General features: G+C 44.2%; 1 non-coding gene and 1 pseudogene across 1 annotated transcript; both read left to right on the top strand.

Annotated features, from left to right (window-relative positions):
- The first annotated feature begins 38,238 nt into the window (after positions 1 to 38,238).
- LOC121002940 lies at positions 38,239 to 38,423 on the top strand. The gene has a single exon (XR_005779356.1). It is a non-coding gene; the product is annotated as a U2 spliceosomal RNA (small nuclear RNA).
- A 121-nt stretch (positions 38,424 to 38,544) lies between these two features.
- Positions 38,545 to 38,713, top strand: LOC121002949 (annotated as a pseudogene).
- The last annotated feature ends 33,376 nt before the right edge of the window (positions 38,714 to 72,089 follow it).

Below are 72,089 nucleotides of genomic sequence, written 5' to 3'. Positions count from 1 at the left end.
GCCCAGTAAACTCAATTTTTAGGTGTATGAGTGGATTTTGCGTTACCGAGTATTTGATAGAAGTGTGGCTAGTGCTACTGTGAGCCTGCTTGTGAGTGGGGTGCTGTGTGATTTTATATGAGCCCCTCCTTAATTGGTAAATTAATTTAAATGTCATAGGATGATGGTGTCAGCATGTTGGGGTGCATGAAAGGCTGTGTTGTGGTGTGATCTATGTTCAATCTAAGGCCTGTGTGTAGGAATGTGAGAGATTAAGTGTGTTAAATAGAGTGACCCTTGGCAGTCACATCCAGGCCATGTGACAGGGCGGTTCCCTACGTGACAGGGATGATTTAAACTTTTAGATATTTTTTAAACTTTTTTTTTGTCACCCTAAGTTAATATAACAAGCAATCATATGATTGCCAATTATATTCTGTGATTAACATAACACAGTATTCACTATATTCCAATTCAGTGCTGCCACCTGCAGGCCTCTATTGGAATATAACACTAATAGGCATCGGAGTCTCAAGCAGGCTCCAGGTGTCACGGCGCGGTGTGGGTTGTAAACTCCACACCAAACACAGGAGGGAAGGGAAAAGGTACTAGGCCTGGAAACTAGGGAAAGGGGAAAGTTAACCACCTAGAGAATCCCCAAACTGAGCCCTGACTACTATCAGTATGAACAGACCTTGTGAGAAGGGTTAATTCCTTCTCTGTGTGAACACTGGGTGTGTCTGAGTATGGGTGTGGCTACTTTGGGCTATAAAGCCTCAGTTGAGACCTGATGTCTGAGGGGTACTCCAGCCTTGTTTGTAAGCTGGAGGCACCCTCCTGGTTCCTTATACCATCTGCCAGTGAGGGCCACCCTTGTGGTCATACTGTCACGGCTGAGCATGGGGGAAACCCTCAGCCGTGCGATGTCTCTCTGAGATATAGCTGTTAGGCCGGGACAGGAATCAGGGAGCAGGTCACCTCCTATCTCATCCCTAATTCTGACCCTGTCTCCTAGCCGTATGAGCCGACCCTGATGGTGGGAGGGATCATACACCGGAACCTGTAATTCCTACTAGCCCTCAGGGTGGCCCTGGACTAGGAGCAGGGTAAGACGACCCGTTCCTCCTAGACACGGAGCAACAGGAGTCTCAATGGCCAAGCTATAAGGGAGAAGGGAAACATATACAGACATATGGCAGTGGCAGGTAGTTGAAACTAGTATCACACCTACCTGCCACAGACACACAGCCTGGAACCTGTGCACAAGTGCTGCAGTCAACAGCAACATAGACGGACACAGCACACACCAAACATCACACAGGAACCCAGGAACCATACGCTGCAATAAACATAAAGAGACACCACTAGACATATAATATAAAAGAACAATAATGTCTAACATAAGTTTATGACCACAAGGGTGGCCCTCACTGGCAGATGGTAAATACAAGGAGGTTGCCTCCAGCTTACAAACAAGGCTGGAGTACCCCTCAGACATCAGGTCTCAACTGAGGCTTTATAGCCCAAAGTAGCCACACCCATACTCAGACACACCGAGTGTTCACACAGAGAAGGAATTAACCCTTCTCACACCAGGGAAGGGAAGACAGCCACTTAAAGGGAAACGCACACCAACACACTCACCTGTTACCGCCGGCAACGGCATGCGTGGCAACCATGTCCTGTGGAACAGCCAGCAGGCCGAGACACTGCCACCACATGCACATAACACCAGACGTTGCCGCGGACAACCACAAGTGAAGGGAGGTGTCACCGTGCATACAAACATAATCTTGTGCACAACAAACAGACATGCACTGCGTGCAGAATTATTAGGCAAATGAGTATTTTGACCACATCATCCTCTTTATGCATGTTGTCATACTCCAAGCTGTATAGGCTCGAAAGCCTACTACCAATTAAGCATATTAGGTGATGTGCATCTCTGTAATGAGAAGGGGTGTGGTCTAATGACATCAACACCCTATATCAGGTGTGCATAATTATTAGGCAACTTCCTTTCCTTTGGCAAAATGGGTCAAAAGAAGGACTTGACAGGCTCAGAAAAGTCAGAAATAGTGAGATATCTTGCAGAGGGATGCAGCACTCTTAAAATTGCAAAGTTCTGAAGCGTGATCATCGAACAATCAAGCGTTTCATTCAAAATAGTCAACAGGGTCGCAAGAAGCATGTGGAAAAACCAAGGCGCAAAATAACTGCCCATGAACTGAGAAAAGTAAGCGTGCAGCTGCCAAGATGCCACTTGCCACCAGTTTGGCCATATTTCAGAGCTGCAACATCACTGGAGTGCCCAAAAGCACAAGGTGTGCAATACTCAGAGACATGGCCAAGGTAAGAAAGGCTGAAAGACGACCACCACTGAACAAGACACACAAGCTGAAACGTCAAGACTGGGCCAAGAAATATCTCAAGACTGATTTTTCTAAGGTTTTATGGACTGATGAAATGAGAGTGAGTCTTGATGGGCCAGATGGATGGGCCCGTGGCTGGATTGGTAAAGGGCAGAGAGCTCCAGTCCGACTCAGACGCCAGCAAGGTGGAGGTGGAGTACTGGTTTGGGCTGGTATCATCAAAGATGAGTTTGTGGGGCCTTTTCGGGTTGAGGATGGAGTCAAGCTCAACTCCCAGTCCTACTGCCAATTTCTGGAAGACACCTTCTTCAAGCAGTGGTACAGGAAGAAGTCTGCATCCTTCAAGAAAAACATGATTTTCATGCAGGACAATGCTCCATCACACGCGTCCAAGTACTCCACAGCGTGGCTGGCAAGAAAGGGTATAAAAGAAGAAAATCTAATGACATGGCCTCCTTGTTCACCTGATCTGAACCCCATTGAGAACCTGTGGTCCATCATCGAATGTGAGATTTACAAGGAGGGAAAACAGTACACCTCTCTGAACAGTGTCTGGGAGGCTGTGGTTGCTGCTGCACGCAATGTTGATGGTGAACAGATCAAAACACTGACAGAATCCATGGATGGCAGGCTTTTGAGTGTCCTTGCAAAGAAAGGTGGCTATATTGGTCACTGATTTGTTTTTGTTTTGTTTTTGAATGGCAGAAATGTATATTTGTGAATGTTGAGATGTTATATTGGTTTCACTGGTAAAAATAAATAATTGAAATGGGTATATATTTGTTTTTTGTTAAGTTGCCTAATAATTATGCACAGTAATAGTCACCTGCACACACAGATATCCCCCTAAAATAGCTAAAACTAAAAACAAACTAAAAACTACTTTCAAAAATATTCAGCTTTGATATTATTGAGTTTTTTGGGTTCATTGAGAACATGGTTGTTGTTCAATAATAAAATTAATCCTCAAAAATACAACTTGCCTAATAATTCTGCACTCCCTGTATAAAGTGCACACATACACACACACCCAACCAGGTGTAACCGCATGCACCTGACAGCAGGCTGCCTAGCAACAGCTCAGACTGCTATACTGCCAAGCACCAATCATGTTGCCAGCGGCAACCACACGTGAGGCAACATATAAACACAAATTGCCATAGGCAACTGCATGCATAGACAGTGAGCAGCCCAGCAACAAGCTCAGGCTGCTACACTGCCAAGAACACCATGTTGCCAGCGGCAACCGCTCGTGAGGCAAAACACTCACAGCTGCGGTGAACAACCAAATGACCGCTGACAACTGCAAGCGGACTCAAAGAGTCACGACCATGACCATGGGTCGTGACACGTGGTCACTTTTGACTTGTTCCGGGTCTATGGCACCCAATATGCTTGCTTTAAAGATCGGACATTCACCATACATGTAGTGTAGATGTAGCAAAGGGGTTAAAGAACCACTGTGTATCTATTTAGATGCTAGATTGCTATTCTTTACTATTAGATCACTTTTATTTCTGTGAAACACTGTTCCGAATTCATAACCATATATCAAATTCAGTAACAGTTACATAATCTGTTTACTCTCCATTTTATAGTATTGTTTAAGTGTATTAAAATAAATCAATGACCTTGCAGACCATAGCCATTTTGTTTGTTTGATTAGAAAATAAAATATGTCTTTAGTAACCTTCCTTTTGCTTCAGCATGCAATGGAGAAATAGGCTATACTCTGCCAAAACATAAGCCTTTGCACTTCAGCCAAATCCTTGTAAAATGATATCTGTAATAAGTAGGCTCCATTAAGTCAGTGTTTTTGGCTGAACCTCAGTCGTCCTAAGAACACTTCTGTAATCTCCTTTTTCAGACAGCTCACTAGCATTTTTTTTTTTTTAAAGATGGTTATTATTCTAATTTTCTCTATGCTGCTTGCAGGATTTTCATAACTGGAATATTTAAAAGGATTTCTATTTACAACTGTAAAGAAAAAAATATATTATTGTTCACACAAAAAGATTAATGTCTGTCCAATTAGGAACTGTTTCTATTTGCAATAATTGATCATTTCTCATTAGTATTTAATAAATCCAGTACATTTTATTATGTGGATTCTGCATAGACTCATCAGAATATGTCCAAACAGTAAAGAGCCTTGCCTGAGTTTTAGCCTCAAAGGATATATTTTCAGAATATTCTAAAAGCATAGGGGGAATTTTATCCATCCATTTCAGACCCTGGTGTTAGTCCAAAATAAACAAGATTTAATAAATGTATTAGGTCCAGGTCTCTTAAAAAAATGGTTTTATCTTTGTCTGTCCATTTGCTAGAAAATCTGATTTACAATAGCTATGAGATTATGTAGATTTGCATTATATTTTATGCTAGTTTCTGAAGTCAACTATAGAAGATCCTTTGGGTTGTGGGAGACTACCTAGTTCCCACTAAGAACCACTAATTTTTTTTCAGTGGCATTAGGAGCCTGAATCCCAAAAAGTACAGTAGCAAAATTATGCATGCTTACACAAAAAAATGACTTTTTGATGCTAGTTTTCTAGCACAAGTTCATGAAAAATTTTCCACATAAAATCTAAATAAAATAAAATTCTCATAACCACAGCTAGTTTTAACCTCTTCCAGACAAGATTTTATTTTTATTGTTATTGATTCTTTGATTTTATCATCTGCTTTTGTTTCCAAAAAATTTATGTTCCCCATGTCAAACTTTGGTTTAAAACTGTCATTTTTATATTGAAAGTGGGGTCGCAGACGCATCATGTATTGCCCTTTTTATGGGGGCGATGAAGATGTGTTTTTATACCCCAGAGTTTAATATATAGCCTTGTGAGGATGGATGCTATCGATAGAGTGACCCAGGAGAGGTATGGAGATGCAAGGTCACGTAACAGTGACACTGTCATCTGGGTACATTGTCCCCAGCCAGGTGACCCCTGAGAGGTGACTTTGTGCCCCCTGGATTAGAATGTGGCCATGAGTAGTGATGGACGAACATCTGATGGGACGGTTCGTGAACACGATTGCTCGAACTCGCTCAAATGTTCGTGAACCGCAGGTTCGCAGCGGGTCCAATTCATTTTAACGGCATGCGAACATGAGAAACATTTAGGTCATATTTGCAGCCACAAAATACTTAGTAGATGCACACACATAGTCCCACAACATGGACACTGACATACCAGAAGTATTAAGAGAATTTGCGATCGACAAGCATTCTTTTTTTATCGGCGTAATTTCGGCAAAGTGTTAATCGCAAGAGTACATGCATTCTGAAGGCATGGCGTACAGCAACTGGTTTGCACCGACTAGCAATTAGATGGATGCGATGGTTGGAGCAAAGTTCAACGAGGAAGAGGAAGAACTCCTGGTGACTGTAAGTAATCTTACATTAAAGTAGTGTATTTGATTACATTTCACCTGCATGTCTGAACAATCGCTTTATATGTATAAAGAGTGTTATAACAAAATCGCCAGTGCGATCTTCTGCGATTCAAATTTGTCTTAACTGCACAAAACTTCACATTTTATAAGGTTCCACTAGATATTATTGATTTTTGCACTAAGTATTCCTGTGACATCACACCCACTATGTTAGTAGCATATTTGTATGTTCAGCAGAGAAATAGATTTAACATGTAAAGTGCACATCCATTGTCATGCCGCACACTATATTCCGCACACACTATATACCGCACACACACACACTATATTCCGCACACACACACTATATACCGCACACACACAGACACACACTATATACCGCGCACACACAGAGTCTATAGATTATAGTTTGTATCCTGTTGGTCAGGACTCAGGAGAAGCTTTCTTTGTCAGACCGCCAGTATTTGCTATTTCATTTAGAGTCACCCAGGGTGCACCACGGGGAGGCGAACCAGCTGTACACCCCATACCGTACCGTCACTTTACTAGACAGGTACATCTCTGCTTAGCTGGACAGTATCTGATAGCTTAGACCCCACCTACATACAGTCGTAATACAATCCCATCTTCAAAAAGTAACAGTAAGGCCGCATGCACACGGGCGTGTTTTTTAAGAACTACGGACTGTACAAACCCGGCCTGCCGTCCTGCAGGCAGAGTGGACGAGCGCATGGCGTCATTGGTTGCTAACTCGATATGATGCCGTGCGCTTCTTGCCGCCACCACTGTACAGTAATACACTTGTATAGATCATACAAGTGTATCACAGTACAGCGGTGGTGGACAGAAGTGCACGTCGTCATAGCAACTAATGACACCGTGCGCTTGTCCACTCTGCAGGACGACAGGATGGGTTTGTACGGTCCGTAGTTTTGAAAAAACACGCCCGTGTGCAGACGGCGTAAATCTAATATTTCCACCTCAAAGCATTAAATACTTTTTGCAGTTTACTTGAGTAAATTATTTTCAATACAATTATTGTTAAAAATTGGGATTATATGCTTGCATTTTTCTCTTGCAGCGGATGTTGGGGCGGGGTTATGACAGCACCCGGTCCCACGCCAAGAAACAGAGGATTGTGCGGGAGTTGGCCTATGAAATGTGGCGCCAAATGGGTCGCAAACACCGCCGTCTGGCCATTCTAAAAAAATGGTCAGACATGAAGAGAAGACAGACATGAAAAGAATCCGGGACGAAAAATGCCCAGGTACATGCGTAAATAACTTTTGTATGTTTTGCCAACACTTTGTAATGTATACAGTGCTAAGCAAAAGTATTCACAGCCCTTCACTTCGTTCTTTTTTTTTGTTACCTAACCCCCTGGAATTAACATGGATTGTTTGAGGATTTGCCTCATTTAATTTGTAGAACATGCCCACAACTTAGACATTCTTTTAAATTGGTTAATTGTAAAGCATACAACTAATAGAACAAAATAACAGAAAAGGTCAATGTGCATAACTATTCACCGCCCTAAAGTCAATACTTAGTAGAGCCACCTTTTGTGGCAATCACAGCTCCAAGTCGCTTTCGATAAGTCTCTATGAGCAGTTGCCACATCTTACCACAGGAGTTTTTGCCCATTCCTCCTCCTTGCAATACTGATTCTGCTCTTTCCAATTTGATGGTTTGCGCTTGTGAACAGCAATCTTTAAGTCTGACCACAGATTTTCTATTGGATTGAGATCTGGGCTTTGACATTCCAACACATTTATATGTTTACCCTTAAACCACTCAAGTGTTGCTGTAGGAGTGTGTTTGGGGTCATTGTCCTGCTGGAAGGTGAACCTCCTTCTTACCCTCAAATCACGCCCAGAGTGGTACAGATTTTGCTCAAGAATATCCCTGTCCATGTTTCCCTCACCTCTGACCAGTTTCCCAGTCCCGGCTGCTTAAAAACATCCCCACAGCATGATGCTGCCACCACCATATTTCATTGTGGGGATGGTGTTCTTTGGGTGATGTGATGTGTTGGGTTTGTGCCAGACAAGTGACAGACTGAACCATCACTATAGAACAAAAAATCCCAGCAGCTGTGTCTTTTGCAAGTATTATTTTTTTTATTTCATTCCAGAAAATGTCCTATAACCAGGACGCGTTTCGGCATACAAGCCTTTCTCAACAGGTACATCCAACAGAAAATCACAAACTATATATAGGTCTAGTACCGCCCACAGGGACGTCCTCACCCATGTGGGTGGTGATTATCAATATATCAATCAAACAAACAAAAAGCATTAACATCCACTATCCCTTAAACAAGCTATTCCTAGATCTCAATACCAACGAGTAAAACGGATAGTCTCTGACCCAGTTCTACGAGACACAAGAATGACAGAAATGACAGAGAGATTCCAGGAGAGGGGTTACCCGCAGTCTGTCCTCATGAGGGCTAGAGATAGCATAGAGGGTGATATAGGCCCACCAGAGAAAAACAAGATGTCCAGGATTGCTCTTATTCATAAATTTCATCCGTTTAATGTGGGCATTGACAACACGGTTAGGAAACATTGGCACCTGTTGGGTAAGGCATACCCTCAGGTGGATGAGTTTAAGAGTCTACCCCTTATATGCAATAAAAAGAACCCTAATTATCGAGACAAAATAGTCCATGCAGATTTGGGTAGTACTAAATTGACACTGAAACAACAGCCGATATCCACACTACGGATCGGTACGTCCCCCTGCCTGCATTGTCTACAATGTTCCCACATAATTAAAAGCCCCTCATTCCATCATCCACATACGGGAATTTTTTTTGGAGTAAAAGGCTTTTTTACTTGCGATTCAACAAATGTAGTATATCTCATCAAATGCCCTTGTGGCCTACTATATGTCGGTGAGACAATGCAGGCAGTGAGGGACCTTATTAGTAAGCATAAGTCCAATATTAGAACAAAAAAACTGATGTTGCCAGTTCCCAACCATTTTGACAAATTAAAACATACTGTTGCACAACTACGGTTTCAAGTATTGGAGCAGGTGAAGAGACCAAGGAGAGAGGGTGACATCAAGAGGCTTCTCCTCAAACGAGAGGCCTTTTGGATACACACCCTTGATATACTGCACCCAAGGGGCCTGAATAGAGATTATGAAGTCATGCATTTATGATGTCTATACATATACATATATCTAATATTCTCTTATGTATCCTTTTAGACCTCTGCCTCATGATGAAAAGATGTTTAGATTCTGCAACAAGGCAGAAACAATCTCTACCAAATGTCATTTAATTGTTACTGCTTTTTGTTTGTTTGAGTGACATATTGATAATCACCAACCACATGGGTGAGGACGTCCCTGTGGGCGGTACTAGACCTATATATAGTTTGTGATTTTCTGTTGGATGTACCTGTTGAGAAAGGCTTGTATGCCGAAACGCGTCCTGGTTATAGGACATTTTCTGGAATGAAATAAAAAAAAGCTACTTGCAAAACACAGCTGCTGGGATTTGTTGTTCTACTGTTGCTGGAGGTTGCTCCTCTCCCGTGCAGCGTGCAATTTTGAGCGAGTGCTGGCCTGTCTCCTCTCTTGATTGAACCATCACTGTGTCTGCAGTAGAAGCCTGAGGGCTAGCCTTCTTCCTACGGGCTATGGACCCAGGACTATGGAGACCCCCACTCTGACCTATTTGGTTCATAAACCATGAATTTTTGGTTAAGTTTATAGGCCACATCTTTCGTATTCCCCATTAAAGTTGCATGGTGTGAATCCATAAATGCAATAAGGGTTAACTCTGCTCTGAGACTACCAATGAATGTTTTAGTTTATTTGTCCCTTTGTTCTATTGTGTTAGTGTTGGGATTAAGAAGTAGCCGACTCTGGTGTAGAGAAGTAGATCATCCTATGATACACTGAGGAGATAATCCCATCCCATGGGTCTCCTCTCGCCCTATTGTTCCATCAAGACACTGTGGAGGGGATGTCTTTTTTCATAGTGTAAATTTTTGATTGAGTTATGCGTCATAAAGCTGGCAGCCACTGCAATTATATATAGATCCATCCATATTCGAATTTCTTTATATCAAATGTTCTTAAGATTTTGGAGTTGTTTATCTAAAATCAGAACATTCTGTTATCACAGAAGTTCCTATTCCCTCCTTTCGGAGAAGGCGAAGGAGGCCGTGGATGTTGTGGAGGTAGAGGAGGAGAAGGCCAGCCTATTGAGCCACCCCCACCAGATGTGGGAGAAGTGAAGGAGGTGGAAAGTGCTATACCCTCCAGCACCACTCCATCTCAGGACTCTGAGGAAGAGGAGTCGATCTTCAGCCCCCGCCAGGAGGGCAAATATGTGCACATAGCAATATGATTATGTATCCATAACATGTACATAAAGATTAAAAGGGCCAACAATGAGGCGACAACATACACTATAGTAATACAAAAAAATAACACTGGACAATAACTCTTTAATCTACAGTACATTAAAACCATTAACTTAACATATACAGTGGGATGCGAAAGTTTGGTCAACCTTGTTAATCGTCATGAATTTCCTGTATAAATCGTTGGTTGTTAAGATAAAAAATGTCAGTTAAATATATCATATAGGAGACACACACAGTGATATTTGAGAAGTGAAATGAAGTTTATTGGATTTACAGAAAGTATGCTATAATTGTTTAAAGAAAATTAGGCAGGTGCATAAATTTGGGCACCACAAAAAAGAAATGAAATCAATATTTAGTAGATCCTCCTTTTGCAGAAATTACAGCCTCTAAACGCTTTCTGTAGGTTCCAATGAGAGTCTGGATTCTGGTTGAAGGTATTTTGGACCATTCCTCTTTACAAAACATCTTTAGTTCATTCAGGTTTGATGGCTTCCGAGCATGGACAGCTCTCTTTAAGTCACACCACAGATTTTCAATTATATTCAGGTCTGGGGACTGAGATGGCCATTCCAGAACGTTGTACTTGTTCCTCTGCATAAATGCCTCAGTGGATTTTGAGCAGTGTTTAGGGTCGTTGTCTTGTTGAAAGATCCAGCCCCGGCGCAGCTTCAGCTTTATCACTGATTCCTGGACATTGGTCTCCAGAATCTGCTAATACTGAGTGGAATCCATGCGTCCCTCAACTTTGACAAGATTCCCAGTCCCTGCACTGGCCACACAGACCCACAGCATGATGGAACCACCACCATATTTTACTGTAGGTAGCAGGTGTTTTTCTTGGAATGCTGTGTTCTTTTTCCTCCATGCATAACGCCCCTTGTTATGGCCAAATAACTCAATTTTAGTTTCATCAGTCCACAGCACCTTATTCCAAAATGAAACTGGCTTGTCCAAATGTGCTTTAGCCCACCTCAAGCTGCACTTTTTGTGCTGTGGGCAGAGAAAAGGCTTCCTCTGCATCACTCTCGCATACAGCATCTCCTTGTGTAAAGTGCGCCGAATGGTTGAACGATGCACAGTGACTCTATCTGCAGCAAGATGATGTTGTAGGTCTTTGGTGCTGGTCTGTGGGTTGACTCTGACTGTTCTCACCATTCGTCACTTCTGTCTATCCGAGATTTTTCTTGGTCTGCCACTTCGAGCCTTAACTTGAACTGAGCCTGGGGTCTTCCATTTCCTCAATATGTTCCTAACTGTGGAAACAGACAGCTGAAATCTCTGAGACAGCTTTCTGTATCCTTCCCCTAAACCATGATGGCGAACAATCTTTGTCTTCAGGTCATTTGAGAGTTGTTTTGAGACCCCCATGTTGCTACTCTTCAGAGAAAATTAAAAGAGGAGGGAAACTTACAATTAAATACTCTTTCTCATAATTGGATTCACCTGTGTATGTAGGTCAGGGGTCACTGAGCTTACCAAGCCAATTTGAGTTCCAATAATTAGTTCTAAAGGTTTTGGAATCAATAAAATGACAACAGTGCCCAAATTTATGCACCTGCCTAATTTTGTTTAAACAATTATAGCACACTTTCTGTAAATCCAATAAACTTAATTTCACTTCTCAAATATCACTGTGTGTGTCTCCTATATGATATATTTAGCTGACATTTTTTATCGTAACAACAACGATTTATACAGGAAATTCATGACGATTAACAAGGTTGCCCAAACTTTCGCATCCCACTGTAAATAATATTAAACTCAATACAACTATCACTAACTAACAAATAAAATTAAATTATACTGTACTGAAATATCACTAACTAATAAACTATATAAAGATCATAAATATCACTAACGTATTGAGATTTAAATCGTTAATGTGTAAAGACGTTAAATAAATAAAAAAAGGTAAACAATAGACAAACAGACATATTTGTACCGCTGTGTACATATCGACCGTCTCTATAAAAATATCCGGGGAGCTAACCCCTCCGTTGAACACTTTAAACATAAAAAAAAGAAACAATTTAAAGAAAATATAAATTAATTCAACCTAACATCACTAAAAGTGCAACACCAAGAAATCAAAAAAGGTATATGCCTCCCAAAATAGTAATAATCGGTCAGCTCATTCTGCAAAAAATGAGACCCTACCATTAGACAATCGCCAAATAAAAATAATAATATGGCTCTCAAAATACGGAGACAGTAAAACATGAATTGTTTTTAGTTTAACAATGCTTTTATTGTCTAAAATAGAAATAACTAAAAAATAAGGAAAAATATTTGGTCTGGCCACATCTGTAACAACCAGCTGTCTAAAAATATCATACCAAATAACCCCTCAGGTGGACACCTTTTTAAACTAAAATTTAAAACTCTCAAAAAAGTATATTTTTTGGACAACTTTTATCACAAAAAGGTGTAATAGCAAGCGACCATAAAGTCAGATGCACCACAAAATAAAGGTTTAAAGGTTTAATAAGAGTTGCAAATAATGTTCATATTTTTTTTTTAAAACAAGAATGAAAACATTGAAGGCCAAATTGGCCAAAATACAAAAGGAGCAGCGCAATAATATGTGGGATATAGCTTGAAGGCCATGGAGGAGAGGCAACGGCAGGCCATGAAGGGGGTGCAGGAGATGATCATCCTTTTGGAAAAGTTGACATAATTTTATTTTATTTTTTCTAATAAGTCATATAAATTGTTTATACAGTTATAATGTGTATTTTGTTTTTTGTAATATTGCTCGGTTTTAGTGTAATAGATCAGCGTAAATCAGCCAGAACTGACAGCAGACGGTAAATACATGTCAAATACATTTAGGGTCCATTCACACGTCTGTAAAATGTGTCCGCATCCGTTCCACAATTGAGAGGAACGTTTACAGACCCATTGATTTTCAATTCCAGTCTGAAAAATTAGGCATTTACAGGATACAGAAGTAAGTGTCGACCATTACAGGCCCCAAAAATTAGCCGACAGGCGTTCACCTGACAGCAAATACATTTGTATTCTGTGGCTGGTGGTACATTAGGCATTCACAGTATACTGAAGTAAGTGTCTGCCTTTACAGGCCCCAAAAATTAGCCGACAGGCGTTCACCTGACAGTAAATACATTTGTATTCTCTGGCTGGTGGTACATTAGGCATTTACAGGATACTGAAGTAAGTGCAGCCTTTACAGGCCCCAAAAATTAGCCGACAGGCGTTCACCTGACAGAAAATACATTTGTATTCTGTGGCTGGTGGTACATTAGGCATTCACAGGATACTGAAGTAAGTGTCGGCCTTTACAGGCCCCAAAATTTAGCCGACAGGCGTTCACCTGACAGCAAATACATTTGTATTCTGTGGCTGGTAGTACATTAGGCATTCACAGGTTACTGAAGTAAGTGTCGGCCTTTGCAGGCCCCAAAAATTAGCCGACAGGCGTTCATCTGACAGCAAATACAATTGTATTCTGTGGCTGGTGGTACATTAGGCATTCACAGGATACTGTGATATGGGCTGTCATGAGGAATTTGAATCAAACATGGTCTACTGGTCACATGTGTTGAATTCCTCCGAGATCCATGTCTCATTCATTTTTAAAAAAGTGAGGTAGTCAACACTGAGTGAGCTAGGCGAGTGCGCTTATCAGTCACGATCCCCCCTGCTGCGCTGAACATCCTTTCGGACAGGACACTTGACGAGGGGCAAGGCAACAGTTCTATTGCAAATTGTGCAAGCTCTGGCCAGAGGTCAAGCCTGCCCACCCAGTAGTCCAGGGGTTTATCACTTCTCAGAGCTTCCAAATCGGCTGTTAACCCGATGTAGTCGGACACCTGCTGGTCTAGACGTTCCCTGAGGCTGGATCTGGAGGACAGCTGTCGATAGGTTGGCTGAAAGAATGTTCTCATATCAGAAGTGACCAACACATCATCAAACCGCCCTCTTCTTGCAGGCGCTGTTGGATTGGTACCCGCTACTGTTTCTCTGTGAGTGGAAATTCTTCTGCCAGCGCCCAAAAAAGCAGAATGCAGCATTTTTCAAAGCAAGACCTGGAAGTGCTGCATTCTGACAGCCCTCTGTGATGGTGGTAACATTTCCCCCATTTTTTGTTTGTACCGGGGGTGTAAGTACATTGCCACCCAGTACTGGTCCTTGCCCTTGATGCTTTTTATATGGGGGTCCCTCTTAAAACACTGGAGCATGAAGGCCCCCATTTGCACTAAACTGGAAGCGGTGGAGTGGCCTGGCTCCTGATCATCATCCAGGATAATGTCGCCCTCGTTCTCCTCCCCCCATCCACGGACAACACCAGGGATCCCAGAAAGGTATAAAGCATGCTCTTCTTGCTCCTCCTCCTCCCCGACACCATCCTCCTCTGAATCCTCTTCAGACTCCTGTTGTTGACTTGTCTCAGATGGAGTAGCCCCCCCTGGGAATTCATGCAGCATTTCGACTTCCTCATCTTCCTGCTCCTGCTCCTCGACGACTTGATCAATGACATGATGCAATGCACGTTCCAGAAAGAAGGCGTAAGGTACAATGTCACTGATGGCGCCCTAGCTGCGACTGACCAGTTTGGTGATCTCATCAAATGGCCGCAGAAGTCTGCATGCGTGGCGCATGAGCAGCCACTGGCGCGGTGAGAAAAAAACAAGCTCCCCAGAACCTGTCCTGCTGCAGAGTTTGTACAGGTAGTCATTAACTGCACGTTTCTGCTGGTTAAGCCTATCGAGCATATACAAGGTTGAGTTCCATCACGTCGGGCAGTCACAAATAAGACGTCTGATGGGCAGGTTGTGTCGCCGCTGAATGTCAGCAAGGCGAGCCACGGCCGTGTAAGATCTTCTGAAATTGCCCGAGATTTTCCGGCCTGCCGCAAGAGGTCCTGGACCCCAGGGTATTTGACAACGAATCGCTGAACGATTAAGTTCAGGACGTGTGCCATGCACGGCACGTGTGTTATTTTGCCCTGTTTCAGCGCCCTCAGCAGCTTGGAACCGTTGCCAAGTGTCAAATTGAGCGGTGTTAGCCACTGATCTGGCTGTGAACGCAAAGCTGAAAGGAGTGCAGGACCGGTGTGGCTCTTGGCTTCCAGGCACAGCAGATGCAGCACAGCATGGCAACATCTCACCTGGCATGTCGAATAGGTTCTGGGGATCTTGGGCGACGCAGCGAAAGAGACGGTAGCAGCGGAAAAGGAGGAGTCAGTCGAGGAGGAGAGGAAGGATGGAGTAGGAGGAGGAGAAGAAGAGGCAAGCCTGCATGCAATTTGTGGCGGTAAAACCAAATCTACACGGGTGCCACGGGTTACATGCTTGACGGCCATCAAAAGGTTCACCCAGTGGGCAGTAAAAGTTATATACCTTCCCTGCCCGTGTTTGCTAGACCACATGTCTGTGGTCAGATGTATCTTGGCACCGACACTGTGTGCCAGAGATACATTCACTTGCCGCTGAACGTGGCCATATAGCTCTGGGATGTCCTTCTGCGAGAAATATTTTCTTCCTGGGACCTTCCATTGTGGTGTTCCAATGGTCGCAAATTTTCAAAAGGCCTCCGAGTCCACAAGTTTATATGGCAGTAGTTGGTGGGCTATCAGTTCCGACAAGCCAGCGGTTAACCGTTGGGCAAGAAGGTTATCCAGCGTCATCATTTTTTTACGCTCGAACATTTGGGCCAACGAAGTCTGCCTTTTTCCTGGCAAACGTGAGGACGGCATGATGGAAGGTGGAGTGGAGGACAATTGTGAGGAGAGAGGAGAAGGAGAAGAAGAAGAGGCTGGACGGTGAGAGCCTGGAGTGTTGCTTTGTGGGTTCTGACAGCATTGCTCCCACTGGGCTCGGTGATGGGAGGCCAGGTGTCTTCTTAAGGCGGTCGTCCCTAGGTGAGTGTTGGGCTTACCGCGACTTATGTGTTAACTGCAAAGGCTGCAGATGGCAACACTATTGTCAGCAGCTGACACAGAAAAAAGTATATTATATTATAAAGTATATTATAAGTGTATTACACCCCTCTGTACCGCACACCAATCAATAGCACACCTATACCAGTCCTTAAAACGACTTTTGTGGACCTATTAGCTAGCGATTTGTGTTACTATTAACACTCTAACAGTCTGTCCCTGCTCCACACAGCAACCTCTCCCTACACTGACAAAAGACAGAATGAAAAATGGCAGCCAGATCAGGTCTATTTATAAGGTAGGGGGTATGTCCATGTGCTGAAATGTCTCAATTGGCTGTCCTGTACTACCTGATGGATGTGTCATGGGTCAAAGTTCTTCACAATGTAAAAGAATATGGCGCCGGTGAATATCGCCATATGTTCGCATGTTCGGCGAACTGCGAATGAGTAAAGTTTGCCGCAAACCGACCGCCGGGCGAACCGCAAGGCCATCTCTAGCCATGAGTGGTTTGGTGAGTGTGCCATGACGTAATAAACATGGCGAATACATCACCTGAAATTGATGAATAACTAATATATAAGGGCTATGATGGAGGGTGATGATGGCGATGTGCTATTAGCCCGATTTGTAATTCTAGCCCCTATTCCTTTTCAAGGTGAACATTATGGAATGAAGTGTTTTGTTTTGAATGGCGGTCATGTGCCGTGATCATGTGATCGGAGTAATGCATCCACCTCCTTATGTGCTTGAGCATGCTCAGTTGATTTTCACTACTGGGTCGCCATCTTGGTTGTGGTATCGGATGTCTTTTATGTGAAATGCTTATCTCGGGGGATAAGAAGCACTCGACGCCTGTGCAGTATGGTTTTTCTGACGCAGATCAGATCCGGGGGTCTCGAGCTACATGTGAGACTCTGAGAATGAGCTATTTGATTTTAATCACACAATTATGTACACCTGTGATTGGATGTTTGTCAATGAAGGATATTCTATGATATGGATTGTAATACACATATTTATTTATGTAATATTAGCACATTGCACTTTATATATGATTGTTTTGAGATTTTCGACAAAGAATCATGTACACATTTGTGAATTCACTCTGGAATCATGTATTTTAAAACAGTTTCTGAGTATATTGACACTTAATCATGTAATCACTATGTTTAATTATGTATGCTATATAAGCGCTTGACTTTGCACATTGTAACATGGCTCCATAGAGAGAGCTGAAACGTTGCTATCACATGGGTTAATAAATTGAAATCTCTGATATTTGTGGAGGATTATATAATGTGGTATTCATAAGGAGTAAGCAACTAATATGATTTTATTATAGAAAACACATGTGAGATTTCAGGGAATGGGCTGGGTAGACCTCATTAGGAAAAGCCTGCCTTTGCAACCAATAGCAGTTGGCCACCCAAAGCAACTATTCTTTCTTACTAGTGTTGATCACGAATATTAGAATTGCAAATTTTTAATATAGGTACTTCGAAAATTTGCAGATATTTCGAATATAGTGATATATATTCGTAATTTCGAATATTTGAGATTTTTTTATTGCGTATTTTCGTAATGCGAACTTTTTATCGCTAATTTTTCATTTGCCGAGTAAAAACATGATTCCTCCCTGCTTCTTGCTTATGGGCCAATGACTCATTGGCCCACAAGCAAGAAGCAGGGAGGAATCATGACTTTAAATGGGAAAAATTATGAATATTCTAAAAAACGAATATATAGCACTATATCGAATATATTAGTTTTTTCGAATATTCGTAATATTCTAAAACAAGAATGTATAGCAATATAGCGAATATTCGAAAAAAAAACAAATATAGAGCAATTTAGCTAATATAGTGCTATAATCTTCTTTGTCTAATAGTTGTAATTTTTTTCTCATCTGAAGTTCAGATTGGAAAAAAAAATTCAACTATTAAAAAAAAAGATTATAGCACTATATTAGCTAAATTGCTCTATATTAGTTTTTTTTTTCCAAACATTCGTTATATTGCTATATATTCTTGTTTTAGAATATTACGAATATTCGAAAAAATGAATATATTAGTATTTTTGAATATTCGTAATATTCTAAAACAAGAAATATAGCAATATAGCGAATATTCGAAAAAACAAAAACAAATATAGAGCAATTTAGCTAATATAGTGCTATAATGTTCTTTGTCTAATAGTTGAAATTTTTTTCTCATCTGAAATTCAGATTGGAAAAAAATTTCAACTATTGACAAAAAAGGTTATAGCTAGAGTTGAGCGAACACCTGGATGTTCGGGTTCGAGAAGTTCGGCCGAACTTCCCGGAAATGTTCGGGATCCGAACCCGAACCGAACTTCGTCCCGAACCCAAACCCCATTGAAGTCAATGGGGATCCGAACTTTTGGGCACTAAAAAGGCTGTAAAACAGCCCAGGAAAGAGCTAGAGAGCTGCAAAAGGCAGCAACATGTAGGTAAATCCCCTGCAAACAAATGTGGATAGGGAAATGAATTAAAATAAAAATAAAAAAAATAAAAATGACCCAATATCAATTGGACAGAGGTCCCATAGCAGAGAATCTGGCTTCACGTCAGCAGAGAATCAGTCTCTTCATGCCATAGCAAAGAATCTGGCTTCATGTCAGCAGAGAATCAGTCTCTTCATGCCATAGCAGAGAATCTGGCTTCATGTCACCCACCACTGGAACAGGCCACTGTCACACATTTAGGCCCAGGCACCCAGGCAGAGGAGAGAGGTCCCGTAACAGAGAATCTGGCCTTATGTCAGCGCAGAATCAGTCTTAATGTCATAGCAGAGAATCAGGCTTCACGTCACCCACCACTGGAACAGGCCACTGTCACACATTTAGGCCCAGGCACCCAGGCAGAGGAGAGAGGTCCCGTAACAGAGAATCTGGCCTTATGTCAGCGCAAAATCAGTCTTCATGTCATAGCAGAGAATCAGGCTTCACGTCACCCACCACTGGAACAGGCCACTGTCACACATTTAGGCCCAGGCACCCAGGCAGAGGAGAGAGGCCCCGTAACAGAGAATCTGGCCTTATGTCAGCACAGAATATGTCTTCATGTCATAGCAGAGAATCAGGCTTCACGTCACCCACCACTGGAACAGGCCACTGTCAAACATTTAGGCCCAGGCACCCAGGCAGAGAAGAGAGGTCCCGTAACAGAGAATCTGGCCTTATGTCAGCACAGAATCTGTCTTCATGTCATAGCAGAGAATCAGGCTTCACGTCACCCACCACTGGAACAGGCCACTGTCACATATTTAGGCCCAGGGACCCAGGCAGAGGAGAGAGGTCACGTAACAGAGAATCTGGCTTCATGTCAGCACAGAATAAGTCTTCATGTCATAGCAGAGAATCAGGCTTCACGTCACCCACCACTGGAACAGGCCACTGTCACACATTTAGGCCCCGGCACCCAGACAGAGGAGAGGTTCATTCAACTTTGGGTTGCCCCGCAATATAATGGTAAAATGAAATTAAAAATAGTATTGAATGAGGAAGTGCCCTGGAGTAGAATAATATATTGTTAAGGGGAGGTAGTTAATATCTAATCTGCACAAGGGATGGACAGGTTCTGTGGGATCCATGCCTGGTTCATTTTTATGAACGTCAGCTTGTCCACATTGGCTGTAGACAGGCGGCTGCGTTTGTCTGTAATGACGCCCCCTGCCGTGCTGAATACACGTTCAGACAAAACGCTGGCCGCCGGGCAGGCTAGCACCTCCAAGGCATAAAAGGCTAGCTCTGGCCATGTGGACAATTTGGAGACCCAGAAGTTGAATGGGGCCGAACCATCAGTCAGTACGTGGAGGGGTGTGCACAGGTACTGTTCCACCATGTTAGTGAAATGTTGCCTCCTGCTAACACGTTCTGTATCAGGTGGTGGTGCAGTTAGCTGTGGCGTGTTGACAAAACTTTTCCACATCTCTGCCATGCTAACCCTGCCCTCAGAGGAGCTGGCCGTGACACAGCTGCGTTGGCGACCTCTTGCTCCTCCTCTGCCTTCGCCTTGGGCTTCCACTGGTTCCCCTGTGACATTTGGGAATGCTCTCAGTAGCGCGTCTACCAACGTGCGCTTGTACTCGCGCATCTTCCTATCACGCTCCAGTGTAGGAAGTAAGGTGGGCACATTGTCTTTGTACCGGGGATCCAGCAGGGTGGCAACCCAGTAGTCCGCACACGTTAAAATGTGGGCAACTCTGCTGTCGTTGCGCAGGCACTGCAGCATGTAGTCGCTCATGTGTGCCAGGCTGCCCAGAGGTAAGGACAAGCTGTCCTCTGTGGGAGGCGTATCGTCATCGTCCTGTGTTTCCCCCCAGCCACGCACCAGTGATGGGCCCGAGCTGCTTTGGGTGCCACCCCGCTGTGAACATGCTTCATCCTCATCCTCCTCCACCTCCTCCTCATGCTCGTCCTCCTCGTCCTCCAGTAGTGGGCCCTGTCTGGCCACATTTGTACCTGGCCTCTGGTGTTGCAAAAAACCTCCCTCTGAGTCACTTCGAAGAGACTGGCCTGAAAGTGCTAAAAATGACCCCTCTTCCTCCTCTTCCTCCTGGGCCACCTCCTCTTCCATCATCGCCCTAAGTGTTTTCTCAAGGAGACATAGAAGTGGTATTGTAACGCTGATAACGGCGTCATCGCCACTGGCCATGTTGGTGGAGTACTCGAAACAACGCAACAGGGCACACAGGTCTCGCATGGAGGCCCAGTCATTGGTGGTGAAGTGTGTCTGATTCGCAGTGCGACTGACCCGTGCGTGCTGCAGCTGAAACTCCACTATGGCCTGCTGCTGCTCGCACAGTCTGTCCAGCATATGCAAGGTGGAGTTCCACCTGGTGGGTACGTCGCATATGAGGCGGTGAGCGGGAAGGCCGAAGTTACGCTGTAGCGCAGACAGGCGAGCAGCGGCAGGGTGTGAACGCCGGAAGCGCGAACAGACGGCCCGCACTTTATGCAGCAGCTCTGACATGTCGGGGTAGTTGCGAATGAACTTCTGCACCACCAAATTCAGCACATGCGCCAGGCAAGGGATGTGCGTCAAACCGGCTAGTCCCAGAGCTGCAACGAGATTTCGCCCATTATCGCACACCACCAGGCCTGCTTGAGGCTCACCGGCAGCAACCACTCGTCGGTCTGTTGTTCTATACCCCCCCACAACTCCTGTGCGGTGTGGGGCCTGTCCCCCAACATATGAGTTTCAGAATGGCCTGCTTACGTTTACCCCGGGCTGTGCTGAAGTTGGTGGTGAAGGTGTGTGGCTGACTGGATGAGCAGGTGGAAGAAGAGGAGGAGGAAGCTGAGTCGGAGGAGGAGGAGACAGGAGGCAAAGAATGTTGCCCTGCGATCCTTGGCGGCGGAAGGACGTACGCCAAACAGCTCTCCGCCTGGGGCCCAGCCGCCACTACATTTACCCAGTGTGCAGTTAGGGAGATATAGCGTCCCTGGCCGTGCTTACTGGTCCACGTATCTGTGGTTAGGTGGACCTTGCCACAGATGGCGTTGCGGAGTGCACACTTGATTTTATCGGACACTTGTTTGTGCAGGGAAGGCACGGCTCTCTTGGAGAAGTAGTGGCGGCTGGGAACAACATACTGTGGGACAGCAAGTGACATGAGCTGTTTGAAGCTGTGTGTGTCCACTAGCCTAAATGAAAGCATTTCATAGGCCAGTAGTTTAGAAATGCTGGCATTCAGGGCCAGGGATCGAGGGTGGCTAGGTGGGAATTTACGCTTTCTCTAAAATGTTTGTGAGATGGAGAGCTGAACGCTGCCGTGTGACATGGTTGAGATGCTTGGTGACGCAGGTGGTGGTGTTGGTGGTACATCCCATGTTTGCTGGGCGGCAGGTGCCAACGTTCCTCCAGAGGCAGAGGAAGAGGCCGAGGCGGCGGCAGCAGCAGCAGAAGAGGCCGAGGCGGTGGCAGCAGCAGAAGAGGCCGAGGCGGCAGCAGCAGAAGAGGTAGCAGGGGGAGCCTGAGTGTTTTTAAGGTGTTTACTCCACTGCAGTTCATGCTTTGCATGCAGGTGCCTGGTCATGCAGGTTGTGCTAAGGTTCAGAACGTTAATGCCTCGCTTCAGGCTCTGATGGCACAGCGTGCAAACCACTCGGGTCTTGTCGTCAGCACATTGTTTGAAGAAGTGCCATGCCAGAGAACTCCTTGAAGCTGCCTTTGGGGTGCTCGGTCCCAGATGGCAGCGGTCAGTAGCACGCGGAGTCTCTTGGCGGCGGGTGTTCTGATTTTGCCCACTGCTCCCTCTTTTGCTACGCTGTTGGCTCGGTCTCACCACTGCCTCTTCCTCCGAACTGTGAAAGTCAGTGGCACGACCTTCATTCCATGTGGGGTCTAGGACCTCATCGTCCCCTGCATCGTCTTCCACCCAGTCTTGATCCCTGACCTCCTGTTCAGTCTGCACACTGCAGAAAGACGCAGCAGTTGGCACCTGTGTTTCATCATCATCAAAGACGTGCTGAGGTGGTATTCCCATGTCCTCATCATCAGGAAAAATAAGTGGTTGTGCGTTAGTGCATTCTATCTCTTCCACCCCTGGGGAAGGGCTAGGTGGATGCCCTTGGGAAACCCTGGCAGCAGAGTCTTCAAACAGCATAAGAGACTGCTGCATAACTTGAGGCTCAGAAAGTTTCCCTGATATGCATGGGGGTGATGTGACAGACCGATGGGCTTGGTTTTCATGCGCCATCTGTGCGCTTTCTGCAGAAGACTGGGTGGGAGATAATGTGAACGTGCTGGATCCACTGTCGGCCACCCAATTGACTAATGCCTGTACCTGCTCAGGCCTTACCATCCTTAGAACGGCATTGGGCCCCACCAAATATCGCTGTAAATTCTGCTGGCTACTGGGACCTGAGGTAGTTGGTTCACTAGGACGTGTGGCTGTGGCAGAACGGCCACGTCCTCTCCCAGAACCAGAGGGTCCACTAACACCACCACGACCATGTCCACGTCCGCGTCCCTTATTAGATGTTTTCCTCATTGTTCCCGTTCACCACAATTTTGAGAATGGCAAATTTGAGATAGATTTCAAGTAGGCCTCATATACAGAAACTAGTTATTTTGAGAATGGCAAATTTGGGAATAGTTTTTCAACCCAGAACAAAAAGTCTGCTTTTACGGTGACTACAAATAACTTGACCAGCTAAAACAGTACAGATTTGGTTGAATAGAAATGTCAGGCCTGTTTTTTTTTTGCGCTGTGTGACAGGTATAGGTTTAATCACAGAATCAGACTTCTATCTGCACGGTAGCATTTGTCTTAGGTTTTTCTGAATGACACTATCAGCACCTTCAATGTAAGATATACTTTTTGGGATAGATTTCAAGTAGGCCTTATATACCAGAAACTAGTTATTTTGAGAATGGCAAATTTGGGAATAGTTTTTCAACCCAGAACAAAAAGTCTGCTTTTACGATCACTACAAATAACTTGACCAGCTAAAACAGTACAGATTTGGTTGAATAGAAATGTCAGGCCTGTTTTTTTTTTTGCGCTGTGTGACAGGTATAGGTTTAATCACAGAATCAGACTTCTATCTGCACGGTAGCGTGTGTCTTAGGTTTTTCTGAATGACACTATCAGCACCTTCAATGTAAGATATCCTTTTTGGGATAGATTTCAAGTAGGCCTCATATACCAGAAACTAGTTATTTTGAGAATGGCAAATTTGGGAATAGTTTTTCAACCCAGAACAAAAAGTCTGCTTTTACGGTGACTACAAATAACTTGACCAGCTAAAACAGTACAGATTTGGTTGAATAGAAATGTCAGGCCTGTTTTTTTTTTGCGCTGTGTGACAGGTATAGGTTTAATCACAGAATCAGACTTCTATCTGCACGGTAGCGTGTGTCTTAGGTTTTTCTGAATGACACTATCAGCACCTTCAATGTAAGATATCCTTTTTGGGATAGATTTCAAGTAGGCCTCATATACAGAAACTAGTTATTTTGAGAATGGCAAATTTGGGAATAGTTATTTCAACCCAGAACAAAAAGTGTGCTTTTACAGTCACTACAAATAACTTGACCAGCTAAAACAGTACAGATTTGGTTGAATAGAAATGTCAGGCCTGGTTTTTTTTTGCGCTGTGTGACAGGTATTGGTTTAATCACAGAATCAGACTTCTATCTGCACGGTAGCGTGTGTCTTAGGTTTTTCTGAATGACACTATCAGCACCTTCAATGTAAGATATCCTTTTTGGGATAGATTTCAAGTAGGCCTCATATACCAGAAACTAGTTATTTTGAGAATGGCAAATTTGGGAATAGTGTTTCAACCCAGAACAAAAAGTCTGCTTTTACGGTCACTACAAATAACTTGACCAGCTAAAACAGTACAGATTTGGTTGAATAGAAATGTCAGGCCTGTTTTTTTTTTGCGCTGTGTGACAGGTATAGGTTTAATCATAGAATCAGACTTCTATCTGCACGGTAGCGTGTGTCTTAGGTTTTTCTGAATGACACTATCAGCACCTTTAATGTAAGATATCCTTTTTGGGATAGATTTCAAGTAGGCCTCATATACCAGAAACTAGTTATTTTGAGAATGGCAAATTTGGGAATAGTTTTTCAACCCAGAACAAAAAGTCTGCTTTTACGGTGACTACAAATAACTTGACCAGCTAAAACAGTACAGATTTGGTTGAATAGAAATGTCAGGCCTGTTTTTTTTTTTGCGCTGTGTGACAGGTATTGGTTTAATCACAGAATCAGACTTCTATCTGCACGGTAGCGTGTGTCTTAGGTTTTTCTGAATGACACTATCAGCACCTTCAATGTAAGATATCCTTTTTGGGATAGATTTCAAGTAGGCCTCATATACAGAAACTAGTTATTTTGAGAATGGCAAATTTGGGAATAGTTATTTCAACCCTGAACAAAAAGTGTGCTTTTACGGTCACTACAAATAACTTGACCAGCTAAAACAGTACAGATTTGGTTGAATAGAAATGTCAGGCCTGTTTTTTTTTTGCGCTGTGTGACAGGTATAGGTTTAATCACAGAATCAGACTTCTATCTGCACGGTAGCGTGTGTCTTAGGTTTTTCTGAATGACACTATCAGCACCTTCAATGTAAGATATCCTTTTTGGGATAGATTTCAAGTAGGCCTCATATACCAGAAACTAGTTATTTTGAGAATGGCAAATTTGGGAATAGTTTTTCAACCCAGAACAAAAAGTCTGCTTTTACGGTGACTACAAATAACTTGACCAGCTAAAACAGTACAGATTTGGTTGAATAGAAATGTCAGGTCTATTTTTTAGGCGCTGGGTGACAGGCTCAGCCTGCACCAGATGTAGTATATGGCCAAAAAATAACCAGACTGTTGATGGTTAAATGCACTTCGGTGACACAGGCTCAGCCTGCAGCTGATGTAGTACATGGCCAAAAAATAACCAGACTGTTGATGGTTAAATGCACTTCGGTGACACAGGCTCAGCCTGCAGCTGATGTAGGATATAGCAAAAAATAACCACACTATTGATGGTTAAATGCACTTGGGTGACACAGGCTCAGCCTGCAGCTGATGTAGGATATAGCACAAAATAACCACACTATTGATGGTTAAATACACTTGGTGATAGCTTGTGCTGGCGCACCACAAGCCACAAAATGGCCGCCGATCACCCCAGAAAAAAGTGATCTAAAAACGCTCTGGGCAGCCTAAAAAAAGTGAGCAAGTCGATATTAGCACTTCAATGATCCACAGCTGCAGATCGATCACAGAATGAAGTCTTTTGGAGGAGTTAATCTGCCTAATTTTGCCCTGACGTCGCAGCTGCAACCTCTCCCTATGCTTGAATCAGCAGAGTGACGTGCAGCGCTACGTGACCCAAGCTTATATAGAGGCTGGGTCACATGCTGCACTGGCCAATCACAGCCATGCCAATAGTAGGCAAGGCTGTGATGGCCTCTTGGGGCAAGTAGTATGACGCTTGTTGATTGGCTGCTTTGCAGCCTTTCAAAAAGCGCCAAGAAAGCGCCGATTACCGAACCCGAACCTGGACTTTTACGAAAATGTTCGGGTTCGGGTCCGTGTCACGGACACCCCAAAATTCGGTACGAACCCGTACGAACAGTTCGGGTTCGCTCATCCCTAGTTATAGCACTATATTAGCTAAATTGCTCTACATTTGTTTTTTTTCGAATATTTGCTGTATTGCTATATATTATTGTTTTAGAATATTACGAATATTTGAAAAAATGAATATATTTGTTTTTTCGAATATTTGCAATATTCTAAAACAAGAATATATAGCAATATAGCCAATATTCAAAATAACAAAAAACAAATATAGAGCAATTTAGCTAATATAGTGCTATAATCTTCTTTGTCTAATAGTTGTAATTTTTTTCTCATCTGAAGTTCAGATTGGAAAAAAAATGTAACTGTTGAAAAAAAAGATTATAGCACTATATTAGCTAAATTGCTCTACATTTGTTTTTTCGAATATTTGCTGTATTGCTATATATTAGCACTATATTAGCTAAATTGCTCTACATTCATTTTTTAAAATATTTGCTGTATTGCTATATATTCTTGTTTTAGAATATTACAAATATTTGAAAAAAAAACAAATATATTCGATATAGTGCTATGACTCATTGGCCCACAAGCAAGAAGCAGGGAGAAATCATGTTTTTGCTCGGCAATTGAAAAATGTGCGATAAAAATTTGCATTACGAAAATTCGAATTACGGTAATTTGCATATTACGTGATTATTACCTTGTCGAGTAAAAAAAAATTGTACAATATAACAAATATTCTAATTCGCGAATATTCGCCGAATATTCTACAAAATATTTGCGAAATATCGCAAATTCGAATATGACCCATACTGAATTTTGATTGGTTGACATGAGGTCTAGTGTTTATATCCTGACATTGGCAGGACACTGGATCTGGAATAATTGCGAAAATACAAACCATGAAGTTCTTCTAAAAAAATATGAACGACGTCCGAGTGACATCTGTGTTGAATCTTTTTTTTTTGAGGATCCATTGTAACAATGTCTATCCTTGGCCTCAAAATGGACAAGAATGTTCTATCTTTTTTGTGGGGCTATGGGACTGACATACAGATGCACACAGTACACGGTGTGCTGTCCTCATTTTTTGCGGACCCATTGAAATGAAAGGGTCCGCATCTAATCCACAAAAAATGTGGATCAGAATCAAACCAAAAATATGGCTGTGTGAATGGGGCCTAAGGTGAAGTGATGGAGGTCAAAAAAGTCAGATCCCCAATCTAACTTACTATTATGTCTTTTCAAAGTCAGAAAAGAAATAGAGCTTGGTAAATGCTATCAATCTTAATGTTTTTCCTCACATACAGCTTCATAGTGGGAAGGGAGTAAGTACATCAGCTGTGTTAGGGAGAGACAGGAGAGACCATAAGGACCATGACAGAGACAATCAGGACCATGACAGCATTGCACTAGGAGTGGTAGAAGACCAGTAAGGTGAGTATTAGTTCTTTATATTTTTGAACTCATTCTGAGTCTGCAAATGACATGTTTTTATTATTGGAAAACCACTTTAAATGTAAATACATCAGCTGCTAATTTATTGGCCCTAAAAACTGATATAAGTAAAAAAAAGAAAAGACAGAAAAATATAATCTCCACACCATAACTTTAAATAAAGAGTTAAGCATTTGCATTACGGATACTGCAGACTAACTAGTAAAAACATTTATTGTGTACCATAATAATATTTGTATTAAGTCTACATGTGTTGTCATATCAGTTACCAAGTGCAGTTAGTTATCATGAAGTACTAAACCGCACATGTTTTTAATGTCCAGTTTGACTAATGGAAGATATAAGAGAAATAATTTAAGCATTGCTGAATAAGCTAAATAGTCCTTTAAATTAATTTAAAACCCATTATGTGTCAAGCTTTCCTTTCACATTTACATAATTACATTATGTTGCACTAATTACATTTCTTTCTTGCCAATACCAAATATCAACCTAATGTGTTATAATATTTATATAAACAATCCATAATGGCTTAGGATTTTAAGTAATTGATTTTTATAAAGTGAAGGATATCTTTTCTTGCTGAAGACAAATTTAATTATTTGCAAACTGTGTTTAATTTGTTTTTGTTTTTTTAATAGAAATATATTATCTTTATGGCAATCTATTATACAGAAAAATGAAAACAAAATAAAACGTAGATGTAAGCTTTTGATGGATTCTTAGCAAACTGGATTTTTTACTGAGAAAAACAATGACACAAGAAATAAAATTTCCAATCTTTAAAGGGGCTGTGCCAAGAACATAAATGTATCCTGCCCAACAGATATAGCTGTTATATAATTTTCCTCAGATATATATTTTTTTTTTAAATGTCGTATTTTAAAGCTATTAGCCTACCATTGCACCTTGTGGTGAATCTGTTTTAATAGTCGGTTGCTATAGATTACATCTTGCATTGGAGCTTTGTAATGTAAGACATATGAAGCATCATTGGTTAGAACAAGGGGGATGGTTAGTATTACATGAACTGCGCTGATGTTAGCACATATGTCACTGCCCTAAGGCTTGGTACCAAACACATGACAAGCCAGGAAGTAAGATTCAAGCATAGGGGATAAGAGAAAACTGCAAATGTAAGTAAATTTGTAAAAAAAAAAAGTATTATGAATGTCTATATGGTACATATGTTAACATTTATTTTAAATTAGGGCATTCAACAGACTGCCTAAGAAATTATGTAACCACGGAAGCTCTCAGTGAACTTACATTACACTAGAAATGGCACCACGTATATAAATTAAGCTTCAACCTTAATCTACTGCATCAATTGACTAGTGGCATCCAAAACATCTTAGTATGTAAAGTGCATGAGAGTGACCATCTTTTCCTGCACAGCTAAATACACTGCTCAAAAAAATAAAGGGAACACAAAAATAACACATCCTAGATCTGAATTAATTAAATATTTTTCTGAAATACTTTGTTCTTTACATAGTTGAATGTGCTGACAACAAAATCACACAAAAATTTAAAAATGGAAATCACATTTTTTAACCCATGGAGGTCTGGATTTGGAGTCACACTCAAAATTAAAGTGGAAAAACACACTACAGGCTGATCCAACTTTGATGTAATGTCCTTAAAACAAGTCAAAATGAGACTCAGTAGTGTGTGTGACCTCCACGTGCCTGTATGACCTCCCTACAATGCCTGTGCATGCTCCTGATGAGGTGGCGGACGGTCTCCTGAGGGATCTTCTCCCAGACCTGGACTAAAGCATCTGCCAACTCCTGGACAGTCTGTGGTGCAACGTGACGTTGGTGGATAGAGCGAGACATGATGTCCCAGATGTGCTCAATTGGATTCAGGTCTGGGGAACGGGCGGGCCAGTCCATAGCATCAATGCCTTCGTCTTGCAGGAACTGCTGACACACTCCAGCCACATGAGGTCTAGCATTGTCTTGCATTAGGAGGAACCCAGGGCCAACCGCACCAGCATATGGTCTCACAAGGGGTCTGAGGATCTCATCTCGGTACCTAATGGCAGTCAGGCTACCTCTGGCGATCACATGGAGGGCTGTGCGGCACTCCAAAGAAATGCCACCCCATACCATTACTGACCCAATGCCAAACCGGTTATGATGGAGGATGTTGCAGGCAGCAGAACGTTCTCCACGGCGTCTCAAGACTCTGTCACGTCTGTCACATGTGCTCAGTGTGAACCTGCTTTCATCTGTGAAGAGCACAGGGCGCCAGTGGCGAATTTGCCAATCTTGGTGTTCTCTGGCAAATGCCAAACGTCCTGCACGGTGTTGGGCTGTAAGCCCAACCCCCACCTGTGGACGTCGGGCCCTCATATCACCCTCATGGAGTCTGTTTTACTGACCGTTTGAGCAGACACATGCACATTTGTGGCCTGCTGGAGGTCATTTTGCAGGGCTCTGGCAGTGCTCCTCCTGTTCCTCCTTGCACAAAGGCGGAGGTAGCGGTCCTGCTGCTGGATTGTTGCCCTCCTACGGCCTCCTCCACGTCTCCTGATGTACTGGCCTGTCTCCTGGTAGTGCCTCCATGCTCTGGACACTACGCTGACAGACACAGCAAACCTTCTTGCCACAGCTCGCATTGATGTGCCATCCTGGATTAGCTGCACTACCTAAGCCACTTGTGTGGGTTGTAGACTCCGTCTCATGCTACCACTAGAGTGAAAGCACCGCCAGCATTCAAAAGTGACCAAAACATCAGCCAGGAAGCATAGGAACTGAGAAGTGGTCTGTGGTTACCACCTGCAGAACCACTCCTTTATTGGGGGTGTCTTGCTAATTGCCTATAATTTCCACCTGTTGTCTATCCCATTTGCACAACAGCATGTGAAATTGATTGTCACTCAGTGTTGCTTCCTAAGTGGACAGTTTGATTTCACAAGTGTGATTGACTTGGAGTTACATTGTGTTGTTTAAGTGTTCCCTTTATTTTTTTGAGCAGTGTAGTAAAATGATTAACATCCAGGACTGGGAGCCATGTGTTGAATCTATTGTGAGGGCACTGTTGCTGTTGATATGGAGTCAACAGTAAGTGTTCTGGGCAAGTAATGGCATATGAGCTCAGGAGTCAGGACCAAACTGGTAAAAATAAAAAACAATTAAAAAGTTTATCAATAGGAAAAAATGGAGAAGATAGAGAAGTAAAGAGTATTACTACATAGAGGGAAAATTAATAGGAGATAATATGGAAAAAGCACAATATATCACACAGGGCCGCCGTTAGCACCCGGCATACCCGGGCAATTGCAGGGGCCCAATGTTCCTTTGGGGGCCCACTCATTTCCTCACTTCAAAATTGAGGCGTTCGTTGTTCCATCACCCTGCTTTGACAAACTGCCACTTTGCTGCCTGCGCATGATATCACTGCGCAGGATGTCCAGGCGGGTGGAGGGTCCGTGCGTGAGTACATCCTGTACTGTACTAGTGGGGTGGGATCAGCAGTAATTTACAAGGCACAGATTACATACAGAGGATGGTTCAAAGTAGGGGCGGAGGCGGAGCTTATCAGCAGAAGACAGCAAAGCTGCTGAAGAAGCCAGGAATTGTATTATGATTAGGTGACCAGTCACATGAGGGGGCGGGACTTAGCAGTGTGTGGCGCGGAGCTGGGCTGTGAGGGAAGCAAGTGGAGAGTAACTGGTTTCAGACAGACTTGTGGTTCTCTCCTTGCTGAGCCTTATAGTTCTCTGCCCTTATACTCCTTCCTAGTACTGTCCTCTGGTAATCAATAATGAAAGCCTGGCTGGACATGTTGAGCCTTGTAGTTCTCTCAGAGAACTACAGGCTCAGCATGTCCAGCCTGTCAGACTCATTACTGATTACCATAGTACAGTACTGGTGGATAGTATAGAAGAGAACTACAAGGCTCAGCATGTCCAGGCTGTCATTATTGGTTACCAGAGGACAATACAGGTAGATAGTATAGCAGAGAACTACAAGGCTCAGCATGTACAGCCTGTAATTATTGGTTACCAGAGGACAGTACTGGTGGATAGTATAGCAGAGAAGTTCTGTGTGAGCTTGCCGAGCTCCAAAGTCACCACCAAGTTTCGGCCATTATCAGACACAACCATGCCTGGTTGTAGGTTGAGTGGCGAGAGTCTGGTCCCTTATACCATGCCACAGCTCTGCGGCGGTGTGCTGTTTGTCACCTAAGCAAATAAGTTTCAGCACGGCCTGTTGCCGCTTCCCCACTACAGTGCTACATTGCTTCCAGCTACTGACTGATGGCTGACTGGTGCTGCAAGATGTTAATTCAGAGGTTGAAGTGGAGGAGGATGTGGAGGAGGAGAAGAGGGGTTGCAGTCACTAATGTAGGTGGTGGCGGAAATCCTGATGGAAGTAGTGCCCGCAATCCTTGGTGTCGGTAGCACCTGTGCCATCCCAGGGTACAACTCGCTCCTTGCCTCCACAATGTTCACCCAGTGTGCAGTCAGGGAAATGTAGTGTCCCTGGCTCAGTCGTTAAGTGGACCTTCCCAATAACTGCGTTGGTCAGGGCACGGGTGATGTTACGGGACACATTCTGATGTAAGGCGGGGACGACAAACTGCGCAAAATTGTGGCGGCTGGGGACTGTGTAACGAGGGACGGCCACCGCTATCAGGCTGCGAAAAGCCTCAGTGTCCACAAGCTTAAATTTTCCAGGGCCAGTAATTTGGAAAGGTGCGTATTTAGTGCTATGGCCTGTGGGTGGCTGGGTATTTGCACTTTTGTTCAAAGGCCTGGGGTATGGACATCTCTACGCTGAGCTGGGACACAGAAGTGGATGTGATAGCTGATGGTGCTTGCGAAAGTCCAGTTGCAGAACGGGAGGCATCCGGGCCTGCGTCTTGGACAGGGGATTGGCCAGCACATAACACAGGGGAAGAGGAGGCAGTGGTGTGACCCGCAGACACTGATTGTGAACCTAGGTGTTCGGCCCACCTATTAGGATGCTTTGATGCTATGTGGCGGATCATGCTAGTGTGGTGAGGTTGCTTGTGTTTACGCCCCTGCTCATTTTGGTATGGCACAGGTTGCAAAAGACAATTATTTTATCGTTCGCACTTTCATAAAAAAAAAACCTGACTTCCGAACACCTACCCCTTTTGCAAGGGAGATTTCCGCAAGGGTGTGCACTGGGGAACAGTTGCGGGCCTGTTAGGTGTGGTCCGCCATCTCCCTTTTGCCACCCCACTGCCTCTTCCAGCCTGTTGTTGTGCTGCGGATCCCTCCCCCTCTGTACTGCTATCCTCGCTCGGCTTGCCACCTTTCCAGGTTGGGTCAGTGATTTCATCGTCCACCACCTCCTCTTCCACTTCCTCACTCTGGTCATCCATCCTCCTTGTTGACCTAACAACAACCTCACTTATTCACTACTGTGTCTCATCCTCATCATCAACCTCTTGAGACACTAATTGCGATTGACTTATTGGCAACTATGTCTCATCATCATCATCCACCTCGTGAAACACTAATTGCCGCTCCCTACTGCCATCTTTTTCTGACTGTGGATGCTCAAGAGTTTGGGAATCAGGGCACAAGATCTCCTCATGACCCTCTTCAAGCGGGCTTGGCGAGAGGCCCAAATTAAGGAATGGCGATGAAAAGAGCTCCTCGGAATATCCGAGTGTTGGATCACTTATTTGCAAAGACTCTCCATGGTGGGAGGAAGGAGGATCAGGGCGAGGATTCTGTTGACCAGACTCTTGGCTACTGAGACTGGACTTTGTGGAAGACAGGGTGGTGCTTAACTGACTGGAAGCCTTATTTGCTACAATCCAACTGACCACCTGCTCGCACTGGTCTGACTTTGAGAGTGGAGTCCTGCGCCGCCCGGCAAAATGGGACATGAAGCTAGGTATCGTGGATAAGTGTGTTTCTTGTGCTCTGCCAGCAGGCAGTTTCACTGCGCCCAGAGCCATGGCCTCTGCGTGCTTCATCAGCAGCACGCCCACTTCCCAGTCCCTTACTGCTCGCCTTCATCATATTAAATGGTATATATGCTTGCAAGTATGTCACACGTACAGTAGCGCAGTTGTTTTAAGTGTATGCACAAATAAATGATAGTCAATATCACAGATATTTGGGTTATACAGGAGAGGTACCACAGGTAATGGCGCTGCTGTCACTAGCGGCTAAGAAAAAAATGACAGTCAATGTCACCGATATTTGGGATGCGGAAACGTTATACAGGAGATGTAGCGCAGGTAATGTCACTGTCCGCAGAGTCTACGGAAAAAGTACACTGGATGTTACAGATATTTTTAGGATGCGCAAACGTTATACAGGAGATGTAGCGCAGGTAATGGAACTGTCCGCAGTGGACACTGTCTACGGAAAAAGTACACTGGATGTCAGATATTTTTTGTATGAGCACACGTTAAATAGGAGATGTAGCGCAGATAATGTTGCTATCCACAGCATCTACGGAAAAAGTACACTGGATGTCACAGATATTTTTTGTATGTGCACATGTTAAACAGGAGATGTAGGGCAGATAATGTCGCTGTCCACAGCATCTACAGAAAAAGTACACTGGATTCCACAGATATTTTTAGGCTGCGCAAACGTTATACAGATGTAGCACAGGTAATGTAACTGTCCGCAGCGGACACCGTCTACGGAAAAAGTACACTAGATGTTGCAGATATTTTTAGGCTGCGCAAACGTTACACAGGAGATGCAGCGCAGATAATGTCGCTGTCTGCAGCGGCCAAACAATTTCAAGCTATTTATCGCAGAGTGCGCTAAAAATATATATTGCTGCCAGATACAACAATAATCCTTAAAAGGAGTTTTGGGTCTCTAACACCAACCCTGCCTAACAAAACAATAAAATTCAATTCCCTATACTATCTGTCCCTTGTACAGCACAGCTCTCCCTGACTAAGACTGAGCCGAACCATAATCATGTAATCATGTGCTTTATAGCCCCAGATGACGTGTTCCGTCCAGCCAATCACTGTAATGCCAGTAACCAACATGGCTATGGCATTACAGTGAGTGTCATTACTTACCTGCACGTTTTTTTTTTGGCTGCGAGCATGCTCACTCAACACTATTTATGACAAATTATAGAATTGCTTATTTTAATATTTATGAACCTTTATTATATATTCCATATGCCGGTAGTTTAACAGGATACAAATGATTCCTGCTCACAGGTCATCCAAAGTAATGGGAAAGAGTTTGAATATAGTTTGTAGACACAAAACAGTAGGAGACTTTTAATAAGTTGCTTTATCTTTCATTTTAAATGGAACAATAAAATAATTGATTGCAAAAGCAGACCTTCTCTTTAGCTTATCAATTTGGGAAATGTTTTATGATATACCTACTTCCCATGTGAAATCAAATAAAGTAACTGTACACTAAAAATATATAACTACAGCATAGTTGAAGACTATAAAGTGCAATAATAAAAATTGCAGTTTGCAAAGTTTCAAATTTTCAGAATATTTTACAACTGTGCGACCGGTTAGCTTAAAAGTCACCTGTATTTTAACATCAGACTGTGAAACTGGAATATATAGATTACTGGATAAAAAGCCAAGATGAAAATTGCCTTTTTAAACTGATTCCATGCACAGCACATACTGTGCCTGTTCACACAATCTATTAGAGCACACATTTTCTTAAAATTGCACATGATTGTATTAAGGCTTATTAAATGGAGTGTCATGGCACAGAGAAGTAACAATTTAAGTATAAAAACTCCATTTGCTGTTATATTATCTCAAGGTTCAGAACTTATATAAAGATTCTAATATCAGCCAACTAGTATGAGAATTGTCCATTGCATAAGATCCACAAGTAATAAATCCACAACTGCTCTGTCATTTACATTTTAAACATGTTTCATTAAAGGGGTACTCTGGACCTGTACTAAAAATGTTTCAGATAACTGTGAAGAGAATAAACTTTTAGCAGTATTTACCCTTCCATCACTGTGCCAATTCCACAATCCTCGCTGGATAGAGGTGACCCCCGACTGGCTGCGGGCTGACATTTTCAACTAGATTTGCTCCTCTTTCATCCAAGAAGAAAGAGGAGCACATTTGGTTGCGACATCAAATGAAGACCCGCAGCCAGTTGGGCAGGTAGAACATCCCAGCCATGATAGCTGAATTGATAGAACGACTGAAGGGTTATTGTTGCTGAAAGTTTATTCTGTCCACAGGTAACTGAAAAAGACATTTTAGGTACAGGCCCAGAGCACCCTTTTTACACTTTCATCACGTCCCCCATACATGTGTGACAGAAGTGCAGGATTTAAAAATGGCACCCACTCGCTCACTATATAAAAAAATAGAAATACATAAATATTCTAATTACCCCTTGTACCCATAATAAAAATAAAAATAAATATAAAATAAACATCATAGGTAGGGATGAGCAGATGGGTGGATGTCTGAGTTTAAGGGGTTCAGCCGAACTTTATTTCAAAGTTCGGTTCGGGTTCTGAACTTGACCCGAACTTAACCTCGAACTATGAACCCCATTAAAGTCAATAAGGACCCGTTGGGGCACTAAAATGGCTAAAAGGGAACTTTGGGGCACTAGTATGGCTGTAAAAATTTCATAGAAAGGGCTAGAGGGCTGCAAAAGGCTCCAAAGTATGTGTGAGCAGTACAATTGTCCTGCAAAACAAATGTGGATAGGGAAACGACTTAGGCTACTTTCACACTAGCGTTCGGGACTCCGCTTGTGAGTTCCGTTTGAAGGCTCTCACAAGCGGCCCCGAACGGATCCGTCCAGCCCTAATGCATTCTGAGTGGATGCGGATCTGCTCAGAATGTATCAGTCTGGCACCGTTTGTCCTCCGCTCCGCTCAGCAGGCGGACACCTGAACGCAGCTTGCAGCGTTTGGGTGTCCGCCTGGCCGTGCGGAGGCAAACGGATCCGTCCAGACTTACAATGTAAGTCAATGGGGACGGATCCGTTTGAAGTTGACACAGTATGGCTCAATTTTCAAACGGATCCGTCCCCCATTGACTTTCATGGTAATGCAAACGGATCCGTTCTGAACGGATCTAAGCGTTTGCATTATAGGTGCGGATCCGTCTGTGCAGATACCAGACGGATCCGCACCTAACGCAGGTGTGAAAGTAGCCTTAAAATAACATAACAGACATAAAAATAAAAAATAACAATCTTGAACCAAGAGGCGGAGGTCCAAGTGAAATAGGAAGTTGAGAAGGCTGTGGATGTGGCGATTTAGGTAGAAGAGGTGGAGGAAGACACCAACACAATTTCTTTTTTTCTTTTTTTATGTGTCTGTCAATTCTGTGTGTTACCTTTAGCCATTTTGGGGGGTGTGGCCGGTATATTTCTCTACTCTGTCAATATAAGACATAATAATCATGAGCCAGGAGGTGGAGGTCCGAGTGGAGGAGGGGGACATGGAGGTGTAGGTGGAAGAGGCGGGGGAGAAAGCCAACACGGTTTCTGTTTTTTTTTTTTTTTTTCATGTATCCGTCAATTCTGTGTCAGGTTGCTAAGAACCACGGCGTGACAGTTTGGTGCTTGTATGTCCTGGGTTAAAACTGGGTAAAAAATGTTGTCTCAGTTTAAGATCTCATAAGTCCCCTATCTGTGTACTATATAATAAAATAATTTTTCTCCTACAACAGTAAGACGGTTGCCACAGGGGTGTTGTACATTTTAAAAAAATTGCCAGAGTGTCAAAGGCCTCTTTCACACTTGTGTTGTCCGGATCCGTCGTGTACTCCTTTTGCCAGAAGTGCCCGCCGGATCCGTAACACCGCAAGTGAACTGAAAGCATTTGAAGACTGATCCGTCTTCAAAATGCGTTCAGTGTTACTATGGCAGCCAGGACGCTATTAAAGTCCTGGTTGCCATAGTAGTAGTGGGGAGCGGGGGAGCAGTATACTTACCGTCCGTGCGGCTTCCGGGGCGCTCCAGAATGACGTCAGAGCGCCCCATGCACATGGATGACGTGATCCATGCGATCACGTCATCCATGCGCGTGGGGCGCCCTTACGTCACTCTGAAGCGCCCCGGGAGCCTCACGGACGGTAAGGATACTGCTCCCCCGCTCCCCACTACACTTTACCATGGCAAACAGGACTTTCCTGGCAGCCATGGTAACCATTCAGAAAAAGCTAAACGTCGGATCCGGTAATGCGCCGAAACGACGTTTAGCTTAAGGCCAAGGACGGAACTCTATGCCGGAACAGAACAACGCAAGTGTGAAAGAGCCCAAAGACACTAAATTATTTCCTCTCCTACATCAGTTAAACGGATGCAAAAGGGGTGTTCCAAATTAAAAACTTATTTTATTTTAAATTTTATTTTTAATTTGTTGTTTTTTTTGTATTCATTACTGAATTACTAAATGGCAAAGAGAACTCACAAAGTGAGCTGGAGTATAACAATGTCTGGGGAGAGGGGTAGAGAGTCTGTCCAAGATGGGCCGAGACAGACGGCACGCTTCAGCAACAGGACGTATGTGTGAGGAAAAGGCGTGGCCAAAAGCAGGTGGTGTTATGCAGATTGGGAACCTGAAGAGGAGCATTTTGGTGAGGGCAGACCAGCGGACGGATGATCTCCCTGTTTTGTCAAAGCGCCTCCTGGTTCTGCTTTGATGAACGGTGGCCTCGGTGACAAACCATTTTCAGGTTATCTGTTCTCAGCTTTTATGGTGTGATCACCTATAGTATCTTTCATTCCCAGTTTAATATCTCCTACGTCCCCTATCTGGGCACCGTATATCTAATGGATTTTTAGGACAGGGAGTGTGGAAAAGAGCTTGTTTGTCCACTCCACGCATTGACCTACTCTACTGTGGATCGCCGGTGTATATGACTTTGTTTGTCGAACTCTGAGGCCTGCAAATGGCTATGCGGGAAAGGCCATGTCTCTCTATTTTCTCCTGTCCCTCTGGAGGGGTTTAGGCTGGGACAAGTGGGACAACTGCAGATAATATAATTGCTGAGATTGCCTGTAATATCTTTCCTTCTCAGTTTAATATCTCCTACGTCCCCTATCTGGGGACCATATATCTAATGGATTTTTAGGATAGAGAGAGTGAAACAGAGCTTGCTCTGTCCACTCTACGCATTGACCTACTGTTATGCAAGCAGGTGTGGACCCACTGCGCCACTGACTGGGCATACTCTGGAGGGGCGTAACTAAGCCACTACCTGGTCTTCACTAGATACTTAGATGGTGAGCATAGGCTTGGGCCGTTAGGGTAGTTGCTAGGGGCTACTCCAGTGCAGTCCCCGAGTCAGTGGCAGCTGACCAGGGGGTCAGAGTACTAGGTGCAAGCACCGAGGGGACTTGCGTGGCCAGGAAGTTCGGGGTCTGGACAGGCGGCAATCAATCGAAGTCAGTAAGCAAAGTCCAAAGTCAAAGGCAGGCGGTAAACAAACAAAGTCCATAAACGAGATCCTAGATCAGGGGCAGGTGGCAAACAGGCAAAGTTCAGGAGTTCAATAAGCAAGATCCTGTACACAGTGAAGCAGACGAGAGAGACACCTTAGCACTTGGAGATAGTCAAGCTAAAACCATGAGGTTGCACAGGCATCTTCCTGTGGTAGGAATCACCTTTAAATACCTCCTGCAATCCAGCCATAGGCTGGTGAGACAGAGGGCATGCATGTGCTGCATCATAGGTGGAGAGAGACACACCTATGTAAGCTCAAACACCAGTACCAGTTTCCAGCAGGAAGGAAACTCTGGCATGGAACACATATACCATAGTTAAGCTATCTGCTGCCCACACTTGTCAACACGGCGCAAGGCAGCAGGGAAAGAGGGAGCCCGGCGCTCTCGCCCTCGGTTAGGGGCAGCAGCACCGGTACGGACCGCTGGGCTAACACCCTCTCTACTTCGGATTGTCAGTGAATGTATCTGTGTTTGCCGGACTCTGAGGACTGAAAACGGCTCTGCAGGCAAGGCCATGTCTTGCTTCTTTCTCCTGCCCCTGTGGAGGGGTCTGGAACAAGTGGGACAGCTTCAGATAATACAATTCCTGGAATGACCTGTAGTATCTTTTCTTCTCAGTTTAATATCTCCTATATCCCCTATCTGGGGACCATATATTAAAAGAATTTTCTCTCCTACAACAGTCAGATGTGCAGCCAGCCAGTCGCATGGGCAACACGTGAGGTGCACGGTGGACCGATGAGGGGGTCAAATAGTATAACACACAGTTCATCAGTTTACTCACGGTTAGCAGATAGCCTCCCTGGGCTGGCAGCACAGTGTTGAGGTGGACAGCACGAAATCCTCCGGGGCACGCTCTGTGGTAGGAAGCATCAGCCAAGATGGTGGTTGAGGTGCCCTTGATGTTAGGGGTGCTTAGGGTGCTTGTTGCGGCTGAGTCCCTTGATGTTTTTTGTCGTGACGCCAGTACCGTTAATGGTGATACAACCATAGGTAGTAATAATGAGGTAGACAGTGGTAAGATGCAACTCACAACTTTTACTTTAGATGTCTTTCAGTTGCAGCAGTACAATTATTTAGTCTTTAGATGATACAGAGGTAATTCTGCAAATCCACAGTTGTAGACTTGTCAGGTTTTGTGGTTTTGGAGCAGTGGGTTAGGTGTACCTGGTTCCTTTAGATGCTTTGGATCCTATTCCTTGTCTTTTCCTACAAACTGAATATTTGTATACAGGAAAACTGTCCCTTAGAAGGTTGGTGTGGTTGCCTGAAGCTATAAAACCTCCACCATGCACAGGTGTCTGTGGCCCTCAATAATGGCTCTTATCACCGATGAACAGGGAGGCAAACTCTTCTCCTACTGGTCAGGGATGCAAGTCTATAGTCCAGCTACAGAAGGAAAATGCTCTTCTGCACCTATCATCTGAGTAAACACCTCCTAGCGAAGTTGGCTCCACTCACTAATCTGTGTTGCGAAGTCTTCACTCTATCTTTCCTCACACTAACTTGATCTGACTACCTCAGATCTGCTCTCTTCTGAACTACATCCTGGTTTCAACTACTCTGCCTCCCCTCCTCAACTCCTCTCTCTCACTAGGCCTGACCTAGGTATATATATAGGACCTGAACTTTATCCCCATCTAGTGGCGGGATGTATAAATTACACCTAATAAGCCTGTTAACAGGGATTTTGCAGATACACAAATGCAAAGTTATACATTACAACCTAGTGCTTTTAATAAAGTAAAAAGTGCTTTTAAAGCAGTGCCCACACACACGTAGTGGGACGCTGCAGATGGATGAAGGAGGTGTTCCTAATTTTTGCAAAAATTCATAACTTTCACAGACACACTCCACAGAAGTATTCCATCTCCCACATTAGTTGAATGGATGCAAAATGGGTCATCTTATTACAATTCTTTATTAGATTTTTTTTTGGTGGGGGAGGGTTTGGTAACTGTCAACCACCAAACATTGGGAGATGACAAACAGAAGGCACAAAGTGAGCTGGAGTATAACAATAGCTGGGTGCGGCCGGTATACTTCTCTACTCTGCCAATATAAGACATAATAATCTGGAGCCTGGAGGTGGAGGTCCCAGTTGAGGAGGTGGATGTGGCAGTGCAGGCAGAAGAGGCGTAAGTGGCGGTGCAGGCGGAAGAGGTGTAAGTGGCGGTGCAGGCGGAAGAGGCGTAAGTGGCGGTGCAGGCGGAAGAGGTGTAAGTGGTGGTGCAGGCGGAGTAGGCGGGAGAGGCGGAGGAGGTCACCACTTTTTTTTTTTTGTTTTGTTTTGTTTTGGAGGCCCCAAAACATTGTGAAAAAGCAAAGAGAATGCAGCTGGCCCTGGAGTACAATAATGGCTAGGTGCGCCTGGTATACTTTACTACTCTGACATTACAAGACATAATAATCTTGAGCCAGGAGGTGGAGGGCGGAGTGAAGGAGGAGGAGGTGGATGTGGCGATTGAGGCGGGGAGGCGGAAGTGGGGGTTCAGGTGGACGTGACGGAAGAGGCAGGGGAGGTCACCATCATTTTTACTTTATTTTTGTATTTAATTTTTAGTTTTTTGCTTTGTGGAGGCCCCAAAACATTGGGAAATAGCAAAGAGACCGCACAAACTGCGCTGGAGTATAACAATGGCTGGGTGCGGACAGTATATCTATCTACTCTGGCCAAGGTATGGACAAGTCTGTGGGTTCCATGCCTGTTTCATTTTAATGAACGTGAACTTGTCCATGTTGGTTGTGAACAGTCGGGTGCATCTGTCTATGATCCCCCCCCCTTCCCCGCTGTGCTAAACACACGTTCCGACAATACACTTGCCGCAGGCAGGCCAGCACCTCCAGGGCATAAAGGGCAAGCTCAGGCCATTTGTCCAATTTGTAGACCCAGAAGTTAAATGGGGCAGACCCATAAGTCAATACGTGCAGACGTGTGGACACATACTGTTCCACCATGTAGCTGAACCGCTGCCTTATGCTAAGATGGTCCATATCAGATGGTGGTGCCAGATATTGTGGCATGCAGACAAAGCTTTTTCCACATTTCGCCCATGCTAACCCTTCCTTCTGAGGTGCTGACGGTGCCCCTACTGCGTTGGCGACTTCCTCCTCCTCCGCCTCATGCTTCCAATGAGCCCCCACTGTCAGGTGGGAACGCCATCAGTAGCACCTCTACCAGCGTTCACTTGTACTCGCGAATCTTCCATTCATGTTCCATTTATGGAAGTAAGGACGGCACATTGTCCTTGTACCGGGGATCCAGCAGGGTGGCCACCCAGTAATCAGATCTGGTAAGAATGAGAGCAACTTGGCAGTCATTGCGTAGGCACTGCAGCATGTATTCGCTCATGTGTGCCAGGCTGCCCAGATGCAACGACAAGCTGTCCTTGGTGGGAGGTGTATTTTCTGTCTCTCCAGTGATGCTCGTGAGCTGATGTGGGTGCCACCCTGCGTTGAACGGTTATCCTCCTCCTCCTCATTATCATCCTTCAAAACTGTGCCCTGGCTGGACAGATGGGTACCTGGCCACTGTTGGAGCAGGAACCCACCCTCTGAGCCACCTGTGTTCCTCTTCCTCCTGTGTCACATCCTCATCCATCAGCACCTAAATCATTTTTCAAGGGGACATGGAAGTGGAATAGTAAGGCTGATGACGGTGTCATCACCGCTGGCCATGTTGGTGGAGTACTCAAAGCAACTCAACATGGCACACACATCCTGCATGAAGGCCCACTTGAAATAGTGCTTTTCCACAGAGCGACTCACCTGTGTGTGCTTCACATGAAACTCCACTATCACCTGCTGCTACTCGCACAGTCTCTCCAGCATGTGCAAGGTGGAGTTCCCCCTTGTGGATACATCTCATATGAGGCGGTGAGCAGAAATGCAAGCAGCAGTAGGGTTAGAATGCCGAAAGCGAGCACAGACGGCCCTCACTTTCTGCACCAACTCTGACATATCGGGGTAATTCTTCAGAAACCTCTGCACCACCAAGTTCAGCACATGTGCCCGGAAACAGAGGCTTAGCAGCACCAACCATTTATTGTTTTGTTTCGTCCATGCCTGCCCACAGCTCCTGCGTGGCGTGGGGTCTTTCCTCCAAACGTATGAATTTCAGAACAGCCTGATGTCATTTCCCCCTGGCTGTACTTAAGGTGGTGGTGCAGGTTTTGTGCTGACGTGATGAGGAGGCGGCAGGGGAGAGCCAATTTTAGCCCCGCCCATCATTATTCTATTGTTGAGGCCTGTCTCTACACATCATACGGAGAGGGGTGGGCCTGCTTTACATTATACAATAAACAGCAGGTTACAGCCAGGAAGCTCCTCCGCTGTCCTCCCTCCCAGATCCTGCTCAAAGCCTGGGGTCCCCCCCACCATCTGCAACCTGCCCATGGCCTGCTGCGCCCTTTGGCCATCCTCACCCAGCTCTGAATCCTCCTTCTGCAAATGGCAGGGTGTAACGGTCACGTACACACACACACACAGGAGGGAGGATAGTGACCACTGCGCTCCACCCTCACCCCTGGCCCTGCCTACTTGCCTCACGAGTCCTGATGACAGGGGACAACTGGACGGCAGTCCCTAACTTAAGATATGTGCGGGAAGGACAGACAAGACAAATAACGGATAGTGAACGGACCGGGTCAATACCTAGAGAGCTACGCAGTACTAAGGAATGAGCAGAGAATAGTCAGGAAAAGCCGAGGTCAAATACCAGGAGAGAAACGAAGTACAACAGGAGTCCGCAAAGAATCGTCAGGTGGAAGCCGGGGTCAGGATACCAGGAGAGATGCGCAGTACAGGAGGAGCAGGCAGAAGGATCATCAGGGAACAGGATCAGGTAAGTATACAGGTATCCAACAGACGCCAGGAACCTAAATTAACAGGCAACCTGTGGCCAGCAGGCTGCCTGTATTTATAGTGGGGAGTGAGGGTCATGTGATGTGGCCAGCATCACATAACCGACAGACCGACCAGTCAAGCACCGAGTGATCAGCTCGGCGCTCAAGGCAGACCTAGGAGCAGGGAGCCTCCCAGCTAGCAAAGCTGCCCTGGGAGCGAGGTCAAACACAGATCCTCACTCCCGAAGCTAAACAGCAGGTCTGCGGCTGATGGGAGACCGAGTGTGCCTTCGGCACCCCGTTACAGTACCCCCTTTTTTACGAGGGGCCACCGGACCCAAAACTTCAGGCGATGGCCTTTCAGGGTGTTCTAAATGAAATTTTCGAACAAGTCTAGGAGTATGAACCTCCCTGGCAGGTTCCCAAGATCTCTCTTCAGGTCCATACCCCTTCCAGTGAATCAGGTACTGCAAGGAATTACGCACCTTCCTGACATCCACTATTTTAGACACCACATACTCGACAGCATCATTAACAAGAACCGGCAGAGGCGAGGCTTTCGATGGTACTACCGGTTCAAAATATTTTTTAAGTAGAGATTTATGGAACACATTATGAATGTGGAATGACTCGGGCAGCTCCAACCTAAATGATACCGGACAAAAACACGGAAATATAGTGGCAATTCTGGAGGAGCTGCTCAACCCCTAACACTGTGGCGTGTTTTTCATTGGGGGAGCAGCCCCACCGCATGTGGACCGCAGTAATCGACTATCCCCAGCAAAATATGCATACAATGGAGGATGTCGGCGCGGTCCACATGCACCACAAAAGCACCCTACACAAAAATGTAGGAAATAATCATATGAAACACAGAGAGAGAATGCACCAAACGGATATGCCACTGGCTATACTGGCAAGTCATAAATGCAGATATTAAAAGCTGAGACTTTCGCCAATATATTCCTGTCAGGAAAATATCGGAGCCCATCATGCACCACGTCACGGTCACTCAGCATGGCAGAGGGTCCTACCACTTTTGTGGTGCATGTGGACCGCGCCGACATCCTCCATTGTATGCATATTTTGCTGGGGAATAATCACCTCCGTGATCTTATATGGTCCAATAAAATGAGGAGCAAACTTTTTAGAATCTACCTTAAGAGAGAGATTCTTGGAGGACAACCATACCTTATCCCCAACCTGAAAACTCACCCCCCTTTAACGTCTCCTATCGGCCTTGAGTTTCTGAGAACTTTGAGCCTTTTCTAAGTTCGATTGAACCCGGGCCCAAACTGTGCACAGTTCAGAGGAGAGCCTATCCGCCTCAGGGTTAGAGGAGGAGACGGATGACCCAGAATGAAAACGGGGATGGAAACCATGGTTACAAAAGAAAGGTGAAACCCCAGCAGAAAAATTGACATGGTTATTCAAAGCAAATTCAGCCAATGGAAGAAATGTAACCTATAATTGCTGGTCATCAGCAACATAAAACCTCAAGAATTGTTCCACGGACTGATTAAGGGCTCTTTCACACTTGCGTTCTTTTCTTCCGGCATAGAGTTCCGTCGTCGGGGCTCTATGCCGGAAGAATCTTGATCAGGATTATCCCCATGCATTCTGAATGGAGAGAAATCCGTTCAGGATGCATCAGGATGTCTTCAGTTCCGGAACGGAACGTTTTTTGGCCGGAGAAAATACTGCAGCATGCTGCGCTTTTTGCTCCGATCAAAAATCCGGAACACTTGCCGCAAGGCCGGATCCGGAATTAATGCCCATTGAAAGGCATTAATCCGGATCCGGCCTTAAGCTAAATGTCGTTTCGGCGCATTACCAGATCCGACGTTTAGCTTTTTCTGAATGGTTACTATGGCACCCAGGACGCTATTAAAGTCCTGGGAGCCATAGTAGTAGTGGGGAGCGGGGGAGCAGTATACTTACCGTCCGCGCGGCTCCCGGGGCGCTCCAGAGTGACGTCAGGGCGCCCCACACGCATGGATGACGTAATCGCATGGATCATGTGATCCATGCGCATGGGGCGCTCTGATGTCATTCTGGAGCGCCCCGGGAGCCGCACGGACGGTAAGTATACTGCTCCCCCGCTCCCCACTACTACTATGGCAGCCAGGACTTTAATAGCGTCCTGGGTGCCATAGTAACACTGAACGCATTTTGAAGACTGATCCGTCTTCAAATGCTTTCAGTTCACTTGCGTTGTTACGGATCCGGAGGGCACCTCCGGCAAATGGAGTGCACGACGGATCCGGACAACGCAAGTGTGAAAGAGCCCTTAGGCGTTCAGTCTGCCCATTACTCTCAGGGTGGTAGGCAGAGGAAAAAAGACAATGAAATTTGACATTTTTGACAGAAGGCTGTCCAGAATTTGGACACAAACTGCACACCCCTGTCAGAACCAATATTTTCCGGGATACCATGCAATCGAACAATTTCTTTCACAAAAATAAACGCCAGGTGGCATTCGGGAGTTTAGACAGGGGAATGAAATGGACCATCTTGCTAAACCTATCGACCACTACCCAAACCACAGTCTTACACTCAGCCGGCGGTAGGTCAGTTATAAAATCCATCAAGATATGGGACCAGGGTCTACTGGGAATGGGTAGGGGTCATAGGTTACTAGCAGGGAGAGTCCTAGGTGTCTTGGACCTGGCACAAACCTCACAGGCTGACACGTAGGACTTGACATCCCTAGTTAGAGTGGGCCACCAATAAGATCTAGAAACCAGATCCTTAGTGCCCTCAACACCCGGATGTCCACAAAAGGCAGAATAGTGACACTCACCCAACAGCTGGAGACTAAATTGTACGGGAACAAACAACTTATCTGTTGGGGTGGCTACCGGTGCCAGATGTTGTTCAGACCTAATGCGAGCTGAGTGTCACGGATGGTGTTGCAGAAAACTAGAAGTCACAAATAAAGATCCAACTGACTTGATCCCAAACTAAGGAACATATGGGTGAGTCCTACAAAAAGCCCTAGAGCTCTCCCTAACTGCTCAGCCCATGCAAAGATCTTAATGATAGAAAGTTTCATGCCCCCGTACCTAGTCTGAGTAACACCTGAAAACTCTATAATAGTCAGGGGACACGACCACCGGCTCCCTGCACTCAATACGGAGGGAGTCAGGGTCACCTAGAATCAAGCCAACAGGAAAACACAAATAAAGGAATAGACTTATCTGAGGAACCAGCAGTTGCAGCATCTAGCAGTGAGCACAATCCAGGAAGTGGTATAAACCGCAAAGTGAAGCAGTATGGGAGGGGATATAAAGGGAGGCAATCACTGCTAATAGATGACAGCTGGGAGAGGGAGGAGAGATGACAAAACGAAACCAAAACAAAAGAACATCATGCAAGAGGTACTGAAGAACGTCTGTCAGAACTTCTCAGAGATCTGGCAGTGACACTGAGATATCCTGGGTTAGAGCTGCTTTGAAGATTTTTGCTAGTAGGATGGATTCAGGTGGTACCTCAGTAGGTTGAAAAGCATGGAAGCTCCGAGATAATGCGTCCGCCTTCACATTTTTACTTCCCGGCCTGAACGTAATTGTTAAAATCATTACGAGTAAAAAACAGAGCCCATCTGGCTTGACGGGGATTCAACCTCTTAGCAGACTCGAGAAACATAAAGTTTTTATGGTCAGTGACAACAGTTATACAATGCCTTGCCCCCTCCAGAAAATGCCTCCACTCCTCAAATGCCCATTTAATGGCCAACAGCTCTCTATTCCCTATGTCGTAGTTTCTCTCCGTGGGAGAGAATTTCCTGGAGAAGTAGGCACATGGTCTCAGGATAGTGAGGCCAGCAGGACCTTGTGAAAGGACTGCTCCTGCGCCGTCCTCGGACGCATCCACCTCCACAATAAAAGGTCTCACCTGATATGGGTGGATCAGAATGGGAGCGCTACTGAATGCCTTTTTTAATTTTTCAAATGAAGAAATAGCCTCAGTAGACCAATTCTCCAAATCCGCCCCTTTTCTTAGTAAGGTCGGTCAATGGTTTAGCAATTACAGAAAAATTCATAATAAATTTACGATAGTAATTGGCGAAACCTTAGAACCGTTGTAAGGCCTTTAAGGGTGAAGGTCTTACCCATTCCTTAATTGCTAGTACTTTACCAGGATCCATCTTGTAGACTCTTGAGGAGTCAGAACATGCCCTAGAAACAGAATCTCCTGTATATTAAAGACACATTTCTCTTGCTTAGCGGATAGCTGATTCTCCCTCAACACCTCTAATACTTGTTTTACATGAGACACATGGGATTCGAAGTCAGGAGAGAATATCAAAATGTCGTCAAGATAGACAATAACAAATTTACCTAAGAACTCCCTAAGAATATCGTTCATAAAGTTTTGGAACACAGCTGGGGCATTGCTGAGTCCAAAAGGCATCACCTGATATTTAAAGTGTCCTGCCGGAGTATTGAACGCCGTCTTCCATTCGTCTCCCTCCTTGATTTGGATTAGATTGTATGCCCCTTTTAGGTCAATCTTGGAAAACCAGGTTTCCCCCAGAACCTGGTTAAATAAATCCGGAATCAATGGGAGGGAGTATCTATTCTGGACAGTGATTTTATTTAATCTCCGGTAATCGATACATGGCCTAAGACCACCATGTTTTTTCTTAACGAAGAAAAACCCTGCTCCCATAGGGGAGACAGAAGGTCTAATATGCCCTTTACCAAGGCTCCCCTTAATATAATCTTCCATGGCCTTGCGTTCGGGCTTAGAAAGATTATAAATTCGCCCCTTAGGAAACTTGGCCCCCTCTACTAGCTCTATAGTACAATCATAAGGTCTATGGGGGGGGGGGGGGGTAGAACCTCCGAGGTTGGTGATGAAAATACATCAGAATATTCCCTAACAACAGTGGGTAAAGTATCAGACTTTACTGAGACCCCAGCCTGTATCACGGACAAGCACGAGTCACACTTAGGCCCTCATCTCACCAACTCCCCCTTGGACCAATCTATAGTGGGGTTATGTAGTCGGAGCCAAGGCAACCCTAGTACCACCTCAACCGGTAGGTTCTCCAGGACTAAAAGGGAACATCTCTCTGAGTGGCACACACCCACAGTTAGAGAAATCTCTGAGGTACATGAGCTCACCATACCACCAATAAGAGGAGTAGCATCAATAGCCATGACATGGATAGGAGTTGGTAAAGCAAACATTGGACTACCCAATCTTACAGCGTACTCAGAGTCAATAAAGCTGGCCACTGAGCTAGAATCAATAAAGGCCATTTATCCGGCCATTTATCTACCCCCAGAGAAATTGTAATGGGTAGCAAAAGCTTACATTTAGAAAAATCAGGGTGTACCTGGTCTTTAGGTTGCCTTGCCTTAGGAGACTTGACAGAGAGGACCTTCTTAGGACACTGGTTGATCCAATGGTCATGATCTCCACAGTAAAAGCATTCTCCACGTCTGCGGCGAAGATTCCCTCGGGTCATGCCAACCTGCATGGGTTTCTCGGTGGAGACCTCAGCGTTGTCTCTGGGATAGGCCTCTGGCTGAACCACCATCTGGGAAGAGAACTGTCGTTCCTGTCGTCTCTCTCTAACCCGTCGGTCAAGTCGGACAACAAGGGTCATCAACTCCTCTAAGGTCTCTGGAAGTTGATAACTAACCAGAAGATCCTTTAAATTATCAGACAGACCTGACCTGAACTGACTCTTCAGGGCTGGTTCGTTCCATCCTGAGGGGACACACCACCTTCTGAATTGGGTGCAATAATCCTCCGCAGGTAGATTGCCCTGAACCAGTGCCTTTAGAGCCGTCTCGGCTACCAGAGCCCTGTCTGGGTTATCATAGAGGGTACCCAGGGCCTGAAAGAACCCCTCCACAGAAGTTAAACAACTGGCGCCAGCAGGTAAAGAGAACGCCCAGTCCTGGGGATCACTCTGTATTCGGGAAATGATAATGCTCACGCGTTGTCTTTTGGGGCCAGAGGACACGGGGCGCAAACGGAAGTAAAGTCTGCTACTCTCCTTAAAAGAGAGAAACTTCTTCCGGTCTCCAGAAAAGGGTTCTGGGAGCTTAATCTGGGGCTCATAATGCGGACTGGAGGCCTGAGGAGTGGAAGAACCTTGCCCTAACTCAAAAGAACAGAGTTTTCCCCCTAGCTCCTGCACCATCTGCGTCAGATTAGAGACATGGTCAGTCAAGGTCACCAGAGGATTCATTATACAGTGGTTATTGGGCCTGTTAATCTGTAATGGTCACGTACACACACACACAGGGGGGAGGATAGTGACCACTGAGCTCCACCCTCACCCCTGGCCCTGCCTACTTGCCTCACGAGTCCTGATGACAGGGGACAACTGGATGGCAGTCCCTAACTTAAGATACGGGAAGGACAGACAAGATAAATAACGGATAGTGAACGGACCGGGTCAATACCTAGAGAGCTACGCAGTACTAAGGAATGAGCAGAGAATAGTCAGGAAAAGCCGAGGTCAAATACCAGGAGAGAAACGAAGTACAACAGGAGTCCGCAAAGAATCGTCAGGTGGAAGCCGGGGTCAGGATACCAGGAGAGATGCGCAGTACAGGAGGAGCAGGCAAAGGAACGTCAGGGAACAGGATCAGGTAAGTATACAGGTATCCAACAAACGCCAGGAACCTAAATTAACAGGCAACCTGTGGCCAGCAGGCTGCCTGTATTAATAGTGGGGAGTGAGGGTCATGTGACGTGGCCAGCATCACATGACCGACAGACCGACCAGTCAAGCACTGATTGATCAGCTCGGCTTTTAAGGCAGACCTAGGAGCAGGGAGCCTCCCAGCTAGCAAAGCCCTGGGAACGAGGTCAAACACAGATCCTCGCTCCCGAAGCTAAGCAGCAGGTCTGCAGCTGATGGGAGACCGCGTGCGCCTTCAGCACCCCGTTACACAGGGGGAGGAGCATGAGCATCTCCTCTCCTACATAGTGCCACATACCTCTTACATCCAGTGATGTCACCTTTGTTGTAGACGTTCTCTTTTTTTATCTTCTCCATTCAGACCCGACCGCCATCATGATTTTTCAGCCATCTCCCGTCTCTGCAGAGATTGACAAACAGACATTAGTTTCCCACATTTCCATCATCTTCACATCTTCTGAGCACCTTTTCCTGCCACCCCCAATACTATACTTCAGAAACAGTCCCCCTGGAAATACTACTACCACACAGATAGTGCCCCCTTCAACAATTATAGGCACACAGTGCTCTAAAAAATAACTGCGCCCGACACTAATAGTATAAAGATAATGTCCCCCAAAAATAATTGTGCTAAGCTGATACTATGCCAGGGTGCCCCCCAAAGTAACACTGCTCCCAAAAATCCCACCAATAGAAATAATTATCTGCTAGAGCACACTTAGTAGTAATAATGCCCCTATAGTGCCCATACTAGTAATCATGTTCCCCATAGCTCCCAGTAGTAGTAAAGCTCTGCATAATACCTCCTAGTAGTAATCATTCTCCCCCAACAGCCTCTCCATCAGTCCCCAGTAGCTTCTCAGTACCCAGTAGCTTCTCAGCCCCCAGCAGCCTCTCCATCAGCCCCCAGTGCCTCTCAGCTGTCCCCAGTAGCTTCTCAGGCCCCAGCAACCTCTCCATCAGCCCCCAGTTCCCTTACAAGCCCCTAGAAGTGTCCATCAGCCTCATAAATATAAAATCAAATAAAACACTTACCCCTCCTGCTCCTGGACACCGCAGCTCCTCTCCTCCAACGCGATCTGCATCCTCCTGCTGTCAGCTGTGCTGTGAAGGCTGCGCACAGCGTGATGTCACAGAGCGCCTTACACCTGTGCGAAGCCCTGCAAAGCTGACAGCCAGGGTCGGTGTAAGAATTTTTGCCAACACAAAAAGGAGGGGGTGATGTAACATGGAGGGGGTGATGTAACATGGAGGGGGGAGAAATGTGACATGGAGGGGGGAGAAATGTGATATGGGGTGGGATGAGAAATGTGACATGGAGTGGGATGAGAATTGTGACATGGAGGGGCGAGAAATGTGACACAGAGGGGGGAGAAATGTGACATGGAGGGGGGAGAAATGTGACATGGAGTGGGGAGAAATGTGACACAGAGGGGGAAGAAATGTGACACAGAGGGGGGGGAGAAATGTGACATAGAGGGGGAGAAATGTGATATTTCTCCCCCTCCATGTCACATCACCCCCTCCTTTTTACATCAACCCCTTTGTGTCACATTTCCCCCCGTGTCACATCACCCCCCCATGTCACATTTCTCCCCCTCCATGTCACATTTCACCCCCCCATGTCACATTTCACCCCCCATGTCACATTTCTCCCCCTCCATGTCACATTTATTCCCCTCCATGTCACATTTCACCCCCTCCATGTCACATTTCACCCCCTCCATGTCACATTTCTCTGCCTCCATGTCACATTTCTCCCCCTCCATGTCACATTTCACCCCCTCCATGTCACATTTCTCCCCCTCCATGTCACATTTCTCCCCCTCCATGTCACATTTCTCCCCCCCATGTCACATTTCCCCCCTCCCCTGTATTAAAGTTGTGCAAAAAACATTATGCTCACCTGGACCTGTCTGCAGCAGCTCCCCTTCTCCTCTGTGTGGTACTAGTATCTTCTCTCTGGGCTCCAGACAAGTTGTTGAGGACCTATCCCACTGTCATGGCGGGGATAGCAGGGAACAGGGAGCAGGTCACCTCCTAGTGCAACCCTGAACTCTACCTAGACTCCTAATGCATGAGCCGCCTCAGAAGGTAAGGGGGCTCATGCTCACCAACCTTTGACCCTCCTATCCCTGCAAAGCCCTAGGCCTAATGACAGGGCAGAGACCACCCATTCATCCTACACCACGGATGAATGGTGTCTCCAGAGGCCCAGTAGCAAACAGGATGCAAGACCATGGGCTAAACAGTACGGCAGGTAACAGCAACATGACAATGCTATCCACACTTACCTGCCACAGCCGTGATGAAAGGGGGCTCCAAGCTGGAAAACCCACAGTCTAGTCTTCGCTTAAACCCCTCCGGGAAAGCACGCCCCTTCCGGAGCCACATACCACAATCATACCTCCAAGCAAAACCCACACCATAACTACATACACCAGGTGGGGAGAGGAATGACAGAAACACACCGGAGGGGACAACAGACAGAGCAAGGTAAACAAAATAACAAATAGGGATAGCTCACACAGACATAATCATTCAGCCAGGGAGCAAAGCTCCTACACAGACTGAAGCAAAATCAAACTGACCTTCAGGCACCACCACACCAACATATAAGGAGGCCTGAAGTCACACCCACCACACCTACCAAGCACACCTTAACCCCGTGCACACCAAAGCAGGGAAAGGAAACATCCTTAAAGGGAAAGCACACACACATGCATATAAACGAGTTGCCACCGGCAACCAGCATGCACGGCGAAAGTGTCACGGCACACACCAAAGGCCGTGATACCCACTTAGCCAATCAGTGGCCACAGCTGTGTCATGTGTCAGGCCAGTTATTGGCTCAGCAGGAAATCACTGGCCTGACACAAGACACAGCTGCAGTCACTGATTGGCTGAGTGGGAAAGGTCCTTAACAACTTGTCAGGAGCCCAGAGAGAAGATGCCAGGACCAGACCGGTAGTGCGTAAGTCATTTCACCGCTTCCTGGTCCTTTGGTGCTCAGCAGACGGCCGCTTTTAACATACTTTAGGGCGGCCTGGGGGGCAATTGCCTCCCTGCCCCCCATCCCAGCCCGCCCCTGGCAGACGGTAGAGGAGGAACTGGAGGAAGAAGTGGAGTAGGAGGTGAAGGCAAAAGGAGGCACAGAGAAACATTCAGCAATCCTCATTGGCAGTAGGATGAGCACCAAACTACATTTACACACTAGGCAATTAAGGAGATATAACGCCCCTGCAAATACTTACAGGTCCACATGTTGGTGGTTATGTGGACCTTGCCTCTGATGGCATTGCACAGCGCACACCTGATTTTTTTCCGCCACTTGTTCGTGCAGGGCAGGGATGGCCCACTTGGAAAAGTAGTGGTGACTGGGAACCATGTACTGTGGGACAGCGGCCATCATAATGTTTTTAAAACTCTTCATCTCCACCAGATGGAATGGCAGCATTTCAAAGGCCATCAACTTTGAAATGCTAACATTTAAGGCCAGGGCTCACAGGTGGGTAGGGAGGTACTTCCTCTTTCCAGTGTTTGGGGGATGGACAGCTAAACGCTTCCATGGGACAGAGTGGAGACGCTTGGTGACGGTGATGGATGCACTGGGCCCCGCTGCCATTACAAAACAAGATGCCGGCCCCCAGTCCCTCCTCCCTCCTGCTGATATACACGCCGGCCGCGCTGTGCAGCAGCGTGGCAGCAATGTATCAGTGTAAAATTGCAGCATTCGCCCCATAAGACGCAGTGCTATTTTCCCCCCACTTTTGGGGGAAAAAGTGCATCTTTTAGGGCGCAAATACGGTAGTCAATGTACAGCTTTTATAACAGTCAAATTTGGTGTGCCCTCAAAATAACTGAACAGGCAGCCATTAATATCTAAACTGCTGACAACAAAAGTGAGTACACCCCTGAGTAAAAATGGCTAAATTGTTCCCAACTAGCCTTTTTCTTTCCCCAGTGTCATGTGACTCGTTAGTGTTACAGGGTCTCAGGTGTGAATGGGGAGCAGCTGTGTTAAATGTGTGTTAAATCTCACACTCTCTCATACTGGTTACTGGACGTTCAACATGGCACCTCAAGGCAAATAACTCTCTGAGGATCTGAAAAAAAGAATTGTTGCTCTACATAAAATGGCCTAGGCCTGTGATGGCTAACCTACGGCACTCCAGCTGTGTTAAAACTATAACTCCCAAGTTACACACTTGCTTGGCTGTTCTTAAAACTCCATAGAAATGAATAGAGCATGCTGGGAGTCATAGTTTCACCACATCTGGAGTGCCGGAGGTTAGCCATCACTGGCCTAGGCTATAAGAAGATTGGCAACACCCTGAAACAAAGCTGCAGCATGGTGGCCAAGACCATACAGCGGTTTAACAAGACAGGTTCCACTCAGAACAGGCCTTGCCATGGTCGACCAAAGGAGTGCACATGCCCAATGTCTTATCCAGAGGTTGCCTTTTCAAAATAGACGTATAAGTGCTGCCAGCATTGCTGCAAAGGTTAAAGGGGTGGGGGGGTCAGCCTGTCAGTGCTCAGACCACACGCCGCATAGTGCATCAAATTGGTCTGCATGTCGTCCCAGAAGGAAACCTCTTCTAAAGATGATGCACAATCATTGCAGTCTATGCAAGAAGAGATCAGATGATCACATATTCAAGTCTCCTAGGGGGACTTTAAAAATGTGTTGAAAAATGTGTTAAATTTATATATATATATATATATATATATATATATATATATATATATACAGTTGCAAGAAAAAGTATGTGAACCCTTTGGAATGATATGGATTTCTGCACAAATTGGTCATAAAATGTGATCTGATCTTCATCTAAGTCACAACAAACGACAATCACAGTCTGCTTAAACTAATAACACACAAAGAATTAAATGTTACCATGTTTTTATTGAACACACCATGGAAACATTCACAGTGCAGGTGGAAAAAGTATGTGAACCCTTGGATTTAATAACTGGTTGAACCTCCTTTGACAGCAATAACTTCAACCAAACATTTCCTGTAGTTGCAGATCAGACGTGCACAACGGTCAGAAGTAATTCTTGACCAATCCTCTTTACAGAACTATTTCAGTTCAGCAATATTCTTAAGATGTCTGGTGTGAATCGCTTTCTTGAGGTCATGTCACAGCATCTCAATCGGGTTGAGGTCAGGACTCTGAATGGGCCACTCCGGAAGGCGTATTTTCTTCTGTTTAAGCCATTCTGTTGTTGATTCACTTCTATGCTTTGGGTCGTTGTCCTGTTGCAACACCTATCTTCTGTTGAGCTTCAGCTGGTGGACAGATGGCCTTAAGTTCTCCTGCAAAATGTCTTGATAAACTTGGGAATTCATTTTTCCTTCGATGATAGCAATCCGTCTAGGCCCTGATGCAGCAAAGCAGCCCCAAACCATGATGCCCTCACCACCATACTTCACAGTTGGGATGAGGTTTTGATGTTGGTGTGCTGTGCCTCTTTTTCTCCACACATAGTGTTGTGTGTTTCTTCCAAACAACTTAACTTTGGTTTCATCTGTCCACAGAATATTTTGCCAGTACTGCTGTGGAACATCCAGGTGCTCTTGTACAAACTGTAAACGTGCAGCAATGTTTTTTTTTGGACAGCAGTGGCTTCCTCTGTGGTATCCTCCCATGAAATCCATTCTTGTTTAGTGTTTTACGTATAGTAGATTCGCTAACAGGGATGTTAGCATATGCCAGAGACTTGTGTAAGTCTTTAGCTGACACTCTAGGATTCTTCTTAACCTCATTGAGCAGTCTGCGCTGTGCTCTTGCAGTCATCTTTACAGGACGGCCACTCCTAGGGAGAGTAGCAGCAGTGCTGAACTTTCTCCATTTATAGACAATTTGTCTTACTGTGGACAGCTGAACAGCAAGGCTTTTGGAGATACTTTTATAACCCTTTCCAGCTTTATGCAAGTCAACAATTCTTAATCGTAGGTCTTCTGAGAGCTATTTTGTGCGAGGCATCATTCACATCAGGCAATGCTTCTTGTGAAAAGCAAACCCAGAACTGGTGTGTGTTTTTTATAGGACAGGGTGGCTCTAACCAACACCTCCAATCTCATCTCATTGATTGGAATCCAGTTGGCTGACACCTCACTCCAATTAGCTCTTGGAGATTTCATTAGTCTAGGGATTCACATACTTTTTCCACTTACACTATGAATGTTTACATGGTGTGTTCAATAAAAACATGGTAACATTTAATTCTTTGTCTGTTATTAGTTTAAGCAGACTGTGATTGTCTATTGTTGTGACTTAGATGAAGATCAGATCACATTTTATGACCAATTTGTGCAGAAATCCATATCATTCCAAAAGGTTTGCATACTTTTTCTTGCAACTGTATATATATATATATATATATATAAAACCAAAAAACGGAGCAGCACCTCCAGAGACAATCGCAGGTCCAAGCTATCAAGCAACAATGTAGAAAAACAAAAAAAGGAGCAGCACACTACTAAATGCACTAAGAATGTGTGAACAGCGTCAAATACATGACTACAATACTTACTATTAAACGTGGAAGAAGCTCTTAGCGCACATAATTGATCACAAATATGTCGGGCCCATCTACCAGATGTCAAGGTGGCTTCTCATCAGATGGGACCTACTCTAACACGGAGTGTCCAGCTCCATTGTTACTCTGATTAAAAGCACCAGGGGGTTGGCGGGGAGAGCTAAGTTCTAAAGAGGATGCCTATTCCTCTATATTATACAGTACAGACCAAAAGTTTGGACACACCTTCTCATTCAAAGAGTCTTCTTTATTTTCATGACTATGAAAATTGTAGATTCACACTGAAGGCATCAAAACTATGAATTAACACATGTGGAATTATATACATAACAAACAAGTGTGAAACAACTGAAAATTTGTAATATTCTAGGTTCTTCAAAGTAGCCACCTTTTGCTTTGAGAACTGCTTTGCACACTCTTGGCATTCTCTTGATGAGCTTCAAGAGGTAATCCCCTGATATGGTCTTCCAACAGTCTTGAAGGAGTTCCCAGAGATGCTTAGCACTTGTTGGCCCTTTTGTCTTCACTCTGCGGTCCAGCTCACCCCAAACCATCTCGATTGGGTTCAGGTCCGGTGACTGTGGAGGCCAGGTCATCTGGCGCAGCACCCCATCACTCTCCTTCATGGTCAAATAGCCCTTACTTTCAAAGTTTTCCGAATTTTTCGGCTGACTGACTGACCTTCATTTCTTAAAGTAATGATGGCCACTCGTTTTTCTTTACTTAGCTGCTTTTTCTTGCCATAATACAAATTCTAACAGTCTATTCAGTAGGACTATCAGTTGTGTATCCACCTGACTTCTCCTCAACGCAACTGATGGTTCCAACCCCATTTATAAGGCAAGAAATCCCACTTATTAAACCTGACAGGTCACACCTGTGAAGTGAAAACCATTTCAGGGGACTACCTCTTGAAGCTCATCTAGAGAATGCCAAGAGTGTGCAAAGCAGTAATCAAAGCAAAAGGTGGCTACTTTGAAGAACCTAGAATATGACATATTTTCAGTTGTTTCACACTTGTTTGTTATGTATATAATTCCACATGTGTGGATGCCATAGTTTTGATGCCTTCAGTGGGAATCTATAATTTTCATAGTCATGAAAATAAAGAAAACACTTTGAATGAGAAGGTGTGTCCAAACTTTTGGTCTGTACTGTATATATATATATATATATATATATATATATATACACTGCGTGCAGAATTATTAGGCAAATGAGTATTTTGACCACATCATCCTCTTTATGCATGTTGTCTTACTCCAAGCTGTATAGGCTCGAAAGCCTACTACCAATTAAGCATATTAGGTGATGTGCATCTCTGTAATGAGAAGGGGTGTGGTCTAATGACATCAACACCCTATATTAGGTGTGCATAATTATTAGGCAACTTCCTTTCCTTTGGCAAAATAGGTCAAAAGAAGGACTTGACAGGCTCAGAAAAGTCAAAAATAGTGAGATATCTTGCAGAGGGATGCAGCACTCTTAAAATTGCAAAGCTTCTGAAGCGTGATCATCGAACAATCAAGCGTTTCATTCAAAATAGTCAACAGGGTCGCAAGAAGCGTGTGGAAAAACCAAGGCGCAAAATAACTGCCCATGAACTGAGAAAAGTCAAGCGTGCAGCTGCCAAGATGCCACTTGCCACCAGTTTGGCCATATTTCAGAGCTGCAACATCACTGGAGTGCCCAAAAGCACAAGGTGTGCAATACTTAGAGATATGGCCAAGGTAAGAAAGGCTGAAAGACGACCACCACTGAACAAGACACACAAGCTGAAACGTCAAGACTGGGCCAAGAAATATCTCAAGACTGATTTTTCTAAGGTTTTATGGACTGATGAAATGAGAGTGAGTCTTGATGGGCCAGATGGATGGGCCTGTGGCTGGATTGGTAAAGGGCAGAGAGATCCAGTCCGACTCAGATGCCAGCAAGGTGGAGGTGGAGTACTGGTTTGGGCTGGTATCATCAAAGATGAGCTTGTGGGGCCTTTTCGGGTTGAGGATGGAGTCAAGCTCAACTCCCAGTCCTACTGCCAGTTTCTGGAAGACACCTTCTTCAAGCAGTGGTACAGGAAGAAGTCTGCATCCTTCAAGAAAAATGATTTTCATGCAGGACAATGCTCCATCACACGCGTCCAAGTACTTCACAGCGTGGCTGGCAAGAAAGGGTATAAAAGAAGAAAATCTAATGACATGGCCTCCTTGTTCACCTGATCTGAACCCCATTGAGAACCTGTGGTCCATCATCAAATGTGAGATTTACAAGTTGGGAAAACAGTACACCTCTCTGAACAGTGTCTGGGAGGCTGTGGTTGCTGCTGCACACAATGTTGATGGTGAACAGATCAAAACACTGACAGAATCCATGGATGGCAGGCTTTTGAGTGTCCTTGCAAAGAAAGGTGGCTATATTGGTCACTGATTTGTTTTTGTTTTGTTTTTGAATGTCAGAAATGTATATTTGTGAATGTTGAGATGTTATATTGATTTCACTGGTAAAAATAAATAATTGAAATGGGTATATATTTGTTTTTTGTTAAGTTGCCTAATAATTATGCACAGTAATAGTCACCTGCACACACAGATATCCCCCTAAAATAGCTAAAACTAAAAACAAACTAAAAACTACTTCCAAAAATATTCAGCTTTGATATTAATGAGTTTTTTGGGTTCATTGAGAACATGGTTGTTGTTCAATAATAAAATGAATCCTCAAAAATACAACTTGCCTAATAATTCTGCACTTCCTGTATATAGGAATAAAAAGTAGAGCAGCACTCTGGTGTGGTGAAAAAAAAAGAAAAGTATTTATTCACATAATTAATATCTGTACATTTCTGTAAATAACAGAATAAAAATTACATTACTACCTATCACAGGGCAGAGCATAGAGTAGACCTAGAATGGGTAAGGGCAAGCTATCGACCAAATACCTGTCCTAAATTAAAATCCACATTGAGGCCTTGTGGTTTCATGGAGTTTAGGGTATAAATCCAATACATTTATTTTTTCTTTAGGAGTGCAATCCTGTTACCACCCCTCCTAGGCATTGGTATATAATCTACAATCCAGCACTTGAGATCTCTTTCCTTGTGCTTGAGATCCATAAAGTGCTTAGAGACTGGAAGATCCAATCTTTTTTGTCTAATGCCTAAACGGTGATTGTTCAATCTGGACTTAAAGTCTGTAGATGTTTCCCCAACGTATAAAGTGTTACAAGGACAAGATAGTACATATACCACATGATCAGAAATGCATGTTAGATGAAAATGGATGGGGAAAACAACACCCATAGATGGATGAATGAAAGAGGAGGCTTTACACATGTATCTACAATTGACACAATCAAGACATGGAAAACATCCAAGTCCAGAACGTGTCAAAGTAGATTGTCTGAGGGCTTTTTTTGTCCCAACATCAGCCCGTACAAATTGGGCCCTTAGGCTCTTGGACTTTCTGTAGGAAAACAATGGTGGAAAATCAAATTCAGGCACTCCCTTAATGGAACCAGCAAGAACGGGCCAGTGTCGTCTAATAATATGACTGATATCAGTGCTTAACCACATTTTTTAAACTTATGTAACATGTCATCTAAAGTGTGTGTCTAGATTCAAGATCGTCAGAGACAATTCTCTTAACATCTGCAAGTACGGAAGAGAACGTATCATTTTTTTAGGATGACAGCTGCTGTATAGAAGGGTTGTATTTTTATCGGTTGGTTTGACATACAATTGTGTGCAAAAAGTACCATTCGAAAACAGTACCTTAGTATCCAAAAATTGCATTTCACTAGTAGAATGTACCAATGTAAATTGTTGAGATGTATTCACACCATTGAGAAACCTGTGGAACTCAATAATTTTTATTTTTTTTTTCAAAATCTTTTTATTGATTTCAAAGCATGAAAACGTTTTAAATGTATGTAAACATTTTTTAAATGTATGTAAACATCTTTTAACATACGGCATATAATGCGAAGTGAAAGACATATTCTGTAAGAGCACAAACATCATGACATATCGACATTTACAGGAGATCCTGAAAGCACATCATATTGATCCACCCTCATCAGCAAATACAAGACCCATAAAGGTCCTAGAGTATAAATTTTTGTACTAGGGTGCTCATGACAGCTATGTTATAAACAGTAGCCTAATGAGACTAAGAATGGCTTGAAGTAGATCTAGTTGTACCAGACGATTCCAGATCTAATGTAGTAAAACTTTGCCCTAAAAAATGAAAAATACAAAAGCAGTGCCGTGTAAGGGGGGAAGGTATTAACAGGGACAAACAACCTAAGACAAAAGCAAAGGAACAAGAAGGAATGGGGGGAAGGGTGAGGATAATGAAGTGGATATTGTAATCTGAACTATGTAAGATCATGCCCTAACCAGGGCTATAAATGAATACAGAGGTGTGTCAGCCAACTATGACGACGTGCGACTCTTAAGGTTCACCAGTGGAAAGTATAAAAGTGTGAGGTTGTAAGAAACTGAACAATTAAACATCCTTTGTGCCTATTCCCAAACTATTTCTCCAGAGTCTCCAGCTAGACCAGATGGAAACATATTTATCATGAGATCTCAGTTCCCAGTGGGATAATTCCTTTAACCTAGCAAGAGACTCCACTCTGTCAATCCAGTCTGACACTTTGGGGGACACACTGGATTTCCAATTTGAGGCAATCAGGATCCTAGCCACAGATATTAGTTGTCTAATTAAACATTTCTGAAGGTGGGGAATAGAGGCTGGGAGTAAATTTAAGAGAGCTATTTTGGGGCAAAGAGATAGTCTACGTTGCTTATCATTAAGAATAGTATTAAGAGTGTCTATTATTTCTGTCCAAAAGCCACTTATTCTGGAGCACGACCACCAAATATGTAGGTATGTGCCTCTATCAGTGTGGCATCTCCAACAGAGATCAGAAGTGGAACCGTACATTCTACTTAGTCTAACAGGGGTTAGATACCATCTAGCTATTACTTTGTAAGTATTTTCTTGTATAGTTATACACCTAGAGGTTGTTTTTGGAGAGGTTAGTATGGTATTCATGTCTGATTTGGTGAACTTAGTCTTAAGATCTCTTTCCCATTCTCTCAGAAAATATAATGAGGGGGGGGATTTTATATATTTTTTTAAATTGATAATTTTTATTTTCATAAGAAACGTATATGAAAAGACAGGGAACAATACAGGTATAAATATCACAAGTATTGCATAGACATATACATGGTAAAATGTAATTGTTATGACGGTTACAGGTTGTAAAAAATACAGGTGCATGACTTGTTTACATTACTGCGTCAGGTAGGACAGTGGTGATAAGTGGTCACTTAATAAAGGAAGAGGGAAAAGAGGGGGGAGGAAAGGGGTTAGTTAGGCAGAGATAAAAGAGTAGGCAATTTACTTAAGAAGTTCAGGAGTAACCTCTGAACCTCTTCCAGGGGTTCCAAATATTCAGAAAGACAGATCTCGTTCTAAGCTCTCAGTGCGAAATCTCTACCATCCTATAAATCTGGTCTATCTTAGCATACCAGTTCACAAGACTAGGGACGTCAGAGGAAAGCCAGAATCTTGGAAGGAGTAATCTGGCCGCTCCCAACATAAGGGAGAAAAGCGAGGCTTTGTTTTTGGGGATTTTCTGGAGCCACAGGGACAGGAGAGTCAATTCTGGTGTACAAGTAATAGCAGTTTGACAGATTTTGTTTATACTTTTCACTATTTCTTCCCACCATGGTTTGATCAAGCTACAGGACCACCAGATGTGCAAGTAGGAGCCTTTTGCTGTTTTACATCTCCAACAAAGATTTGGGGAGTTTTTGTTGTAAAGACACGTTTTATCTGGAGTTTTGTACCAGCGAGATATAATCTTGTAACTGTTCCCCTGTGTTCGGGCACATCTGGAGATCCTGTGCGGAGCAATCAACATGTAGGAAACTTACGAATCTGATAGGGACCGTTGTAGATCCTTCTCCCACAATCCCACTATTGCAGGCTTAGGGTCAGAAGCTGCAGATTTCAGATTTCTGTAAATTGTAGAAATGAGTTTGGAGGGATATAGAGTGGTGCTTAACAATTTTCGAACCAGTGGAGTTCGTTGTGGGATGGGGTGTTTTTGAGGGAGGAGAGGGTTTCTGATTTGAGAAATTTCAGTGGGATGGGATTACAGTGTTTTATTTGGAGGAGCTCGCTTAATTTTTGGTCAGAAAGTAATGTCCCATCTGAATTTATTAGCTTCTCTATGGGGATGGCCGAAGAACGTAGGGAGAGGGGAAAGCCATCCCTAAGCACTCTAGGAGCCAAGGAGAATATGTCTCTAGTGAGCAATAAAGGGGAAGGAAGGGATATGGAACTTTCCCTAGTTAAAAACCATTTCCAAGTTTTGAAAGTGTTCCTAATCATCAAGTTAGGGATAAGGCGTTGACTGGGGAGGGGTTTACCCGACAGTAGTAGGGCCCGGAGGGGAGTATTTGAAAAATAGTTTTCCAGAGTAATCCATGTCTCGGTGGAGGGAGACCTAATCCAATCAACTATCCTTGACAGTAGGATGGATCTCATGTATATTTCAGGGTCTGGCAATCCTATCCCACCAGCCTTCTTTGGCTTGGAAAGCGTAGAGAAGGAGATGCGAGGGGCTTTACCCTGCCAAATGAATTTACGGATATGTTTGTTTAAAAGGCTGAAAAAGGAGTTAGGCAGTTCTATAGGGAGAGTCTGCATTAGGTATGTGAGTCTCGACATAACTAGGGACATAAGCAAGTTCTTCCTTCCAAACCAAGATAAAAAAGGAAAATTTAATGAATCCAATTGGGCAATAATGGAAGACAAAAGGGGTTTATAGTTTAGAGCGTAAAGGTCGGAAAGAAGGGAGTAAGCTTGACACCCAAATATGTCAATTGTTGAGTGTCCCAGTTAAAAGGGGTGGAAGCCTTGAGAGAGGCAAGGGTTGAGTGGGGGAGACCCATGTGTAGGACCTGAGATTTGGTGGGATTAACTTTAAAATTAGATAAGGATCCAAATTGGTTCAGTAGTGAGAGGATGATGGGCATGGACTTATAGGGGTTAGACGGGATTATTAGGAGGTCGTCTGCAAAAGCAGCTAGTTTAAATTCTATACCCTCTACTCGTAAGCCCTGAATATTTTTCTCCTGTCTCAACGCTTGTAAGAGGGTTTCCATGACGAGGACAAAAATAAGGGAGGAAAGAGGGCAGCCCTGTCTGGTCCCATTCCTAATTTGGAAGCTAGATGAGAGGATTCCATTAACTGACACGGACGCTGAGGATTGGGCATACATTGAAAAAATGGAGTTGATGAAAGAGTCTGGGACCTGGAATTTTTGTAAAGTCGAACGGATGTAAGACCAATCAATTCTGTCAAACGCTTTCTCAGCGTCCGTGCCAATCAGGATCAAGGGAGTATGTTTGTGGGAGGCATAGTAAAGGGAATTTAGGACTTTGGTGGTATTGTCCTTGCCTTCACAACCCTTGACAAAACCCACTTGGTCTGGATGGATTAAGGTGGGAAGGAGTTTATTCAGGCGGAGGGCGAGCGTTTTAGCTAGGAGTTTTAGATCAACGTTGAGCAGGGAGATGGGGCGGTAATTGGAACAAGAAGTGGGGTCTTTCCCATCTTTAGGGATAATAGTGATAGTTGCTCTTGTCATGTCGGTGGAAATAGGGGACCCTTCTAAAGAAGTATTATAGATTGGGAGTAGATAGGGGGTAAGAAAATTCTTAAAGGAGTAGTAGTAGAGTATCTGGAGACCATCTGGGCTTGGGCATTTCCCTTTAGGGGTTGTTTTTATAGCCGCTTCTAATTCCTGGGGAGAGAAAGGTCTGGCTAGAAGCTCTTTCTGGGAAGGGGTTAGGGTGGGGAGTAAAAGGGAATCCAGGAAGCTTTTGACTCGAGGTGTTTTTTTCCTCAGGGGAATATTTGAGTTCATGTGGAGGAAGATCGTATAAAGACTTGTAAAAGAGTTTAAATTGTTCGGCAATGTCTTCTGATTTAAATAGGGAGGCACCTTGTGGTGATTTGATGCTTTGGACATATCGGGACTCTCTCTTCTGTTTTATCCTCCGAATCATGTACTTAGAGGCTTTGTTGCCATGGGCATAAATCTTCTGTTGGGATGACAAAAAGTATTTTGCTGAACGCTCGTTTAAGAGGTTCTTCAGGTCTGAGGGTTAGAAGTTCCGACAGGTGCAGAGCAAGGTGGGAATGTTTGTGTTGTTTCTCAAGGGAGTGTATCCGTGACAGAAGGTGATTCAGCTTTTTCTCTGATTCCTTTTTGAGAAAAGAACAGAGGCTAATGAGCTTACCCTTAATATAGGGTTTATGGGCATCCCATAGCGTTTGGGGAGAAATGTCTGGGGTGTTGTTAATAGAAAAATATTCTTCAAGATGAGAGGCTATCTGGGATTTATGTGAAGTGTTGTCTAATAGGGACTCATTAAGGCGCCAATTAGGAGCTCTAGAGGGGGACGTTAGTGTTTTTAGTTCACATGTTATAGGGGCATGATCGGAAAGTGTGATGTCACCAATTTTAGCTAATTTACAGAGTTGTAATTTTTCTTTAGGGATAAATATATAATCAATCCTAGTATATGTGTCATTAACCAGTGAATAATAGGAAAAGTCTAACTTATCTGGATGTAAACACCTCCATACATCTACCAGGCCCAAGTTAAACAGCTTAACCTGGAGGGCTTTGAGGCCTCTGGTGGAGATTGAGGATTTTTTGGAGGATGAATCTAATAGCGGGTTGAGGGTTAGATTAAAGTCACCTCCTAATATTAAGGTGCCTTCTACATGTTCCTCTAGTAGATTCAGGAGGGAAAGGAGGTTGGGGGCGTACACATTCACTAGCGTGAAGGCCTGTTGGCCTATCAAACCCTTCAGGGTGAGGTATCTGCCATCTGGGTCTGGAATTTGTGTCTGGAAAGTGAAGGGAAAATCTTTGCGAAAACCTATACTTACACCCCTTGAGGCAGCGCCACTAGCTCCACAATGATACCACGTGGGGAATATAGCATATGAGAGATTGGGGTAATGACCATGCTTGAAATGGGTTTCTTGAAGGAATATCACAGAATTGTTTTCTTTTCTCAGCAGCGAAAAGATTCTACACCTTTTAGAGGGTGATCTTATCCCTTTAACATTGTAGGAGACCAGGTGCACATCCGTCATTATCTAATGTAATTTATGAAATGCGGGAAATGGAGGGAGGTCCACCCAGTCTCCCCAAGGAAGGTGCTGCCTGGCAGGTCGAGGGTCAGTGGGTGAGTGAGCTTCATGTGAATAACCTGTTTGGCAGGAGGGAAAAACAGAGTGTGCATAGTACAAGTCTTACTTCCAAAATTGATAAGATAGGAGGACATCTTCCTAAGCATGGATAAGGTATACCGGTGACAATGAGAAAAGGAAAGAACAAGTAACAAATAACTCAACAAGAGCTTAAAACTAAGCTCAAATATATAATTACTGTGCATGTAGGTTAGTACTAAACACAATGACAGTAAGGGGGGGATTAGATATAGTATCATATAATTAGGTAGATAGAACCCTCAGTAGTTCATACTACTGGATTAAAGAGGTCAGGGACCTGAGAAATTAAAGATATTCATTTATCTGGTAGAGAAAGTCTCTTTGGAGTAGACGCCAGGTATCCCCTCTTGTTTTTCTGGGATCTTGGGGTGCGCAGGGTCTCCCAGGGCGACACAGCAGGCAGAGACATCAGAGATGATAGGTTCTGGACTATCTCCCAATTCTCTATGTCCAGGGGGGAGATTTTCAGGTGAGCGCATGCTTTCTCTAAGTCGCAATAGGAAGAGATGATGACGCGACGGCCGTCATGGAGGAACGACAGACCAAATGGAAAAGACCAACGGTAAGCAATGTTATGCTGACGCAGCCACTCCGTTAATGGCTTCAAGGATCTGCGTTTCTTCAGAGTAGACTGTGCTAGGTCTTGATACACATCAATAGTGCTATTCTCCCATTTCAGCGGTTCTGCCTGTCTGGATCCGGATAGTATGGCCTCCTTGACTGGGAAATGCAGGAACTTGCAGATAACGTCCCGTGGGGGTTCTGAGGCTTGCGGTTTAGGGCAAAGGGCTCTGTGTGCCCTTTCAATGATCACTTTATGTACTGATTCCGGTCCCAGGATTTGGAGGCAGATTTGTATAACAGCATGAGGGACCTCCACTGGGGATACAGACTCAGGGATCCCACGGAACCGCAGGTTGTTTCTCCTGCCTCTATTTTCCTGCTCCTCGATTGCTGAGTACAAGGAGTTAAGGTGCTTCTGGCATTCAGATAAGCTGTTAACAGCTTCGGTCTGGTTAGTAATGATGGCCGCCTGGTTCTCTTCCAGGGCCTCCACCCGCCTGCCTATGTGCCGGACATCTTCCTTAATAGAAGCAAGATCCAGGCTGAGAGTACCTAAGGCATCTAGGAGTGCCTCTTTGAGGTAGGATTGGTAGATGGGGAGGCTGTCAGGGTCAGGGGAGACATCTCTTACCCCTTCTGCGTCGGCTGACTCTCTGGCAGATCTGGAGTTGCCGCTTCTCGGGGTGCCGGGCGCCAACTTAGGTTCCCTGCTCACTGCAGCAGCTGCAGCTTTTTTAATAAAGCGATCTATTTCACCGGGCTGGCTGGAGGAACAGGCTTGACCTGCTTGATCAGCTGTCTTTTGGCTACCTATTTTGACCATTTTAGAAGCCAGTAGGGCTGTGTAACCAGGCTTAGAGGGTAAAATCAACAGGAGAGCAGCGCTTCACATGACCGCTCGGCTCCGGCGCTAGCTCCTCCCCCCAATCAGTTGTTCTTGATTGCCTGTCAAGATGAGGAAGACGTCATCCATGTATCTCCACCACCTCAGTACATGCCTGAAGTGGCTAGATAGATAGATGACGTCCTCCTCAAATTCACGCATGTAGATATTAGCGAAGGTGTTGGCCATGTTGGATCCCGTGGCCACACCCTGCTTTTGAATATAGAAGATGTCTTGAAACAAAAAGTAGTTGTACTGTAACAAAATGGAAAGTAATCTAAGAACAAAGTCTATGGCCATGTCTGACAATGAACAGGCAGACAACATTCTTCTAACAGCCTCAATCCCTCTATAGTGCTCAATAGAAGTGTATAGAGATACTACATCAAAGGAGGCCAGGATCACCTCTTGAGAGTCAGGGATGTGTACCTGGTTCAACCTAACAAGAAAATCATTAGTGTCCCAAATGTAGGAAGTGCCACCAGTAGCAAAACCCTGTAACAATTTATCTATAAATGTGACTGGACGGCTGAAAATAGAGTCAGAACCAGACACTATTGGACGCCCAGGTGGGTCAACCAGTGTCTTGTGAATCTTGGGTAATATGTATAGTACTAGAGTTATAGGGTGAGCTACAATGAGATAATTCCTAAGCTCATCATCTATAACCCCTGATGCACATGCATCAGTCAAGCATTGTCTGATGACAGCGCCTATCCGAAATTTTGGATCATTATCCAAGACTCCATAAATCTCAGTGTCACTCAATTGTCGCAGCACCTCTGATACATACTTCTTAGAATCCATGCCTACAACAGCACCACCCTTGTCCGCAGGCTTAAAGACAAGGGTGGTGTCGTTCCTAAGTTGTTTCAAGGTCTCAGCCTCCTCCCTAGTGAGATTGGGATGCTGGAAAGTAGAATTATCATAATTGGCTTTCAAGTTATCAATGTCCAACCGTACACCTTTGATGAAGGCATCAATAGCAGGCTCACTCGTATCAGGAGTGAAGCCGCTCTTGATGTGTAAATCAAGACCACCCAAAGACAGTTCGCTAGTTTTACCAATAGCCATGCGTGATTTATCCTTGAACCAGGCTTTCAGCTTAACAGTACAAAAAAATGAAAACAAATCATATTCAAGTCCAAACCAGTCAACATGTGCAGTAGGACAAAAGGAAAAACCTTTCTTTAAAGAGGACCTTTCACCATAATAAAACCTCTAAACGAACTATACAGACGCGTAGAGCGGCGCCCAGGGATCCCCCTGCACTTTCTGTTATACCTGGGTGCCGCTCCGTTTTCCGGTTATAGCCTCCGGTATCTTCATAGTTAGGCTCCACCCAGGGGAACCTGACGCCGTATCTTTCTCCTATGCTGTAGCGCTGGCCAATCGCAGCGCTCAGCTCGTAGCCTGAGAGGTTTTTTTTTCTCTCAGGCTATGAGCTGAGCGCTGCGATTGGCCAGCGCTACAGCATAGGAGAAAGAGACGGCGTCAGGTTCCCCTGGGTGGAGCCTAACTATGAAGATACCGGAGGCTATAACCGGAGAACGGAGCGGCGCCCCGGGGATAACAGTAAGTGCAGGAAGATCCCTGGGCGCCGCTTTACACGTCTGCATAGTTAGTTTAGAGGTTTTATTATGGTGAAAGGTCCTCTTTAAGACACTCACTTGTACTGCGGTGAGTTCCTTCAAGGAAAGATTCACAACAGTCATTTCTTCTTGTTTGTAGCTTTGTTGGACGTGCCCCCGATCTTCGGGGTTCGTGGTTTGTCGATTTCGTCTGTAACGACGACCACCGCGTCTGGTTCTGTGCTTTCTCTGAGTTGTTTCTGTGTTCTGTCTCCTAAAAAATCAGCCTCAGATGGAGAAGTCGGGCTGCGTAGTCTTTTTCTCTTGTCTCTGTAGTGTTGTGTCGTCTTATCGCTGTGCCATGTATAAACAGAACCTCTTTTGTAGTCCTCAAAGTCTCTATTCCATTTGGTACGTTTCTCCACCTCCGATTGAGTTTAAAATTTTGCCAAATGTTCATTTCGAGTATTGTGGTAAGTGTTAAAGTCCTCACTGGACATCTGTGAGTGTAATTTGTGTACAATGTCCGTGGTCTCACATAACAAGGTGCATAATTCCCGCTGGAGATATTCAATGTTCATCAGAATGAAATCAAATGCGTATTGGTTAGAAAGGATCTCAAACCTCTTACAGAAGTGCTCATCACTGAGAAACAAGTTAGGACATAGATGTGACCGCTTACCTCTTGGTATCCTGCGTTTTTTGAAATATTCCCCCAAAGTGGTCATATGTAGACGTATATGTATGTAGACGTATAACCAAAAACCGGAACAGCACCTCCAGAGACAATCGCAGGTGCAAGCTACCAGGCAACAATGTATAATAACCAAGAATCAAGGATAAATGGATGTAGTAATAGATTTTTTTTTTAAAAACACCTATTTCACAGTTAAGGATTGACAGATATACTTATGTATAATACAACTTGAGCAACCTAACAATGTGTAGTATCAAGCACCAATTTCACCCCAATTAGACAATGAAGGATTAACAGATTGAATTGTATACATTCTATAAATATCACCTGTGAAGATACTGTCTATGCATTCTTCTCCATCCCATCTTTAAAGGGCATCTGTCAACAGATTTGTACCTATGAAAATGGCAGACCTGTTGCTGAAGGCATCTGTGTTGGCTTATTTGTCAATTAAAACTTAATTTTTCAGTATTGTGGGAACATATAAACACGGGACCAACACAGATGCTTTCAGCTGCCAAGCGTATATGCAACAGGTCAGCCAGTTTAATAGGTACATATCTGCTGACAGATGCCCTTTAAGATCAATTAGAGGAAATTAAATAGGCAGGCAACCTGGTTTAATATCTTTACTTCACCCAGTGTTCAAAACTGTATTTGGGCAACACAGCAAAAATCTGCATAATTGCATGGACCTTAAAAAAAGTTTAAAATGTCTACAAACAGATACAAATGGAACAAAATGGACTCTATCTATCTATTCACCAATCCATAAAAAATAATTTTGCCTTCTAGTCCTAACCCTTTTAGTTTTAATGTAATTCACAATTACATTTTTGGAAATGGTTTGATTTTATGTTTTTCACCTTTTAAAATATATTGTTCTTTGTCGATGACTAAGATGGAAATAAAATGACCTCAATTAACTTTTCATATTTCGCTTTCATTTTGAATAGTTCACTTTAGGAATATTTTTGTTCTATGGTAGTCATTTGCATTTTATTTTAAGATATTTAAAGAACAGAGGAGATTCTTAATTCCCTGATTTTTCATTCGGTCTATGACTATATTTTCTAGTCTCCTTTGATGACCATATGTGATGGAATTACCAAATGATTTAACTCTATCGTCTTATGTTTTGTCATCTTTTTTTAAATCGCAATCATATCAGACAAAATTTCCAAATCTTTGGACATACTTCTTATAGGTCTAAAGAACTTGGTGCAATATAAACTTGTTGGTGATGATAAAGACTTAATCAAAGTGTTATCACATTATCATATCCCCCTTCCTCCACAGTTTTTTTCCTTTCATCATCATGTAGACATTTATAGAAAGTTAGGGTCAAACAGCAGCTGCGAGAGAATGGTAAAAAAAAAATGGTACATTTATTGAGGAGCCTGTTATTTTAGCATTTTGGACATAGCGAGCATTTTTATCCTCAGAAAACCCTAAGGGCTGTTTCACACGAGCGAGTCCATTGCAGGAATCACGCTCCGTGTGTGAGTGTGATCCTCTGCTCTGGACTTGCAGGAGCGCACGGCATTATCATGATTTATAATGCTATGTGTCTCTGCATGGCCTTTTTTCCTCAGAATCATAGTGACATAAAGCTGTCAGTATGATTCTGTAGAAATAAGGTCAAGCAGAGGCATATAGCAATTTAAATCATGATAATGCCGTGCGCTCCTGCAAGTCCAGAGCAGAGGATCACACTCACACACGGAGCGTGATTCCCGCAATGGACTCGCTCGTGTGAAACAGCCCTAACAGTTTCAGCAAAGGCATACAAGACTCTTTAGTTGTTAGGATGCTTGATATGAATATATGAAATACAGTATGTACAATTTAATGACACACTGACAAATGCCAAGGATTAAACTTTACCTGTTTCTGAATCTGTGTACAAATATTTATTTAGAGGACACAGCCACATCCAAATATTCAGGCCTGCAGGCAATGGAGGACTGAAGC

The sequence above is a fragment of the Bufo bufo genome, chromosome 5 (genome assembly GCF_905171765.1).
Source record: "Bufo bufo chromosome 5, aBufBuf1.1, whole genome shotgun sequence".
Lineage (NCBI taxonomy): Eukaryota > Metazoa > Chordata > Amphibia > Anura > Bufonidae > Bufo > Bufo bufo.
The sequence above is the reverse complement of the archived record's forward strand: the minus strand, read 5'-3'. Positions and strand labels throughout refer to the sequence as shown.